The following is a 72,089-nucleotide window of genomic DNA, read 5'->3' on the forward strand; positions in this document are numbered from 1 at the left end:
TTCGTGCTCGTGAAATTTTTGTAAGTTATTATTTTAAGTTTTTTAAAAATTTTATTTTAATTTCCTAACATTTCCATCTCCTAATGACCTGTGTAGGAAAACTATCATGAGTGCTTTAGGACCCTTCAAGTAAGTAGTTCTCAGGACTCGAGCATTGATGTCTATCAAGTTAATCCAGCAACAAAGCTTTAAGCTGGCAAGGAAACTGCTAGAGGAAAGAGTAGAGGTCAAGTTTATGGTACAACAGACTTGGCTAGAAGCTTCCACCAAGGAGTCTCTTCCTTCACTCAACTCTCCTTTGCTTCCCAATCTAGATCCGGTGCTTCTCAATCTAATCAGTTGACTGAAAATCAACAGCTTCATGCAAAAGTTAGTATGTGGGGGTAAGAAGTATGCATATTTGGAGGACGAAATGAAGGAAATAAAGGAAAAACTTGTCACGGTGTTGCAACAACGTGGCAATGCTTCCACTAGTACAAGTTAATTCCTCCACTAGTATGCTTTAGAGCATGGTGACCAAGCCCTTCCTTAAAGTGCATCCCAAACTGTAAGTTTAATTATTTCACAGTTTTATTGTATACTAAATATTTTAGTTATTCACATTGTTTGTATTTATTTTACAAGTTTTTATGGATCAAATCAATGTTATTTCTACTTCATGGAACACATTTTATATTTTTATTTGTACTATTTTTATATAATTGTATTATGATACATTTCAAGTTATATTACTTTTGGTTAATTTTTAAATTACAATTTTATTTTATGGTTTATTTTATATGCTAAGTTCTATTTTGTACATTAATATTTAGTTTGATTTAAAATTATATGAATATTTGAATGATTTGGATGGTTGAAATTATCTGGATTGTTTTTCTGTTGTGGATGGTTTTTCTATTGTGGATGGTTTTTTGATTTGGATGGTTTTTGTGAAAGTTTTTACAGATGAAAATGGCTATAAAAATAAAAAAATGATATTTTTTTTTCTGTTTATATGCGTAGGCCAAGCCCACGCAAATCATTTTTAATCTTTTTTGTTTTTCAATTTTGCATTGACCCTAACCAACACAAATTTTGATTTCACTTTTGTTTATTTCTTTTGCGTCGACTTGGCTTATCCATAATGGTATTTTTGATACATCTATGTCGGTCTGGTCAATGATAATTCGTCCCTGTTTACGTTAGCTAGGCCAATGATATTCATGTCTGTCTCATGTCGGTTTGTCTCACACAATTTGCATCGCTCTCGCTGACCCAAGCTTTTCTCGTCAGCTTCATGGCCGATGGCATTTTTTCATCGATTTTTCGTGGTTTGCATCCATTTTTTGCAACGAAAAAGGCGTTTTCTATTGTAGTGAACAAAGTTTGGAGAAAAATGGAAAAAGGCTTCAGTTATGTACACACAATAAAAGTGAGAACAACGATGGAAAATGCAAAATGGTTCGAAACAATGGAAAATGGTTCAAAACATTTTTTTATGTAATAACACCATAGTTTACCAATTTTATGGAAGGAAACAAGTTGGTTTGGGTAAAATTTAAAGACATTCCAATATCCTTGTGGAGCATATCATGCTTTCGTGAAGTGTTGGCCATGTTGGGGATGATAACGATGATAGATAAAAAGACTAAAATCTGGGAACAAATTGATTACATTTACATTTGTATCAAAATCCCAATCGGAACAACAACCATGATGAATAAACCAATTAGAATCAGTGACTTACTAACTCATAATAGAATAAGAAAATCACAATGGGACTAGATTGTGTTGTGCATGTCAATGGAGAAATCAAATGTCTGATTAGGCCTCATCGATAAATTCAATAGTGGGAGAACAAGGAAACAACATTGATTGAAAATCATCAAGAGATATCTTACCAACTTAATCAAAGTTATGCCAGAAGATGACATTAAGGAAGAAAACTAAGAGAATTAAATGGTACACAAATTGAAAACGGTTCCTTTCCATTTAGAAGAAAGCTTTGACAAATGAAAGTTAGGCAAGAAAAGGAACAAGAAGCTTTAAATGGAAATTTTGGATTAGAGAAGGTCCTGGTGTGGCGTCGTTGTAAGCACCCTTCTAGCGCTAACGAAATACTCATAAAGAAATTCAAATGTTTCCCCAAGTTTGAAGAGAGAAACTAAAGAGGTACATGTTTATAAGGAAGGTTCCTTGGAGGAGAACCTAGGAGAAGAATACTCCCAAAATTTAAGTGACTTTGAAGAACAAGAAGGAAAACTAATATGCAAGTTCAATTCTTATTTATAGCTAGAGGAGCTCTATTGATGGAAGCATCCTTTGAACATAATGGAAGACTTAACAAAAACATTTCCCCAAGTTCTAAGAATGAAACTCGAGAGGTACTCTCCCAAGGAAGGTTCTTTGGTTTGAGAACCTAGGAAAAAAAAATACTCCCATTTTTCAATACTTTGAAAGAATAAGAAGATATGAAAAATAAAATTCAATTCTCATTGTTTTTTGATTCAATGTGCTTTAAACTGATTTTCTGTTCAAACCTAGTGACGTGTGTGGTCAACAATGCTTTAATTACAACCTTGAATACAAATTTCCTCTACAATAACTACTCTTCATGGAATATATTCCTCTAAATCTTGGAAATTAAAACTGCTTTTAAAGTGTGGTCAAATCAGTATGTGTTTTATGTACCTTTTTTTTATGACTGACAGAACTGCTTTATGGTTCTGTTTTGATTCTTTTTTTTCTGTTTGAAAACAACCCTCTAAATGCCAACTTTGACTAACTGTTGTGACTATATATGTGAAGCTATTAGTTGTTATTTTCACAAAGAACAACCTGTTTTTCTTCCTTTTTCTCTATGCTCTAAGCTTGTTTCTGTAGTGTACTCTCATCTTTCTCTACCTGAACTATGGCATTAACTCCTCCATCCTCTAAGAGAATGAAAACAAAGGTTGTAAGGAGTGGTGGAAAGCTAGAAGGTTGGTTCTCAGGAGAATCAGAATTGATATACAAGTACCTACATGAAACCAGTAGGAAGATAATTAACACTCCAAAACTTGTCTCTTTCATATGGATGAAGCAACAAAAGGAGAAGTCTTCTAAAGGAGCAAAGGCTGAAGAGGTTCCTTGAGCTTTCTAGAAACATCTACCCAGATTTGGTGAAGGTATTCTACACCAACCTTCAATTTAATGGTGACATTTTTAACTCTCATGTGAAGGGGGTAGACATTGTAATCACCAATGATGTGTGGGCTACCATAACTGGGCTAAAGTTTTCTGGAGTAAGGATTAACAAAGGCAATCTTGGGGTGATAAAAGAGTTCAACAAGATGCAATTCTAGAAGAATTGTCTCAAGAACCCCCTCTTAAAGGTAAAAAGCTTTTCTGTTGGAGGGCTGAAACTTGATGAAAGGCTCATTGCCTTCATTGTGTCATGGATTATCACACCAAGGGGGAGCAATCATTCTACACTCTCTGAAGAAGACTTGTTGTTAATCTACTGCATCATGAACAAAGTGAAGCTTAATCGGATTCACATCATCAAAGACCATATGCAAAAGGATATAAGGTTAAGTGACTTCCACTATGCCATATTGATTTCTAAATTTCTACATTATTTTGAAGTAGATATTGAAGAAGACTGGCTTAATTATAAAGCCTTCAAGTGAGATCAATAGTAGATCCTTAAGCAAGATGGGGTTTATCAAGATTGGTGGGAGATGGGTAAGCAAGGATGGTGACCAAGCTGGACCTAGTGGAACTAATGATGGAGAAGAACCTGAAGCTGCAACAAACCAAGAGGAACATGCTACTGAGACTCATGAAGTTGGTCCTAGTGATGATCACATAGGAGAAAGGATGACTTCAATGTCTCCTTTTGAGAGGCTAATGGTAAACCGAATGGACACCTTTGCTGAAAACCAGAGAAATCTTCATGATTGTGTGAATCAAGGTTTCACCATATGGATTCAAGGTTCCAAACCTTGGCTGAGCAGATTGAAGAAGTTCATAACCAACTTCTGGATCTACAATATGGCAGGAATGATTGAAGGAAGCTGAAGTCCTTCATTTAAATTGTTGGTTTATGTTTCTAAACAATTTTTTCTATCTTTTATGATGTTTTTTAAAATTCTTCTTTCTGTCTATTTGTGAAGACAAATATGGGGAGAAATGTTTGGGATGTAATATTCTAATATCTGCACCTATTTTCTATTTTTGAACATTGTTATAACTGCTATAACTAGTTTTTGATTTAAAATGAAACTCTGATACAAATTTTAACCGATTATGCCTGTGAAATAACCGATTGTTTTTCTGTGCTACACCTATGCTTTGATTGGCTTCTCACATTGATTTGGTTGATGTTCCTCACTGGAAATCACCTGGTGGAAACTAGTTTGTGGTGCCTGATTATCTGGAATAGATTATCCAATATTTCTATGTTTGCTTGTGAATGCAAGTTATACAAGATTCTAAACAAGAACATTCCAACAAGAATCCTAAGGATTTATCTCCATCAAATAGGGGGAGATTGTAGAACATGGGACCTTTGATGATTCAAATCTGTGTGAAGGTTGAAGTTGTGCTGCTTTTGGTTTGAGCTTAGTATAGGTTGTTTAGAATTCTTGTAAAGATCATTCCTAGTCCCTTGCACAAGCTGGTTCAATCTATTTTAAAAAAGAAAAGTGTTTTTCTAAGCAAGATAAAAACAACCGGTTAAAACCACGATATAATCGGTTGTTTGTCACTTAGCTTGGTTAAATAACTGTCAAACCAATTCAACCGGTTAAAACGACTTTCAACCGGTTGATTGTCATATTTAATAACAGCTTTTCCAAAACCTGTTAGATTCGTTTTCAATTGGATCAAAACTATTTTGGCTCATAATTCACTGCCTAGAATGGCTAGTTTTAAGAGCTATAAATATTGTATTTCAAAAACAACAAGAAAACACATTTACAGTGAGATTGAAATTGTTTTTGAGAAGAGAGCTAAGTAGTTGTACATTGGTTCAAGGTTTGATCTTAGGAGCCCTGTGATTCCTGTAAATTCAGCAAAGAGGGTGAGTGGTTCTTGTGGTATCAAGATCACCTTTTTGTGATTGTGTGTATTGTAATCTGTGATTGGTTACTAGTGGAACCCAGTGGTTTTTCTGGGAATTGGATGTAGCAGAAGGTTGAGTGAACCAGTGTAAATTGGTTGTGTAATCTCTCTCTCTCTCTCTCTCACTCCTTATAAACTGTTTGTTTTAATTTTGTTTTGTTATTGCCAAAAACAACCGATTAAAACAAAGTTTCAACCGATTGAAATTCTGCAAACAGTTTCATTTACATTGTTTGATTGGCTTCCTTGATTGCTTCTTCTGTGTTTGTTGATAAAGCTTCATTCTAATTCAACCTTTGCGGAAATCTTTTGACAAACAATTGACTCCCCGTTTTGTTTAAGCCATTAATTCTAACACAACCAATTCACAACGATGGACCATAAGGACCCTCATACACACTTGGCTAACTTTTATGAATTGGTGGGAACTATGGGTTTTCTGTCAGGTGATTTGGAATATATATATATATATATATATATATGTGTGTGTGTGTGTGTGTGTGTGTGTGTGTGTGTGTGTGTGTGTGTGAGTGTGTGCGTTTATTTCCTTTTTCTTTGGCAGGGAAAGCAAATGAGTGTCTTATATTTCATCCTAATCAGAGTTTAACCAAATGGAAGGATGTGGAGGAAATTTTTTTGCAAAGATTTTTCCCAATCTTTCATTACATTAAAGCTAAGTCTGAAATATCTATGTTCAGGCAAGGAGCAGCAGAGTTTTTATGTGTGACATGAGAGAGATTTAAGAGGATGCTAAGAAAATGCCCAAATCATGTTTTGAAGATATTGCTCAATTGAGCATATTTATTAATGGTCTCAGATGTGATACATGCTCTTAGATGTCGCGACTGGTGGCACAATGATGGTTGTTGATGCATATCAAGCAACAAGGATTATTGAAGCTTTGACCACAACTGATTATCAAGCTCAACATGACAGACAAGGTCATCAAAAGAGAGGAATATTGGAGTTGAATATTGTAGATGCATTGTTGACTCAAAATAAAATTCTAACACAATAGCTTGAGCAACTGACTACACAGATGACCAAACTACCCCAAAAGTTGCATACTATTCAATCATCCCAAGGTCAAAACATACCTACCAGGTGTGATTTTTTTGTAGGTGACCATCCTAATGGTCATTGTTCTTATCAGATCAACTCGCTTAAAGCGGAGGTAAATTAAATTATATGGGAAATCAAGGAAGTCAAGGTGGTTTTTTCAATAATTATTCTCAAGGTTGGAAAAATAATCAAAATTAGAATTTTGGGTGGAAACAAGACTATAGTTCATCCAACAAGCAAGGGTCTTTCCAACAACAACATCAATTTAATTATCCATCTATCCCTGATAGGATGAGTAAAGCTAAAGATGTTTTTTCAAAGATTGTGAGTTTGCAGGAGAATAGTATGGCCACGATTAGGAGCATGGAGACTCAGATAGGACAGATAGCCAAACAAATGCCACAACTTGCACAAATTATAGACGAAAAAATTGGCCAATTCTCAGCCAACACTATAACCAATTCCAATGAGCATTGTAATAACATCACTACTGAGGGTGATAAAAGAACAAGAGAGAGATGGTGAAAGTTGAGGAAGAAAAAGGAGAAAATAGAAAAAAAGGGAGAAAAATGTGAAGTTGTAGAGAGTAGAGTTGCAAAAGACTTATCCCATTCTCCTATGCATGTAAAAAAAAGAAAAGAAAAGATTATTTTCTGATAAATTGCTTCCAAAAAATTATTTTGTAGGATGGCTGGAGAAAAAGACATTCTTTGATGGAATTAGAAGGAAGATATGTTGTTTTCAAGACAAAGATATAAAGCTGGAAGTTGGAAGAAATTTTTTAAACCCAAAAGACTTGCCAAAGAAATTCAGGGATCCAGGGAGTTTTACTATTTTTGTGTCAATTCGTGATTTATTTGTGGATAATGCCTTATTGGATTTGGGGTCAAGTATAAATTTGATGCCACTAATCATGTTAAGAAAGATAGGTGATTTGGAGGTTAAAGCCACCAAGATACAGTTACAATTGGCGGGCAGAACGGTGAAACATCGTTATGGTGTGGCAGAAGATGTCCTCATAAAAGTAGACAAATTCATGTTCGTAGTAGATTTTGTTATCTTAGACATGAAAGAAGGTGAGGAGTGTTGAAGATGGTTGTTGCCCCCTTCAAGATTGTGTTTGATGAAGACTTATATGTAGTATTTGATGAAGACATTTATGTATTTTTCATGTATTTTTGCTTTGCTTTAAGTATGTCTTAGTTAGTGCTTAGAGGTTGTCTAAGAGTGGGCTTTTTGCTGAGTAACTCACCTCATAACCACTGACCATGTGATAAGAACAAGCATAAGTTTTCTTAAACTGTTTTTCACATGTTTTACACAAAAACACGTTTACTGCATAAAAATAAATATGTTCTTTTCTAAATAAACAGATTCATTTTCTTCACTGATGCCTTGGCTAAAGTCTTGTAAAAATTTGTTCTTGTGCATCAGGTATTTTGACTAAGTCTTCTTCTTTTCAAAACGACTGAATTTCAAATAGTTAAACCTTCTCTGTTTTCGTTTTGAAAAATAAATCTGTTCATCTGTAAATGAATAGATTCTTTTTCTCTCTGGTGCCATGACAAGCTTAAACGTTTTCAGTTTTATCTCTGCACCAGAATGGTTGACTAAGTCTCCTCACTTAACAGATTCTCTAACTGTTTTTTGAAAATAAATCTGTTCATTTTATTTTCAATCTGTTCATTTTATAAAAGCTTTAACTGTTTTTCAAAAATCTGTTATAAGCTGGCTTTCTATAAAATGCAAACTTGTTTTCTGAGTTAGAAAAACGATTCAAACAGTTTATACATTTGCAAAAACAAGTTTTGACAGCAGAGAGTTAAGTGTTTTCAAGGATTAGCATTTGTTCTTCAAAGATTTCGAAAATCACAAAGTGTTTGTTCTTGGTTTGGTTCCAAAAGCTTGGTGTGAGGTGCAGCTACTGTTCTAGCAATCTTGCCTACTGGTTTAAGGCTGATCTTTGTTACCTCAATCAGGTGTAGTCGTTTCACTTCTTATTACTTGTAATAGTTTGGTTGAATCCTCTTCTTGATAGGTGTTCTTGGAGAGTGGATGTGTGTGTGTGAGTGCTGAAATAGGTTTTTTTCAGCAAGAGTACCTAAGTTCTTGTAGGTTTCAAGAACAGTGGGAAGTGTACTTGATTGTACTGTGTGTTAGTGAATTCCACCTGTTGTTGGTGAAGACTGGATGTAGCTCAGGTTGAGTGAACCAGTATAATTGCTTGTGTTCATTCTCTCTCTCTCTCTGCAATTTCGTTTCTGCATAATTGATAAAACAGCAAAGAAATAAATCTGTTCAATTGAAAATAAATCTGTTCTTTCTGGGCACTGTGCATACTGTTCTTGATTTCTGAAAAAGGTGTTTGAATCTGATAAGAACGTATACAATCTGCTAAAACCATTGGAACAGATTGACTGTGATAGGCTGTTTAAGAAACTGTCAATGCTATTAATTGAACCTTAAACAAATTGCTTAAAGTTGAAGCTTGCTGTGTTGTGATTCATTGTTCTTGATTTCTGAAAAACTGTTTGGTTTCAATAAGAACACTGATAATCTGTTAAAGGCTAATAAAACAGGTTGTGTGTAATAGATTGTCTCATTAATTGTCAAGCCCTTAACTGAACCTAAATCACACGAATTGAAATTAAGGTTTGCTGTTTTTGTGTTACGCTGCTTTTCAATCTGATATCTGTGTGTGTGCATCTGGAAATTTTATCTGCATAATTTTGAGATTAACCTTGCTGAATTAAAAGCTTTTCAAACAAAAACAGTGCTGAAATAAATCTGTTCATTTTCACATAAATCGATTTATTTTCTGTAAAACTGTGTTAAACACTGTTTCTGCGAGAAAGTTTTAAAATGTCAATTCACCCCCCCTCTTGAACTTTGGCACTATTAAACCCAACAATTGGTATCAAGAGCTGGGACTTGTAGTTTAATCAAGTTTGTTTGTAAAAATGTCTGAGTTTAATGTGCTTTTTGCTGAGGGTTCTGCTGTAAATAGACCACCTATGTTTAATGGATTGAATTATGCATTTTGGAAAGTCAGAATGAGAATTTTTATGGAATCCATTGATGCATTAATTTGGGAAGCTGTGGTCAATGGACCTTATGTGCCAATGCAGATTGTCAAAGATGAACAAGTTGAAAAGCCAAGATCAGAGTGGAGTGATACTGAAAGGAGAAAAGCTCAACATGATCTGGTGGCCAAGAATATCATAACTTCTGCATTGACAATGGACGAGTTCTTCAGAATATCTCAATGTAAGTCAGCAAAGGAGATGTGGGAAGTCTTAGAAGTGACTCGTGAAGGGACTGAGGATGTAAAAAGGTCAAGGAAACATGCACTCATCCAAGAGTATGAGCTGTTCAGAATGCAACCAGGAGAGAACATTGCTGATGTGCAAAAAAGATTCACCCACATTGTGAATCACCTCACTGGCTTGGGAAAAGAATTTGATAAGGAGAAGCTCAACATAAAGATATTGAAGTGCCTCGACAGAAGCTGGCAACCAAAGGTGACAGCTATCTCTGAAAGCCGTGATCTGTCAAAATTGGGAACTACTGCACTGTTTGGAAAGCTGATGGAGCATGAGTTAGAGCTTAAAAGACTTAAAGAACAGGAAACAACAGAGAGAAAACCCAAAGGCTTGGCACTGAAGGCAACTGAATTAGATGAGATCAAGGAAGAAAAGGAAGATGCTGAAGATGATGATACAATCAACCTTCTTACAAAAAGATTCAGCAAATTTCTGAGGAAGAAAAGCAAAAATAGGAACCAGCAGAAAAGAAGGTATCCTAAACCCAATGATTTAAATTCCTCTAAATATACTTGCTTTGGATGTGGCAAAACAGGGCATATCAAAACAGATTGTCCAGACAATCAAACAAGGGACAAATCTGCCAGCAAGAAATTTGAAAGGAACAAAGGAAGAAGAGCCTACATCTCATGGGAGGAAAATGAAGTATCCTCAACTAGCAGCTCTTCAACAGAAGATGAGGAGAATAATTTGTGCTTCATGATGAAGGATGAGGAGTCAAGCTCTGAATCAGTAAGTAATTTTTCTGCCGATTCTGATAACTATGATGATTTGCTTGCTGCCTTCAAGGAAACACATGAGGAAGCCAATAGGCTAGCTGTAATATGCAATAAGCTGCAAAAGGTAAATAATGTGCTTGCACCTAAAGTAAAAACACTTGAGGAAGAATTGCATAAGGCCAAAACAGATTTGGTAAGCCTTGAACTGACTTGCTTGCATGCCTCTATTAAAAACTGTGAAAACTGCAAAAGATTGGAAAAACAAGTGGAATATTTGCTGAAAACCCTTTCCAATTTCACCAAGGGAAGACAAAACCTTGAGTCTCTCCTTGGATCACAGAATGCTGTTTTCAATAAGAATGGACTTGGTTATACCCCTGGAAATACAACCAATGTCAAAAAGCTTTCAAGTTTTTTTGTTCCAGCAAAATCAGTTTTTTCAGCTTTTAACAGTGGCAAAAAGGCATCTCATGTAACCTGTTTTTACTACATGAAATATGGTCATACATCTAGGTCTTGCATTGCTAGAAGACAGCTTGTGCCTAAGAACTTAGCTAAGTGGCTACCAAAGAGAAGGTGTTAATCTGTGCTGGACCCTATACTGAAAAGGGTACCATTTGTATATTTTTTATTCTGTTTTGCAGATTGGAAGCAAGAAGAACCAGTGGTACTTGGACAGTGGCTGTTCCAAACATATGACTGGAGATCTTACAAAGTTCACCAGCTTAAAGCTCAAAGCAGAAGGACATGTGACCTATGGTGATAATAACCGAGGGAGGATTTTAGGCAGAGGAACTGTTAGAACAGGGAGCTCAACAACCATTGAGAATGTGCTGTATGTAGAAGGACTTAAGCATAGTCTTCTCAGCATAAGTCAGCTTTGTGACAAAGGATACAAAGTGAATTTTGAGTCAAATGGCTGCACAATCTCAAGCAATTCATCTAGTAAGAAGTGATGAGTCTTGGTTGTGGCACAGGAGGTTAGCTCACATACACACAAATCACTTGAATAAATTGAAATCTAAAGATTTAGTTTCTGGTTTGCCTAACATTAAATTTCAGGACAACAGGCTTTGTGATGCTTGTGTGAAAGGTAAACAAATCAAATCCTCTTTCAAGTTAAAGGATATTGTCTCTACAAAAAATCCATTGGATGTGTTACATATGGACTTATTTGGTCCATCTAGAGTTGCTAGCTTGGCTGGAAATTTGTATGCTTTAGTTGTTGTGGATGATTACTCTAGATTTACATGGACTCTATTTCTTGCACATAAACATGATGCTTATTCTGCCTTTAAGAGATTAGCAAAAATTCTGGAAAATGAAAATGGTTGCTGCATTAAATCAATTCGAAGTGATCATGGGGGAGAGTTTCAAAATGCTAAGTTTGAGAGGTTCTGTGAGAAGCATGGGATAGCTCATACCTTTTCAGCCCCTAGGACACCCCAACAAAATGGTGTAGTTGAAAGGAAAAATAGATCACTAGAGGAACTTGCTAGAACTATGTTAAATGAATCTAAGCTTCCTAAGTACTTTTGGGCTGATGCTGTTTATACTGCAGGTTATGTCTTAAATAGGACCTTAATAAGACCAATTCTTAAGAAAACCCCATATGAATTGTATAAGGGCAGAAAACCTAGTGTGAGTCACCTTAGAGTATTTGGGTGTAAATGTTTTGTATTGAATAATGGCAAAGAAAATCTTGGTAAGTTTGATGCTAAATCTGATGAAGGTGTGCACATTGGTTATGCTTTGAATGGTCATGCATATAGAGTCTTCAATAAAAGGTTGCTTATAGTAGAAGAATCAATGCATGTTGTTTTTGATGAAACTGATCATAGCCTATATAAAACTGCTGATGAACCTGACAGTAATGAATTTAAATCTGTTTTAAATCAAAATGAATCGATTCATTTTGATACTGCTGATACACATGCTATACAAGAATCTACTGCAGCTGCAGGTTTGCCAAAAGAGTGGAAAACCCCAAGAGACTTAACCCTTGATAATGTCATTGGGAACATTGAGAAAGGAGTGTCAACTAGAAAATCCTTGAACAATTTCTGTGAAGCAATGGCCTTTGTATCTCAAGTTGAACCCAAGAATTTGAAAGAAGCTCTTAAGGACAGCAACTGGATTTTAGCTATGCAAGAGGAACTGAATCAGTTTGCTCTTAATGAGGTATGGACTCTTGTTCCTAGAATACCTGAGATGAATGTTATTGGAACAAAATGGGTATTTAGAAACAAAATGGATGAGCATGGAGTGATCACCAGAAACAAGGCTAGGCTTGTAGCTAAAGGGTACAATCAAGAAGAAGGAATAGACTATGATGAGACATATGCACCAGTGGCTCGGTTAGAAGCTGTTAGACTGCTGCTTGCCTTCTCCTGCATCAAAGGGTTCAAGCTATTTCAAATGGACGTGAAGAGTGCCTTTCTAAATGGCTATATAAATGAAGAGGTATTTGTCTCACAACCACCAGGTTTTGAAGACCATCAACATCCAGAATATGTGTTCAAACTCCAAAAGGCCCTCTATGGACTCAAGCAAGCTCCTAGGCAATGGTATGAGAGGCTAAGTGATTTTCTCACCTCTCAAGGCTATGACAGAGGCACATCAGATAAAACCTTGTTCATTAAGAAGAAAGGAGATGACTCAATTCTAGTCCAAGTATATGTGGATGACATCATTTTTGGATCAAACAATGGAGAATTGTGTGAAGCTTTCGTGAAGGTCATGAAGAGTGAGTTTGAAATGTCAATGATGGGTGAGTTGAACTATTTTCTAGGTTTGCAGGTCAAACAACTCAAGGATGGCATTTTCTTGAGTCAAGCTAAGTATTGCAAGGATTTGCTGAAGAAATTTGAAATGGACAAGTGTAAACCAATCAGCACACCCTTCTCAACAAGCTGTCATTTGGATCATGATGAAGCTGGAATTTCTGTTGATGAAACCAAATACAGAGGACTCATAGGATCACTGCTGTATCTTACTGCCAGCAGGCCAGATATAATGTTTGCAGTGTGCATGTGTGCAAGGTTTCAATCTGCTCCTAAAGAATCACACTACAATGCTGTCAAAAGGATTTTGAAGTATTTGCAAGGAACTAAAGAAGTTGGCTTGTGGTATCCAGGTAATATTTCATTAAGCTTAACTGGTTATTCTGATTCAGATTTTGCAGGTTGCAAAATTGACAGGAAGAGCACAAGTGGAACCTGTCATTTGCTTGGATCAAGCTTGATCTCATGGCAATGCAAAAAGCAGGCTTGTGTAGCTCTTTCCACTGCTGAAGCAGAATACATTGCAGCAGGGAGTTGTTGTGCTCAAACTATATGGCTAAGACAACAATTGAATGATTTTGGTATCTCACTTAACCATATACCTCTGCTGTGTGATAATACAAGTGCAATCAACTTAACCAAAAATCCTGTCATGCATTCAAGAACCAAACACATTGAAATAAGGCATCATTTTCTAAGGGAACACATATCTAATGGAACATGTGATATTAAGTTCATTGGTACTGATCTACAACTTGCTGATTTGTTCACAAAACCATTAGCCAAAGATAGGTTTAATTTTCTGCTTAATGAAGTGGGTATTTTAAATGTCAATTGTACCTAGCAGTGAAAAATTAAATCTGTTTATTCGCAATTAAATGTGTTTATTTTCTGCACTGATACGCATTGATGACTAGGAAAGAGAAATTCTGATCTTTGACTGCTTTACTGACTTAGTGGGCATTAACCTCTGTACCTTTGACGGTTTTGGTCATGGTTATGTAACCGATTTGATGGTTTGGGTGCTCAATAAGAATTTGAGTGTATGCATCGTGACCCTAAAGATTTGGTGCTTATTTTCTAAGATACTCTGCACAAAATTCAGAAGCATAATATCTTCATGCATATCCACTCATAACTGCCATATCAATCCATTTATTCTGCTATAAATCTGTGTGAATACTTGCTACCCACATTGGTCATTCTCTTTCTATTCTCACCATTTGAAATCAAGAAAAGAATTCAGGTTACCATGGCTTCGTCTTCAAGACAAAAACAGAAAGGCAAGGGAAAGCAAACCACTTCTCAAGGTGTGCTAGAAGGATGGTTCGCTGGAAATGAAGAAGGCATCAATGCCTACATTCATGAAACAAGCAGGAAGCAGATCAACATACCCAAGGTGTTGGATTTCAACTAGCTGAAATCTGAAAAATTGGTAGAAACAAGGGCTGTGTTGAAGCACCAGAAACTGAAAAAGATGCTGGAATTAACGGGTAATGTCTATCCTGACTTGGTTAAGGTGTTTTATACTAACCTCACATTGGATGGGAAGAATGTTGTCTCTTATGTGAAAGGGACAAAGATGAAGATCACAAGTGAGGTGTGGAATTCTGTGGCTGGAATAAAATATGCTGGACTGAAAGTAGGGAAAGGAAATACCAGTGGAATTTCAGAATTCAACAAGCTGCAATATTACAAAAGTTGCATGAGGAATCCTACAGAGAGCATAAACAGATTCCATGCAGGGCATTTGAACCTCACTCCACGTCTAGTTGCATACATCATAGCTTGGCAACTGATTCCAAGAGGGACAAACCATGCTGTCTTACATGAAGAGGATCTCATTCTCCTATATTGCATCATGAACCAGATTAAGGTAAACTGGGTGTTCATTGTCAATGAACACATGCTCAAGTCAAAAAGCTGTAAGTGAGATTGATACTTCAACTCTCACCAAAATGGGCTTTCACAAAATTGAAAACAAGTGGGTGGTTCTCAAGGAGAAGGACACTCAAGCAGAACATGAGGATGAGGATGAAGCTATTCCTATGGATGATGACTCTCCTGCTGCCCAATCTGAACATGAGGAAGTTGCTGCAAATGCCATAGTTGCCTATCAAAGTCCAGAATACCGTGGAGAACCAATGTCTATGTTTGAGAGGCAAGTGCTGTACCGTCTTGATGTCATGTCTGCAGAATAAAGGGCACACTTTGAGACTACTCATGCAAGGTTCCAACACCTTGATGATCAGATTGAAGGGGTTCAGGCACAGCTTGCAGAGCTTTACTACAAGAATCAGATTGAACAATTTGGTTTTATGTTTCTGAACTATTATGATTGTGGTTTCTGCTTTATATCCCTTTATTCCCTATGCTTATATGCTGTTTGATGAATCCAAAGGGGGAGAAAAATAGCTCACCATGCTAGGTGAAGCTAGCTGAAATAGGGAGTTAATTCTGCACCTTAAAACCATGTCTTATGCTAAGCAATACTGCTGTTTTTTTCTGGTTTAAAATCTGGTGCAGTGCAGGTGCAATTCTGGTTTAAAATCTGGTGCAGTGCAGGTACTTAAAGCAACAATGCTGTGAGGTTAGCTATGGGGATTTGTCTCCATCAAACAGGGGGAGATTGTTGAAGATGGTTGTTGCCCCCTTCAAGATTGTGTTTGATGAAGACTTATATGTAGTGTTTGATGAAGACATTTATGTATTTTTCATGTATTTTTGCTTTGCTTTAAGTATGTCTTAGTTAGTGCTTAGAGGTTGTCTAAGAGTGGGCTTTTTGCTGAGTAACTCACCTCATAACCACTGACCATGTGATAAGAACAAGCATAAGTTTTCTTAAACTGTTTTTCACATGTTTTACACAAAAACACGTTTACTGCATAAAAATAAATATGTTCTTTTCTAAATAAACAGATTCATTTTCTTCACTGATGCCTTGGCTAAAGTCTTGTAAAAATTTGTTCTTGTGCATCAGGTATTTTGACTAAGTCTTCTTCTTTTCAAAACGACTGAATTTCAAATAGTTAAACCTTCTCTGTTTTCGTTTTGAAAAATAAATCTGTTCATCTGTAAATGAATAGATTCTTTTTCTCTCTGGTGCCATGACAAGCTTAAACGTTTTCAGTTTTATCTCTGCACCAGAATGGTTGACTAAGTCTCCTCACTTAACAGATTCTCTAACTGTTTTTTGAAAATAAATCTGTTCATTTTATTTTCAATCTGTTCATTTTATAAAAGCTTTAACTGTTTTTCAAAAATCTGTTATAAGCTGGCTTTCTATAAAATGCAAACTTGTTTTCTGAGTTAGAAAAACGATTCAAACAGTTTATACATTTGCAAAAACAAGTTTTGACAGCAGAGAGTTAAGTGTTTTCAAGGATTAGCATTTGTTCTTCAAAGATTTCGAAAATCACAAAGTGTTTGTTCTTGGTTTGGTTCCAAAAGCTTGGTGTGAGGTGCAGCTACTGTTCTAGCAATCTTGCCTACTGGTTTAAGGCTGATCTTTGTTACCTCAATCAGGTGTAGTCGTTTCACTTCTTATTACTTGTAATAGTTTGGTTGAATCCTCTTCTTGATAGGTGTTCTTGGAGAGTGGATGTGTGTGTGTGAGTGCTGAAATAGGTTTTTTTCAGCAAGAGTACCTAAGTTCTTGTAGGTTTCAAGAACAGTGGGAAGTGTACTTGATTGTACTGTGTGTTAGTGAATTCCACCTGTTGTTGGTGAAGACTGGATGTAGCTCAGGTTGAGTGAACCAGTATAATTGCTTGTGTTCATTCTCTCTCTCTCTCTGCAATTTCGTTTCTGCATAATTGATAAAACAGCAAAGAAATAAATCTGTTCAATTGAAAATAAATCTGTTCTTTCTGGGCACTGTGCATACTGTTCTTGATTTCTGAAAAAGGTGTTTGAATCTGATAAGAACGTATACAATCTGCTAAAACCATTGGAACAGATTGACTGTGATAGGCTGTTTAAGAAACTGTCAATGCTATTAATTGAACCTTAAACAAATTGCTTAAAGTTGAAGCTTGCTGTGTTGTGATTCATTGTTCTTGATTTCTGAAAAACTGTTTGGTTTCAATAAGAACACTGATAATCTGTTAAAGGCTAATAAAACAGGTTGTGTGTAATAGATTGTCTCATTAATTGTCAAGCCCTTAACTGAACCTAAATCACACGAATTGAAATTAAGGTTTGCTGTTTTTGTGTTACGCTGCTTTTCAATCTGATATCTGTGTGTGTGCATCTGGAAATTTTATCTGCATAATTTTGAGATTAACCTTGCTGAATTAAAAGCTTTTCAAACAAAAACAGTGCTGAAATAAATCTGTTCATTTTCACATAAATCGATTTATTTTCTGTAAAATTGTGTTAAACACTGTTTCTGCGAGAAAGTTTTAAAAGGTCAATTCACCCCCCCTCTTGAACTTTGGCACTATTAAACCCAACAAGGAGGTCCCTTTAATTCTTGGCAGACCTTTCATGAAAACTGCTAAAGTTATAGTGGATGTAGATAAAGGAGAACTTAGAGTAAGGTCTCATGATGAAGAAGTAAGATTTAATCTTTTTGATAATGTAACTAACTGTATTGTAGATAAGAATGGGAGACAAGAGGAAATTTCAAAAGATGATGAGCAGATGGAGGGCTCAAAGCCAAAGGCGAAAGTTACATGTCATGAAAAGTTAGAGGCAAAAGGAGACCGAAACAATCAAGGAAAACTAATGGAAGGAGATGAGTATCATCCAGGACAACCTATCATGCTCAACACAGGTAGGGGTAGAGGAAGGAAGAAAAAGAAAAAATTATGGGTCATCAAGGAATTAAAGATGGACGGAAAAATTGAAGTTGAAGAGCCATATTCAAGGTGAACAAAAGTGATATCAAAAGCACGGGTTGAACAAGATAATTATCCCCCTTGATAACAAACTTTTGTCAAGCTATATGATGTTAAACGAGCGCTTACTGGGAGGCAACCTAGTCCAATTTTTTTTATTGTTTTATTAATTTGTTGATTTTATTTTCAAAATAATGTTTTCTTGCACGAAGTCTCGCCCAAGCGAGTTTAATCTCACTCAAGCGAGAAATTTATGAAAAGAGGGATGCTATCGGGAGTTATCTCGCTCAAGCGAGCTAATTCTCGCTCAAGCAAGTAAAATGTCCAACATTCTCGCTAAAGCGCGAAAAACGTTAAAAAATTGAATTTTCTGCAGAGAATCTCGCTCAAACGAGAAAATTCTCGCTCAAGCAAGAAATTTTTGCAAAAAACAAACAAAAAAAAAAACTCTCTAAAAGGCACCCCAATTCCTATATGTCTCCTAATTATTTTGCACGTTATATAATTTGGCCTGGGGACAGGTTCTATTATTCAGGGGGGCAGATCCAAAAAATAAAGAAAGACTATATAGGACGATTTTAACAAAGAGTTGGATGACTTCTTAGGAAGAGAAGATTGAGCAAAAATATGGTTTTATCTTTTTAATTCTCTTTTCTTTTTAGTTATTTAAATTTTGTTTTATTTTTCTGTTTATGTTTTCATTTTTTATTTTTCTGTTATTTGTTTTATTTGCTTATTTTATAGTTTGAATAAAATTGTTGTTTTGTTAGTTTTATGTCTTGAATTAAATTTCTTGAATAAATTTCTGTTTTAATTTGTTTTCTAGTTTATTTTTCGCAAATAAAAGAAACTAGAATATTAATTTTGAATTGTGGAAAAAAGGAATTTGTATTTAAATGTTAAATGGTGAGATAAATTAGACACAGGTTAGAAAAGAAAATATGATTGAATCCCTATTCAAATGTAGTTGAAATTGTGATACATGAAAATTTAATAGGATGATTGATTAGGACAGAGAATGACAAAACAAAAAGGAATGAGACCAATTAAACCAAGTGAGTGTGTGAACCTTAAACAATTTTGAGAGTTTTACTGATGAATGGACAGTTGTGGTTGCTTAATTTTTATTGTTGTTGCATCATAAAAGAGCATGAAGATGATTGAGGCATTTGTTTATCTTAATTAGGAACCCAGGGCCAAAATTCCAACCTTTATATTATTCGAGTTCCATTTTTTTATATCCCCTTTCGGCCAAGAATTTGTTTCTTAATATTGCACCTTAACATTTAATGATATATTTTCCTACTCTTTAGCATGTTTGAGAAAGGAGAACATAGGGCAATAAATATAGAAAAACAGAATGGTTGGTTTTGATTGTGAAAGCTCAAAAAGGTTGAAAATAGGAAGAATCTTTTCCTATTCTTGAAAAAATAATCTTTATGAAAATCATGAAAAGTTAGAAAGGAAATGAGGAAAAAGGTGATATCGAAAGAAAGTGGTTATTAAGATAACATATATGTTCTTTATAATTAAATTGTAGGTATGCTCTTCTTCTTTAAGATGTGCATTTTGTTATCTAAAAAAAACCAATATTTTTGGGAAGCCCAACCTCATTACAACCCTGGAAAGACCTCAAGATTCATGTTTCTAATATGTTTGTGATTTGAAGATGAAATGAAAAGTAACTGTGATTTGTTATGATTAAGTGAAAATAGAGAGAAACACTTACCTCTAAGCATATGAAAAGATATTCCTTAATTAATTGTCATTTATTTGTTTTGAATTGATCCTGAAAGTTGATTGTGTTTATATTTTTCTATATTTGAATTTGGAAGCATCATAAGCTTCTAATTTGATCTGTCGTTTAGTGAATTAAGCTGTTTGATATTTAAATTCAAATATTTTCATATACTTTGCTTGAGGACAAGCAAGATTCTAAGTTGGGGAGAGTGATAAGTGCCTAATTTCAGTAATATTTCATATTAAAATATAGACACTTATGAGGATTTATTGCTAATTTATATATAAAATAATCCCTAATTTTTTAATTTATACTTTTTTACATTTTTTATGATCTTTATTTGAATTAGAGCATTTTATTCCCAAATTTTCTTGGTCAGCCATTAATGAGATTGCTTAATCAAACAAGTTGAGTGGGTGGTCGGTCATTAATGTGATTGCTTAATCGAACAAATTGAGTGGGAGGTCGACCATTAATGAGATTGCTTAATTGGTCAGCCACTGTCGCCATTAATCGTGTATCCATTGATTTTAATCTTGTGTCAAGTTACAAGGGTAACTTGGGTGTGTTGATCGGTCTCGGCAGGGTGTGCCGGTTAAGGCTTCATCCAAACCGAGCCGAGTGAGAGGTGTTGGCAGGGTATGCCGGTTAAGGCTTCATCCAGACCAAACCTAGGTGATCGGTCTCGGAAGGGTATGCCGGTTAAGGCTACGTCCAGATCGATTCGAGTGGGAGGTGTTGGTAGGGTATGTCGGTTAAGGCTTCATCCAAACCAACCTTAGTTGATCGGTCTCAGCAGGGTATGCCGGTTAAGGCTGCATCCAGACCGAGCCGAGTGAGAAGTGTTGGCAGAGTATGTCGATTAAGGCTTCATCGAGACCAAACCTAGGTGATCGGTCTCAACGGGGTATGTCGGTTAAGGCTACATCCAGACCGAGCCGAGTGGGAGGTGTTGGCAGGGTATGCCGGTTAAGGCTTCATCCAGACCAACCCTAGTTGATCGGTCTCAGCAGGGTATGCCGGTTAAGGCTGCATCTAGACCAAGCCGAGTGAGAGGTGTTGACAGGGTATGCTGGTTAAGGCTTCATCCAAACCAAACCTAGTTGATCGGTCTCGATAGGGTATGTCGATTAAGGCTGCATCCAGACCGAACCGAGAATTTGCAGGAGAACAATGCTAGTACTTTGAGAAAAACGCCTCAGCAAAACCTCCCTGGTAGGGTGAGGAAAGAGTGTGTGACTTTATTTAGTCAGCTATAATAAAATTTAAGGTGCGTGGCATTCCACGTCCTTGGTAAATTTTTTCCCGAAAGCCATTCTAAATGATAAGCTCCCCCCTTTGCGACTTCTCGCACTCGAAAAGGGCCCTCCTAGTTGGACGAAACTTCCCTTCATTTTTTCTCGCATCGCTGCTTATCCTCCAGACGAGGTCTCCCTTCTGGAAGTTCCTCGATCAGACTTTTGTGTTGTACTGCCTTGACGCCCGAAGCTTGCACGCGACATCTCGAATCTTGCTCTTGTCGCAAAGCTCACTTACCAAATTGAGGTTGACCGCTAGCCTTTCCTTGTTTAGGGTGAGGTTAAACATTTGCCTTCGTATGGTGGGCTCGCCCACTTCGACTGGGATCATCGCCTCAGTCCCGTACGTCAGGCTATATGGTGTTCCTGCGTGGTGACCTATACACCTAGAGTACTTCTATCAGCTCCTCGGTCCATCGGCCTTTTGCCTTGCCCAGGTGTTTCTTCAGCTTGTTTAGTATGACTTTGTTTGCGGCCTCGGCCTACCCATTGGTTTGTGGGTGCTCAACCGAGGTCGTGATTGACTTGATGTCGAGGTCATCGTAAAAGGACTGGAGGCTTCGATCAATAAATTGTCGGCCATTGTCAGTAATGATTGTATTCGGAACGCCGAACCGGCATACGATGCTTCTCCAGACAAAAATTTGAACATTTTTGACCGAGATGGATGCAAGTGGCTCGGCCTCGATCCATTTCATAAAGTAGTCAACTCCAACTAAGAGGAACTTGGTCTGTCCTTTTCCTGGTGCGACCCAGATGGCGAAAGGCCATGGGGAGATAAAGTTGTGCAGCTCTTCCGGCTTAGCATGGTGGAGGGGGTCGAACTCCTGACATTTGGAACATTTCACGTACTCGGCACAGTCCCCTTGGACAGTCGGCCAGTAGTACCCTGCTCTCAGGACTTTAGAGGCCATAGTTCGTGCGCCCGAGTGGTTTCCATGGACTTCTTCATGGATCTCGGTCAGGACATACTCGGCCTGCTTGCCGGTGATGCACTTCAGTACGAGGGCCGAGTAGCCTCTTCGGTATAGATCATCGTTGATCATGATGTACTGGGCGCATTGTTGTTTCATGGTTTTTTCTTATTCTAGCTTGCATGTGTCATCCTCTAGGTACTGGATGATGGGTGTCATCCAGTTATCAGTTTCGGCCTCGGCTATTGCAAGGCATTCGATCTCTGACACACTGGGGTGCCTCAACCATATCTGTATGACTGGTCTCTGGTGGCTCTTCTTCTTGGTGACCGACAGCTTAGACAAGATGCTGGCCCTTTTGGGTTCCTCCCTTGGTATGTGCTCCAATGGTGCTTTGTTGAACCGGGCGATGTTGTTTCAGGCGGCATGGTAGTAACGTTGTAGTAGAGGCTCCTTCACTTCAAACTCTCCCTTCACTTGACCGACAATAACCTCTCGTGCTCCCATGTCGTAGGCTAGGTTTAACCCAGCGAGCAAGGCCTTCTACTCGGCCTGGTTATTCGTCGCCTTAAATCCAAATTGGAGTGCTTGCTCCAGGAGGAGGTCGCCCGGCCCTTCCAGGACGACTCTTGCTCCGCAGGCTGTTTTGTTGGATGAGTCATCCACATAGAGTGTCTACCCGGCCGACAGGGTAGGTAGTGGTGTCAGCTCGATCGAGAAGTCGGCTAGGAACTGAGACTTGATAGCCCCCCTGTGGTTGATAGCGAATGTTGAACTCAGACAGCTCGAGCGACCACCCGCTCATCCTCCCTGCAAGGTCTGGTTTAGACAAAATCTTAAAGATTGGGTAGTCGGTCCTTACAATGATTGAATGGTTTTGGAAATAGGGACGCATCTGCCTCATCGTGAGGACCAGGGCGAGCGCCACCTTCTCGATCATCTGGTATCTCGTCTCGGCCGCGTGGAGCGTCTGGCTGAAGAAGTATATAGGTAGACCAGGATGGGTTGGTCGGGTCTCGGCTTCTGTATGATCTGATGAAGATGTTAGGAAATCCTTCAATTGCTTGAAGATTTATCGTCCCAGCTGAACTTGTAGGCCTTCCGATGTATCTAGACCATCGGTTTTGTCCTCTCGGCCAGTCGAGCGACGAATCTTCAGAGGGTTGTCAGGCGCCCTAGGAGTTGTTGCACCTCTTTCATGTTTTGCGGACTTCTCATGCCGACTATGGCTTGGCATTTGTCGGGGTTGGCCTCTATCCCCGTATGGGTGAGCATGAAGCTTAGGAACTTCCCTCCCTTAACCCCAAATGTGCACTTCTCGGGGTTGAGCTTCATGTTGGCCCCTCTGAGGGCCTTGAACACCTATTGGAGGTCCTCAACGTGATGGTCGGAAGAGTCGGACTTCACCACTATGTCGTCCACGTATACCTCTACACATCAGCCGATCAACCCTTCGAAGATCTTGTCCATGAGGCGCTGGTAGGTCGCCCCTGAGTTCTTGAGGCCGAACGGCATGACCTCATAGTAGTAGTTGTCGTTGGTCGTCATGAAAGTCGTCTTCTCCTTGTCTTTGGGGTGCATACTTATCTGGTTATAGCCAAAATAAGCGTCCAGGAAGCTCAAGATTTTATGGTCGGCCACCCCGTCCACCAGGCCTTCGATGTTGGGTAGGGGGTAGGAGTCTTTCGGACATGCGCTGTTGAGGTTTCTGTAGTCGACGCACATCCTCCAGTTGTCGTTCGGCTTGGTGACCATGACGACATTGGCCAGCCAAGTCGTGTACTGGGCCTCCCGTATGAACCCGGTCGACAGAAGCTTCTCAGCCTCTGCTTTCGCTGTTAGGCGTTTTTCATCGCGCCTAGGTCCCTCTTCTTCAGGGAGATCGGTCGGGTTTCTTTAAATATTGACATTTTATGAATGATGATGTTTGGGCTTACTCACGGCATGTCAGCCAGTGTCCACGCAAACAGATTTACGTTCTTCTTTAGCGCGGCGTGCATTATCTCGGCCTCAGCCGCTGCCATGGTCGTCCCCACAGCAGTATTGTGTTCTTCATCTAGGAGGGGTACTCTCCTCAACTTTTCCCTCGCCTCCAGTCTGTCCTCGATCGCCCGGGGGTCTAGGTCTACCAACGCGACGGTTGGCTCAACTGACATCGGTCAGGCCTCCCGGGTGAGCGGTCCTTTCGAGAGGACTTTCTCTTGGGAGATATGTCGTTCCCTAAGGGCTTCACCCGGAGGCTTTCGGCATAACACTCTCGTGCCTCCTTCTAGTCCACGTGGACCGTGAGAATATCCCCCGTCTTCGATGGCCATCAGTCGGTTGATGGATAGTCGGCCGAGGAGGATGTTGTAGGAGATATTGGCATCGATGACCAGATACGAGATCAATGTAGCCCTTGGTACCCACCCTCTCACACGAGAATCCGACTACATGGTCTTCGTAGGGCACAATCTCGGCCTCATGGCTTTAAACATTTTCCAGTAGAAGATGTCTATTTAACTCCCTTTGTCCACAAGGGTCTTCCTGATGGTGAATCGGTCTATATCGACCGATATGACCATGGGGTTGTCCTGGTGGTAATCCACGCCTTTGAAATCTTCATCTGTGAAGATGATGGGTGGCATCCACGGTCGGAACGTCACAGCATTCACCTGGTGCACCGCCCGCAGGTGTTTCTTTCGGGCATTGTTGATGCTTCCTCCTCCGACTATGGTGTTGATGACCTCTTGATTACCTCTCCCTTCGGCCTCCCTGGAAGGATCGTCCTGCGGGGAGGGTCGTCTCTCCGAGACCGACGGTCGTCCCTGCGGTTTCGGTCGTCCCGGCCTCGTGGAGGTGATCTCGTTATTTTGGAGGGCTCCTCCCTACGAGGTGAGCGCCTCTCATCTCGACCATTTCTGACGAATCGGGGCAGGTGTTCGGCCTGGATGAGTTCCTCAATCTTGTCCTTCAAGGCCTAGCATTCCTCAGTGGAGTGTCCACTGTTTTGATGGTACCGACACTGCTTCCTTCGGTCGACATTTTTTTGGCTGGCCACTTTTCTGGGAGGAGGGATCAACTCGGCGTTGAGTGCCTCGTCCAGAATTCTTCCCCTCTCGGCCGTCAGGGGTGTGTATCTCAAGAATCGATTGGTCGATCTCTATTTTCTTTGCGCCTGTCACCCCGCTAGCTTGATCACCCCTCTAGGTCCTTCTCTTCCTTGTTCTTCTCTCCAATAGCCTCGGCACGGGCTTGGTTACAGAACTCCCTGAGTTCCTCCAGCTACATATACTTAGCAGTTCTCTTCCTCAGCTAGTCCAGGCTGTCGGTCGGCTGCATGCACAAGTTATGAGCAAAAGGTCCTGGGCGTAGGGCTATCAGCATGTGATGCATGGCAACGTCCAAGCTGAGGTTCCGGATGCTCATTGCCACTTTGCTGAACCTATCAACAAAGGTTCTCAGTGACTCTCCCTTCTTCTAGCGGATGCCTACCAGGGCGATGGAGGTCCGGTGATGTGGCCTGCTGGTGGCGAACCGAGCCTCGAACTTTGTCACGAGTGTGGCAAAGCTATTAGTGGAACGCGACCAACCTTAAGTTTTATTTCAGTTAAGTTATTGCATTGTACACACTTTTTAGGGGACACTTTTTTTCCCTTATAAGGGTTTTTTAACGAGGTCACCCAATAAAATTTCAGTTATTTAGTTAAAGAGATATACTTGTAAGTATTTTGTAAAGTGCAGTTAATGAACCTCTCCCTTGGGTTAGAAACACCAAGATTGGGAATAGTATGGTTCTTCATGAGCCTCCCTCTTGCATGGGAACGCCAAGGTCGAGGCAGAAGGTTCCAGTAAAAATCCTCTTTTGCCCTAGACGGCGAGGACAAGATCAGTTAATGGACCTCTCCCTTAGGTTAGAAACACCAAGATTGGGAACAGTATGGTTCCTAGTGAGCCTCCCTCTTGCGTGGGAACGCCAAGGTCGAGATAGAAGGTTTGCAGTAGAAATCCTCCCTTGCCTCTATACGGCAAGGGCGAGGTCAGTAAACAAAGTAAACATCTCCTTTGGGTTAGAAACATCAAGAATGGGAATAGTATGGTTCTTAGTGAGCCTCCCTCTTGCGTGGGAATGCCAAGGTCGAGAACATAACAGTTACCAGTTAAAATCCTCCCCTGCCTCTACACGGTCAGGATGAGGTCAGAGAGAGGAACCTCTTCCTTGTCCCATAAGGCAAGGTTAGTATGGTTTCCAGTTATACGTCTCCCTTATCCCTATGTGGAAAGGTAGAGTCTAGCTAAGTGAACCTCTCCCTTATCTTGTAAGACAAGGTCGAGAATAGTATGGTTCCTAGTTACAGATTTCTCTTATCTTGTAAGACAAGGTCGAGAACAGCGCAGTACCTAGTTAAAGATCTCCCTTGACCTTATGAGCCAAGGTCGAGAGCAGCATCTCCCTTACCTTTATTTGGCAAAGGATATGGCGAAGTAAGAGTTCATATAAGCACTGCCTCTACCCTAAGACGACGAAGAAAGATTAAGGTAGAGTGAAAGGAAAAGAAGCGTGCTACCTAAGTCAGAAAGGCCCTAAAGCGTTGTTAGACTAAGCAAGACATGCAAAGCAGCTAACAATAAAGAGGAGCAGTTTAAGAGAAAGCAGGTATACATATATACAAATGACAATTGTTCATCAAGCAGCTAAATAATTATAACAGAAAGAGTCACTCCTTAGCATTGATCAGCAGCCCATCAATAATCTTCTTGGACAAGCCGGTTTGAGAAAGATCCACCCCAAGGTGCACGCAGGCAACCTAGGCCATGGCATCCTCAAACCCTGCGGCATAGGCATTGTCAACATCGTTGGTCAACTCCTCCTTGGTCTGTTTGAAGAGTTTGTCCTTGCGGGCTAGCTCTTCCTCCAACAGGCCAAGCCGTATCTCCTGCTGGGTTCACCTTTCCTCGAGCCTAGCCATCTTAGCCTACGACTCTTCTGTCTTCTCCTGCAAGCCAACGATCTCAGTTCAGAGAGTCAAATTCTTTGAGTAAGTTCCTAGAGATTCCTGGGACTTCTCAAACAGAAGCCTCTTGGTCTCCTTATCAGTTTGGCGAAGATTTGACACCTCTAGATACAAAGCGGTTTCGCGATGTTTGAGCTCCTTGATCTGAAGTGCATGTTGGCTAACAGCCTCCTTCAGCTCCTGCATTTTGGTCAGGTTGGGGCTAGAGGAAACAAGGAAGTCCTCAAGGCATTTGGTTGCATGCTCTTGCAGGGGGTCTTCGCCCATGCTCTCCATCCTCTCCCGATCTTGGAAGGATTGAAGGGCCCGTTGGAGGAAGGTGGGCAGGTCAGTAGCAGAAGGCGCACCCTGATCACCTCCAGAGGCACTCTCCCCCTCACCTTCATGAACCACGATGTCACGAGGAGAAGAGGCACTTGGATGGTTTTCCCTAAAGAAGGGGGCGCGGTCGTCCGAAGCTGAGTTCGCTGGAACCGCAACATCCGCGTTCCTTTTCCTCTTAAAGACGAGGCTTGGACAAATATCCTCATCCTCAGAGGCAGTGGCCTCAGCTACTCCCTTTTGCCTATGATCTACAGTGGCTGGAGCAGAAGGGTCTGGGGCAGAAGCAGCCGCAGCAGAGGCATCGGCAACAGAAGGTCCAGGAGCAACCTTGCGTTGAAAGGCCACTTTAGCTAGCTGCTTCCTCTTCTCGGTATTTAGCACCATCTTTGCATAAGAAAATAACAATACATAAGAAGATAAACCAACGCAACGTGCAAGTAGAGACAAGTAAAGGTAGAGGAAAGGGGAATACCAATGTAAACCTTAAAGGGCCTAGGGTTGTACTTGAGCTTGATCAACTCAGCAGTGCTAAACACCACCCCCAAGCTGGAGAAGAACTCGCATGTTTCTCGATCATGCGGGGTTAGGTCCTCTAGATACCTAGGTTTCTTGGGCCTCGGTTTCTCCACCCAATAAAGTGGAAACCCATCCAGCAAAGTGGGATCGAATTTGCAGCACCCTATCTTAAAAAACTTCCCTTTGAAGCCCTTGTAAGATTGTTGAAAGAGAGTTAGAAGAACTCTCCCAGCAACTCCATTGAAGCTCATCCACAACTTCTTTCCTGGGTTCTTCGCTTCAAAGAAGTACTGGAAAACATCCACCGATGGCATATGGCCATTGATGGAGGAGGGCCAAGCACATCTCACCATGGAAGCCAAGACCCAAAGCTAGACCGTGATGAACGTCTAGACTCAAGGAAGGAGCGTCTAGGACGTGATGAGGGAAGGCTACACATGGAGCGTCTAGGAGGAGAGCTAGACCGTCTAGGCCTTATTACAAGGTCAATGGCTAAGCACATTCACGCCCAATTGGATGAAGCCACGGATGGAAGAGAGAAAGCCTTGTACATGTTACATGGAGGCCCATTAGGGGTGCTTAGTAATTAGAGTAGTGTTAGAAAGCATAAATGAGTGAATATTCTAGAAGCTCATTTTGCTTGGCCGGTCATGAGCACATGTGCCATGTGCCTTGTCATCTTGCATTTCATTTTGCTCTCATTTCATTTGAACTTAGCTTAGCTTTCACGGCCATATAGCCTATAAAAGGGAAGGCCATCTCATGTATTTTCCAAGATTATTGATAGTAAAGTTATGCTGCCAACTTTGTGCCAAGCTTTGCTTCTACCTAGTTTCTAGGCTCTAATCTTCACATCCTTCACCTCTCATTGGGCTGGCCGAACCTCCCACTTCCATACATACCATGCACCTTCAAGATCACCATAGCTCTTAGGAGGATCTTGCTCATACACATCCATGGCTTCCGCACCATCTTTCACATGATTCTAAGAAGAACTTCATGAATTTGCCATCAGCCATAGTGGTTGCAAAGGATGGAAAAGGCCCTGACGAATGCCCAGCTGTTGGGATGCACGCTCGATCCCCGTGAATGGAAGGCGAAGCTTGAGCCTCTTGAAAGTAGTGGAGTACATGAAGAAGAAAGGGTCTTCGGGGTCAGCACGATCATCGATGCACACGGGTTTGCCTTCCTTGCAGGGTAAGACCTTTACGAACCTATCATGCTCCCTCCCGAAAATGCGATATTTCTCATCAGACTCGCCTTCCATGTACGCCTTTATGTCCTTAAAGGAGATAGTTTGGGAGGTCTCTCCTAGAAGGCTATCAAGAGCCCAGCGGTATAGTGATTTGTAGTCAATGGAGGGAGGTGGATTTGGTGTAGTTTTTGTTCGAGCCATCTCGAAAAGAAAAGCTAAGGAAGGAGAGGAGAAAAAGAAGAATAAGAAAAAACGAAGATTTAGAGGAAGAAGATGGTGCGACTCAGGAATCCAGAAAAATAGAGACGCGTAAACAAGGAGCATGAATCATAAAATGCAGAAAACATAAATAGTCCCAGAATAGTTATAGCATGATATAAGCATCGAAATCATAAAGCAGGGGTGATTATAAAGTAAAGAACATACCTTTGAGCAATTAGGGTTCGGAGGATCGTAGTGGTTGAGGAAGAAGAGAAAGTGTTTTGAGAGCAAGAAATGCTAAAGTGAAGTAATGAAATAGTAAGGAGCGTAGGGGTTTGAAGGTTTTAACGTATACGAAGAAGTGCAAGCGACAACGAGCCTTGGCCGTTGATCTTGCCACGTGTACGCTAATTGAAAAACTATGGCGAGACGTCACTTCGGTGCACTATTCACGTCCTGTCACCCAAATGCCACATAGGTCGCCACAGGCGATCACTTAACCTCTTCGCTGAAACAAGTTACAGCTCGAGCCTGAGGGGCTTGTGTATTGTCCAAACCTCAGACCTCGACTGAAGAAGAGGTCGAAATCAGACGTCGACATCGGACCTCGGTGGTCCGACAGTAATAATGGGCCACGTAATCTGGGCCCCACGAACAATATGAGTTAACGTGAGTTAACACCCAAATACCAGAAAGACCTAAATCACGAGAGGATTATGCATGGGGTGTGTATAGTACATTCAGGTACGACACAAGCAAGTGTTCCCTGGAGGCGCTGAGGCCCGTAAGGGATAGGGTTTCCAGGGAAAGACTGCATGCATGGCACGTGAATAATTAGAGCACCCACAAAATAGATGGCATCACAGTGCTGGTACATGAGTTGGTACCCTGGAAGCCATACGGTTAGAGATACTGCACTCCAGAAGAGGCAAGTCTTGTGTCGCGGCTGCGCTAAGCTTGTGCAACGCGTCTCAAGATGCCTCACCAGTAAACCCTAATTCCACTTAAGGAAAGATCCTTGAGGGATAGGGAAGTTGACCTAATTACAGCCTATATAAAGGGTGGTAAGAACCCTAGAAAGGTACGTTGTTTTTAAGACTGAAACTTCTTTGCACACTTATTATTTCTTAGCCCAGTACTGACTTGATCGTCGGAGTGCAATCAACAGGTAGGGCTCCCTATGTTTCAACTGAGCCACTCTCAGCTACCCAAGGAGAGAGCGAAAACCACCAGGAGATAGGAGGTGCCACCATCTGCCTTTGAATTCTACGACGGCTGAGTCAACTGGCGAGAACACTATGCTACCTAGGGAGATTATTACTACCAACTATCAAGGATGTTGCGTACAGAACAAAAGTAAGTAAAGTTACATAGAGTGCATTTAATATAATGTCCTGTTCCTGCCGGTTAACCAGATCATGCTTCGTGCATAGCTAAGACTTCGCGTATCAAGGACTCCTTCTTCGTTGTTCCAGATCACTACCCTTCGCCGCCGTGAGTACCTGAAACAGAGAGAACAAAGGGCGCCCTAGCGGCCGTTTGCACTCCGACGCTCAAGTCAGTAGGCAGAAAACACTATGCACCTCCGTGTCGGAACACCGTAACTGTGATGTTCTGAAGGCGCTCAAGTCACTCGTGCGTACAGTGTGTAAGCTAGCAAATGATTCGAGTGTCTGTAAGAATGTGGAAAACGTACCTTTCTAAGCTTTCAGAAAAGCTTATATACCTTGGGTTTTAGTGCTACTGCCACGTGTCACTCATGACTTAAGCGCAACTCCACGTGGAAGGCCTTACGACGCTGTAACCCAACTTAGGGAAATCCCAACGCGTAAGTCTTCCCTCTTTGAAGTGCATCCAGCAGGGGGTGACTACCTGGGTGCCAACTCATGCGCCCTAGCTTCTAGTCACTCGCCCTGTGAGTATCTCAGCCTTCCTCTCGCACCATGCACGTAGATTATCCCTGGGACGTGGCCCTCTCCCGGGTCGTGTCTGTCCCAGCGGTTCTCCAAAGATGGCGTGGGTACTTCACGAGTCAGGTCAGTCCCTGCTGGTACTAGAACTATGGCTTTGAAGCCACCTTTCTCTTCTCTTTATTACTGTTCTGAGGTGCCGAGGCCTGAGGCCTCCACGCCCGTACCGTGGCCTCTTATTGGGCCGCCCCCTCCACGGTCTTCCCTACCCGTGGGTATCGGGGGGTGGCACCATCTGGCCCAACGCACGCTATCAGGATGACGAGTCACGCCTTTGAGGTGGGCGACGCCTAAACCTGCCGACGCCCAAAGCTGGCGACGCCCAAGACGGTCAACACTTACTTTCCTCCTTGGAGCCCCTTGGTGGGTCCTATCGTATGTTTGACTTTGGTCAACGCCCAAGGACTGGTCGGTACATATCCATATTTCAAGTTTTCCATACATAGAAAGAACATTAAGAAGATATGAAGTTGTTCAACTGCTAGAAATGACCTCTCAACAAATATATTCTTTAGTGCCTACATAAAGCCAACTTTTGAAAGGAAGTGTACCGCCCTGGTAGTCGGAAGTGATGACGTGGCATCAAGCTACGGTATAGGCGTGTTGACGAGACGCCAGGTTGGCAGAAGGGAAGGAAGTCGGGGGGCTCGTGAAGTCGCCAGTTATTAAGTTGGCGTGCTCCGATCTCCAGCACACCGGAACCGGCGGTCACCGGGTTAAAGATGAAGTCGCCAGATGTAAACTCAGGCGACCAAGTGATTAGAGATCGCCGAAACAAGCACATCGCCGAAGATGAAGGCGGTGCAGATTATGAAGGCGGCCGGCGAGACCACAGGGAAGGTGTATACGAAGGCACCCTAACTCGCCAATCCCAGTAGAGATCGCGCTCCAAGGCAACTATGCACTGAGTAGTATCATGCATAAGTAACTTAGCCAAAGGAGAGTCAGAAGCAGCGCCCAAGTCAAGGAGGCTCCAGATGATGGCACGTGTACAGCTGGATGCGAGCCACGTGTCCAGATGTGTAACTGCTAGGAGAGAGAAAGTGTCCAGGTATATAAGGGTTTCTCAACGAACTTCTGAGGTACGCACGTTCAGATTGTCTTCTTTACGCTTGCGAGTTCTTGAGTATACTGAGAGAGAACTGGTTCACGGTTCCTTGAGAGTTCTTGAGTGTTACTCTTAGTATTTGGTGGTTCAGTCTCTGACTTGGGCGTTGGAGTGCGATCGGCCGCAGCGGCGCCGCTCTGTTCTTTTGCAGGTTCTTGAGGTGGATCGTGACGAAGGACAGAGGTTGAAGCGGCGCACACGTCGATCCAAGTTTGACGAGGTAAGCTTCAACGTTCTGGTCAACAGGCAGGATCAGGAAGGAAAAAAATATATCTCGCATAAAGCGGAAACTCTACTAAATCACTAGATTTGAAAAAAGTCTCAAAGAAGTACACTATGAGGGTTCATGTAATTGACTAGGAGAGAGTGATTAACTCATATTGGTCAAAAGATGCAATCCCTCCCTAGAGAGTAGGACTTGTGATCTAATGATCATATGAAAAGAATACTCAATTGAGTTAGGAATGGCTTGTGAACAGATTACTCAGACGAACAAGGAGTGGTTTGGGAAAGAATAGTTAGTTAAGCCAAGAGTGACTTGACAAAGAATACTTAGTTGAATTAGGAGTGGCTTGGGAAAGAATACTCAACGGAGTCAATTAGGAGTGGTTGCAAGTTGAAGGAATACTCATTGAGTCAGGAGTGGCTTGTGAAAAAACAAAACACTTAAGGGATTAGATGAGAATGATTAGATCTCAAACAATACCCAAGGTATTCACCAGGAGTTTATGAGTCCAAAAAATAATTGAAGTGTACTTCACAACATTAGTCTAATTAGTGGAACTCACTTTGTTGATTGAGAACTGGTTTGTTATGACAGATGAACCAACATAAATTGTGGTGTATTTGTCTACCTTCCTTATCTCTATTATATTGCCTATTATTACCATCTATATTAACTTGGAAAATAGAGTTATTATGATAATGCATGTTCAAAATGTTTTAGCCAAAAAAATAAGTTAATTTATAAAGTTGTTTTTGCTATACTTTATCTAATGTAAAAATCTCTATTTGATTACTTGCTATACAAAATTATTGTCTAAATAATCATTATCAAACGATATTTATAAAAAAAAATAATTAAAATAAAATTCAACTCTCTCTTTTTGTTTTTTCTATCTCTCTTAATCTAAAATTTTTGTGTGCATGGAGTTGAAGAGGAATGAATTTTGAAGATCTTCCTAAACTTTATAAGTAGTTCATAAAAAAAACAATACTATTTACAATATCGAGTGTCAAAGAATTAAAGATTCCATTATAACACCATGTCACTACATTGTTTTCCATGTTGTATACTTTCTCTGTCTATCCTCGATGCCTTAAGAGTTACCCAATTTAGATGTTGCATTCAAAGAGAAACCATGGCTTAACGCAAAGTCGAATAGTTTTCTCCATCTGGAGATTTAGAAACAAGAACTACTAGGGATGACATAATGATGGAGAAAATAAGAATAACTAGAATTTAGTCTATTTCCATTGCTAGCCAAGGAAACATGGATAAGAAGATTAAGCAAGAGCATGATTGAGCAAAGGTTCGTTAACACGTTTGATACCATGTAAAGAAAAGAAATAAAAGGAATTATACCTTGTATCATAATCGAATGAAAAAGTTAGAAATATACACAGAAGAGAGTATCTACAATTATGCTATTGTGTTCTATAGTTATGCTATTTTGGTTCTATACTTTCGCTATACAATTTCTACAAATCAACTATTCTAATATGGAAAATTACTATATTTTATCTCAACTTTGATTTCCCTATAACGATTCAATTTCAAATGGCATATTCCTCCATCTCCTAAGTCTTTTACATTTTTTTTCTTACTCGTTCTTATGTTTTCGTGTTCTTTATTTTTCACACCGATTTTTTACTATTAATCATCACGTTGTTCATGAAATGAAACAATTAGGAAATTCATCTTTGATTTAGCTACTTGACAATCTTATACATTTATGTATTGTTTAAGTTTCTAATGGATAGTTAAGGTTTTCAACATTCTAAAGTTCCACTTTGAACTCTATTATTATGTTAAGTGTTTTCAACATTCTGAAGTTCCATTTCGGTACTGCTTTTTTTATTCAATTGGCTAATAATTTCTTAGGTGCACCTTTTAATGCTGTTCAATGAGGAGCACAACTCAAGTATTCTTACAACTTTCGGAACATTAAACATATTCACTAGTTTACGCAGCATATATTATGCATTTCTGAACACTTAACTAAGAATGTTAGAAACCACGAAACCTCAACAGACATTTAAAATTTGTCGTATTAAATTTGTCATAGTTAAAACAAGGTTTTGGTTTCAACGATATCTCCATTTTTTGTGATGTCAAGTTTTAAACATATTCTAAGTATTTCTGGACTCCCAAAATGTTTCCCATCATACTTCCTTTCTCTTTCATTATCATTTTTGTATAAAAAAAAATCGTACTTCATTCCTATTTCCACCAATTGACATAGTCAATGTGTGCATTTCAGGAAAAGGCACAATGGATGTTTCTTCTTACACCCTACCCTATCAATTAGGTGAAATGATCAAACACTCCGTCTAATATGCCCTCATTGTATTCTGGAAAATTTAATCCAGAAAATACATTTCAAAACCTATTATATACGTTTCGGAAAGTTTATTTCAAAAATAATTTTCTGAAAAATGTTTCAGAAATTATTTTTTAGAAAATTCTGTTCTAGAAAATGTAATCATGTAATCCAGAATATATTTCATGAACTCCAGAAAGTATGTTCAAGAAAGTTTTCGGAAAAGATAATCCTGAAATCATTTAAAAAAGGGTAAAACAGTTTTTTAAGAAATTTGATGGGGTGCATGAAGAATGAGCCGGCATAGTGTAAGAATTCCTAGGCTCCTGGATATGTTGAATGTTGGGCCTCTTAGCTCGGGCCTCTTAGCTCCAAAATGAGCTTTTAACTACTATATCACATTCAAGACAAGACTGTTTCTTCCTGCACCTCCATACACAACACAAAAATACATTTACCTCCATATCTTCTTCTGCCACCTCCTTACACAACACAAAAATACATTTTTATCCTTTTTGTGTCACTTCCATGGAGTAATTTTTGAATTATGTAATCCACAAACTCATTTGAAAAAGGACTTCCGAATTACATAATCCAGAAACTAAATAAGACTTCCAGATTATGTAATCCGTAAAATAATCATGCATCTAAAAAAAGACTTCCGAATTATGTAATCCAGAAACTAATTACAAATTTGAAAAATGACTTCCAGATTACGTAATCCAAAATATTATAGAGATATTTGAAAGAAGGTATAGAGGTGCAGGATGTAACAGTCTACATTCAATAGAAGTATAAATATAAAAGCCATTAAAAGAATTAGATAATCATTCTCATTTGAGTCACTTTTCAAAAATAAATTAATCCCAGGTCACCACTAATGATATGAAAGCCTTTAAATACACTGTTAGATTATCTCAGACGTCTTTTTACATACGACGAGTGAAAAGCTCCTTTAAAGCCTTGATAACTCTCCTTCCTTGAAACTAACTTTTGATAGTGAATTACGTGTAGTCAGTTTTTCAACCCAAGGTGATATTCAAATTTAATCTTTTCCATCTACGTCGGAAAAGACAATAAAAAAATACACAACTCTTATTATCAAACTATAAATGCAGGACCTCCGGTGTAGTCAGAGTAGCTAAATTAGATGTGATGGACTTTGAGAGCAATTCAACCATCTCAGGTTCTTAAAATTTCGCTATCCGCAAAAAGTGCAAGATTCACACATTTAGCCTGAGATGGTTTCCTAATGTTGATCAGAAAAGGATGAAACTATTCTAAACATTGGCTGTTAAGTACTTCAGAATGCTCGGGGACTAACTTCTTCTGCCATCTCAAAATCAAATGAGGAAAAAGAAACAATGCCCACAGCACTGATGAAGATATCTGAATTCATTGAAACCATCATCTTCAATCATCATATGTTCATTATATGACATCCTATTTCAAAAAAAAAAACAAAAAAAACTGCATTTTCACCCAAGAAATTTACCTTTTGCAGCAAAATTAATTATATCCAAGACAGTAGGACATTACAGTCAAGGAAGAAATTTCCACCTCAGCTGTCGAAATCAACTACTCTCCCTCAAAGCTAAACACATGGCATGTGAAGCACCAATTGCAACTGATAAAACTTTGTGAGGTCCTAATCCATCATCGTCCATTAAGAATTTGACTTCAACAGGGTATGGTTGAACGGGTGGTAGCCCAGGAACTCCTAATTGAGAATCATTAGCATTTCCCCACATGTACAACTTTCCATTATCTGTTAAGAACAAAAAGGAGTATGCTTAGTTTGTGCTACGATGATTTGAAATTTTGTTTAGCAAGAACTTATCATGATAAGGAAAATGCGAAATTTCGAAGTTAAATTTCCGGCCAAACAACCTACAACTTTGACAATTGATTTTTAAATTGGTTGAGAGATCAGCTCTAAGCATTTTGATTATTTACATCACTACATCATCTAATCGCAATATTTCATCAGATGAACTATTTACAGCAAATGTCCATAATTTCTCCTCTCAATCTACACAAGCAATCATATACAGAAGGAAATAAGATGATTAAAATACAGAACACCGGACATTTTCAGAAAAAGTTGAAGTGCATATTATCATTTGCGTCAATAGAGTTGGTAAGAATATCATCTAATTGCATAATGGAATTCACAAAATAAATTTATTCAGCTATAGTCAGATTCCTTTGCTAAACAACACACACACAATATTAGTGGAAGCCATGAAATAGATCTAGGGTTCAAACCCTACTCTATATACCATGTTACATTTAGATAATAGTTAAGATCAGAACTTCTATTAAAAAATGTTATTCAACCCAACTAAATTAGCTTTACTAGAGGTATTTATATATTGTATTGTATTCTTAACTATATTGGAGTTAGTTAGAGTCTAAGACCATCAAAGGAAGAATGCTACAATATTACTGTACAAAGAGTAAACAGTACACATCGTGTACACGTTTTCACAAAGCTCAATTCAAGTTGTGAGATTGTCTACTCTTTATGAACATTGACTCATAGATCACCGAGTTAATTCTAACACGGTGAACCAACTCTCTAAGCCTGAATGCTCAATTTGGTATTGAAATACTACAAAGGGATCTACAGAGTTGAAGCTACCCAACACCTACCATGTTGAGTGCTACAGAAAAAGGTGTCAATGTAATGGCAGTCATATCTCAAAAGTTCTAACATAAGGACAAATGAACAAACACAATCTCCAACTATCCTTCGCTCCATAAGTAAAAGTCATCCCATGCAAAAAGGACTAGTGTCCTACATGTGATTCTAAGTGAATGGAATACACTAGATGCAAAAGATTGAACAATCTTCTAAGTGCTAAAATAGAAAACCATCTACTAGACGACTTTGACAGAGTAAACGTTGCTTGTAAAATCTTCATTATGCGAAGTTATTTTATCATATACGTCTACTAGACAATTTTGAAAGAGTGAACTTTATTTGTAAATCCTTCCCTGTGTAAAATTACTCTCTTGTACAAGGAGTGGATAAACTAATTATATCTTCTCTAAGAGTTTCCTTGTAACCATCTTAAACATCTTTTGTTGTATTCGCAGGAGTGGCATTGTGTACTTAGAAAGTCAAGAGTGGCTTAGTACCCTCATGTTTTATCTCAGAAAGAGATAAAAGGAGAGTCAAAAGTGATTTTGTATAATCGTGTGAGCTAGAAGTGGCAATGTAAGAATACTAGTAATCAGAAAGTTAGTCTGTTGTGTCAATATCGTAATTGGGATGTGAGTCAATGTTTGGTAGGAGACAATCTTCACAATTCAAATTGTGTCTTGTGAAAGCTACATGTTACTTTGTCTACTTCATTTATTTGTCATTTGGTCTTTGCTTTACTTGAGTATGTCTTGTGCTTTTATCATTGTTTGGTGCTTCACTTGTCTTGATTTGATGCTTTGTACTTGTCTTTTTCTATGATGCATTGGGCATTAAGCTCTTGGACACTAGAGGACACACGGTAAAAACTGAAAGTTATTTATATATTAAAGTGAAGTTGTGCAACTTGCTAGATTAAATAGTCTTAAATAGAATTTATTGTAAAGGTGTTGTGATCTTTGTGTTGTACCTAGTTCCTAGATGTATCTTTTCAGTTTCCCTCTCATACATTGAATTCGATGTATCTAAAGATGATATAAATATATCCTAAGAGAGGGAAATACACGCTCTAAATTTCTAATTCCTTTGTATTATTCTTAACTTAGCTAACAAACATGGGGCCTATTACTAGTGTACTCTAGAAGGAATACGAAGAAAACAAACCCAACTGACCCACAAGTCAGTTAGTTAGGCAGTTGTCAGAATGTTAAGGATTAATGGATATAAATAGCAATGTAAATTTTGAAAACTCATTGTGAGGAGTGCTGAGACTTTCCATTTGTCGTTAATCAATAAAGAATAACTGTTCTCTTTTTCTCACTATTCTCTCTTTGTCTCAACCTCTGTGTAATGTCATGAGAATTTCTTTAGTTCTTATTACCAGCTGTATCATTAGTAGAATATGTCAAATTAAGTATTACCCGTCACAGCTGCGGACGAGGAACCCCCACATGTAATATATATAATATGTTCCTGAGATAAAGCCTCAACTACTTCTGGTATCTTCTGATTCTGGACAGATCCATGGCCCAACTGACCTTGTCCCCCATGGCCCCATGAGAGCACTTTGCCATCACCTTAGGAAAATCAAGAATAGTGTTATAATCATGTAATACATGAGAATGGAAATGAAACAAAACAAACTTAGTGACACATCAACATACCAGTTAATGCTAGGGAGTGATATCCACCGCTTGCTATTTGAATTATTTCAACATTTTCAAGGCTGGGTACGGGCCTTGGTTTCCAACCACCAGTCTTGTCACCTCTCCCAAGTTCATAGTTAGAATTGGCTGACAAAATGCCAACATTATCAATTTTCCAAAACTAAAAGCACCGGATGGAAGAAGTTTGCTAGTCTTCTACCGAAAATACTGGGAAAAGTCATATAAATGAGGTGGCAATTACCTCCCCAGTTCCATAACTGTCCATCCTCAGTCAATGCCATTGTGAAAAATCCCCCACAGGAAGCAGCAGCAACAGGGTAAGGTAATTCTTTTACCCTGCAAGGGATACTAAGTCCACCAGCATGATCTGGGCCCCGACCAGGACCAAGGCCCAATCGACCATCCCCTTCATCTCGACCCCAGATATAAAGCTCTCCTACATCCAGTACAAACCCAACATCAGTCTCAAAGGCATTTTCTACGTCGTTCATGTTACTTGACATTCCTAAGAAACTCAAATCGGTGCGAGAAAGTTTAAAACTAGAAGAAATGAATAGCCTTGAGATGATAAAAAGATGAGTGAAAAAAGAAAAAGCTAAACATCGAAATAGAAATCTCTATCTGCCAGCAACCAAGCATTATATTTTAAAAGACTTGACAAAAATTTTCAATACACAAAACCATCAGATTTGACATGTATAATATAAGTGCACCTTCTTTCAATCACTGCTTAAGAAAATAAGTGTACTGGGAGCCTGTAACTTTAGGAAGATTTTATATCCTTTATATCTTTCAATAGATTGGTTTTGTATTCCAAAGTAAAAAGAAAGACACAATTCAGGGTAAGAAAACACGGTAAACAATTTGACAATAGAAAATCACAACTGAAGTGATTAGCCACATTTTAAATTCAGTAATTATTTTTCCTTACTATTCATCAATCTAAATTTGTTTTAAACAATGCTGAAATAAAGTTCCAGCCAACATACAAACCTGATTCTGTTATTGCAGCAGTATGTGTTCCACTGGTAGCAATGTGTTTTATAGTTCCCTCCCAGGAGCCTTTTACCAACCTAGGAAATAACTCTCGGTGATATACTGAGTGTCCAAGTGCACCAAAACCACCATAACCCCTGAAAACTTCATTTTCATCCATAAAAAAAATTTATTGAGAGGAAGAAAGCATGAAACATAAAATTTAGGAACTTTTCAACTCGCTCAAATTACAAAAGTATTCCCAGCCTCAACAATGTGTTAAGCTCGCATGGTAGAGTAAATTTATCTTGAGGTTTAGGCCATGAATAATTTCATTTAGGACTAAAAATTTCTAACCATGCATAAACACCGTCCAGCCAGGCATTATGCCCAAACCTCTTTTGTGGTATTTCTCAGTCAAGCTAAGAGTAGTACAGTAAAAAAAAAATCAGCATTTCAACAACAACAGACATATCTTGTGAGAGGATTATATCTTGATCACAAAAATATAAATAATTAGTCAAGTTTGTTTCAATTAGTTTCAGCTTTAACCGTCTATTTAAATTATACAATAATACATACAACCATTCATTTAAACTATATAGTTTTTTTTTCTCCTCTCAATTTGCCACCCCTTACCTCATTCCCTGAAAATAAAGAAAGAAACTTCATGCACAATGTATAAGTCTTAGCTGAAATTACCAACAACTATCTGTCAATCACTTTAATCAATCAAATTTGGCTTCACTGGACATTAGACGATCAACTAACTTTAGAATTCACATTAATCATCAAGTGCCTGATGTAAGAAAACAACCACGCTTCAACCAATCAGAAATTCCAGGAAGATAAGGGTGCTATTGATATCTATTTTGAAAATGTTTTTAGTTTAAGTAATCAATTTCCGCTTCACATAATAAACAAAAAACATCTTATATGCCTGATTTTAGAAAACAACAATCAGAGATTCCGAAGTGACTAATTAGAGGTTGAAGAAGTTGAAGGGGTTCTGACCAGGTGAAGACCTCGCCAGCTGATGTGAGCGCAACGGAGTGCAAGCCCCCGAGGGCGAGAGTGCGAAGGTTATCGAGGTGAGGGTTCAGGGTGGGCACGAACAACGAATTCTCGTGGCCGAAGCCCAATCTTCCACCATCGCCTTTTCCCCAAATCCAAAGGGCCCCATCGGCGACGAGCGAAGAGTGGAAAAGCCCACACGAGAGGCCCACGTCGGGGGCCCGACGCTTCTCCGCGTAGGGGAGCCGGCCGGAGGTTTGGGCGAGGGAGAAGGAGGATTTGGGGACGGCCAGGTTGGCCACCGGAGAAGGGTACAGGCGCGTCTCCTCCACGCCGCCTCCGAGCTGGCCGGAGGCGCCTCTACCCCATGAGAGGACCTGCAAGGTGACGGTGTTGTCAGCGGTTGTGTCAGCGGTGTAGAGGAGAGGAAGCCTCGGGGTGACGGAGGAGTGGCGCAAGCGGCGAGTAAGAGTGGCTATATGGCGGTGATGGTGGCGGCGGATAATTGGCTTCATCTCTTTCGGTTAGGTTATGCTTTGTTTTTGGTTGTTGAAACAGTTTGGTTATGCTTAGTACAGTACTACTGCTAAGGGTTGCTTCATCACTAATGGTAGCTGCTCTGATTTTCACGGTAAAATATGGACTTGGCGGTGCACATTGCTTACTTACCTACCGGTTGTGCTACAACGATCAAACCACCTTTCACACTTCTTTGTCTTTGTTTGAACAGGAAAGAGAGTTTACAACGAAATAAAGAAGAAAAAGATAAAAAAAAATAAATAAGACAAAAAAATAATGAAAGCTTAAATTGCTTGAAGTTAAAATAAAGAAAGGGAAGTTAAAACAAAGTTATTTGGAAGTTTATAATAGGTTTATTGATAAAGGAAGATAATATTTTACAATAATATATTTTAAAATAATTTTTAAAATAAAATTTAAAAAAAATATTGTATAAAATAAATATTAACCAGGAATATTTTGTGAAACTACCAGGTAAAAGGTACACTACCTTAAAACAAAGTCCTTTCTTTTATTTTTCTTATTACTTTTGTCCATATTTCTTTCATTTTATTTTTTTTTATTGTTTTCACACATAATCTTTGACCCTAGTAAAGACCAATTTTTTTTTTCTATATCTCTTGGACTATGTTGGGAATTAATTGATAATTGGAATTGAAACTGAAATCTTTTATTAGAAAAACTGTAGTGATACAATATAAGCAATGCTATTTATAGCAGTAAAAAACAGAATGAATTAAAACATTCTGATAACAGAAATATCTAGCTTTATGTTTTTGGATAGTTAGAGTTAATAACCTAACTCTTTTATTTAACATATTCCAACACTCTTCCTTAAGCTAAATTCTGCAACACTTCTAACTCCTAACCACTCTCTTAGTTCTTCAAATTTGTCTAATCCAAGTGGTTTGGTGAAAATATCAGTCACTTGCTCCTTGGTGTTGCAATGCTTTACTTCTAGCTTTCCTTTTCCAACTTGTTCCCTTAAGAAATGGAACTTGGTCTCTATGTGTTTACTCCTCCCATGTGAGATTGGATTCTTTGCAAGGTTGATGGCTGATTTGTTGTCCACACAAAGTTGCACAGGTTTCACATGATTCAGCTTCAAATCGCCAAACACAAATTCAAGCCAAACACATTGACAAGCTGCCTCTGCTGCAGCTATATACTCTGCTGCAGCTATATACTCTGCCTCACAAGATGAGAGAGCAACTACCGTATGCTTCTTAGAACACCAAGAAATTGGTGCTTTCAGATATTTAAAAAAATATCCGTAGGTGTTCTTTGATGGCATTTCATGTGTTCTTCTTGAATCAAAGCAGTGAAAGTGATGCGGAAGCAATGGGTGAGTGAAACAAAGCCCTCCTAGGAGTTGTGTTGGCTTTGAAGGTGCATGATGAGTATGGGTTTGAGAGGTTCGGCCAGCTCAAGGGAGAAAGGTGAAAGGATTGAAGTTTATAGCCTAGATTTCTAGGAGAAGTAAAGCTAGTGCACAAAATTGGCAGCATAACAATACTCAATTAAACTTGAAAAATACAATGAGATAGCCTTCCTATTTATAGGCCATCTTGGACGTAAAAGGTAAGCTACTTTCTAATGAAAAGAAAACAAAAATTAAATGTAAAACCTAAGCCATGTGCCATGTGCAATGACCGGCCACACAAACCTAGTTTCTAAAATGTTTCCTTCACAAAGTGCTTTCTATACTATCCTATCTACTAAGTACCCCTAATGGGCCTTTATGCAACAAAGCCTTCTCTTCCCAAACCGTAGCTTGGCTCATGTGTGTGTGAAGCTAGACGGTCTAGGGCTCTTCATAGATGCTCCTTATGTAGCCATGGCTAGACGCTCCATTTGGAAGACTAGACGCTCCTTTGAGAGGCTAGACGCTCCTTTGTGAAGCTAGACGGTCTTAGTCTTTTGGCTTTCATAGTGTGGTGAGCTTGGGCCCTCTTCCATCATTCTTCCTTCCCACTTTATCACCACACCAATCTGAATCACCTCAAGCCTCCAAACAGTCTTCAAATTCATTCAAGCTTACTGAAAACAGTAAGCCATACTCTGCTGTCTCCTTAAGATACCTCAATATGTGTTTTGTTGTTGCCATATGAGAGACTCTTGGATTACACATGAATCTGCTTCCAACTGCATAGCTTATGTCAGACCTACTGTTGCAGATGAACCTCAAACTTCCAACAATTTGTTTAAACAAAGTATTATCTACTGCAATCTCCTCCAAGGCTTCTATGAGTTTCAAATTTCCAGCAGCAGGCACCCTAGCTCCATTGCATTGATCCATATTGAATCTGTTGAGCACTTCATTAATGTACTTCCTTTGATGCAGGATAATACCTTAATTTGTGTATACAAATTCCATTCCCAGAAAATAGTTAAGCATTCCCAAATATGTCATTTCAAAAACAACCTTCAATCTATTTTTGAATTTCTCAATCTTTGTCATTGAGCTCCCTGTGATTAACAATTCATCCACATATAGACATACATAGATCAAGATTTGACTTTGTGACTCTCTTACATACACTCCATATTCCACTGAACACTTTGTGAAGCTTAGCTTGAGCAAAAACAAATCTATCAGTTTATTCCACACTCTAGGAGCTTGTTTGAGTCCATAGAGTGCTTTCTTGAGTTTGTACACTTTGTGGGTGGCATCCTTTGCTTCAAAACCTGGTGGCTGAGTCACATAAACCTCCTCTTCTAAAATTTCATTCAAGAATGCAGATTTAACACCCATTTGATAGATTTTCCAATTTCTAGAACTGGCCACATCAATCACCAATCTAATGGTTTCTAATCTAGCCACTGGTGCATAGACTTTAGTGTAGTCTATTCCATATTTCTGTAGAAAACCCTTAGCAACTAATCTTGATTTATGCTTGGCTATGCTGCCATCAAACTTGAGTTTTATCTTGAAAACCCATTTGACATCAATTGGTCTTTTTCCCTTTGGCAAAGCCACTAATTCCCAGGTTTCATTTTTCTTCAGTGATTCCAGCTTTTCAATCATTGCACTCTTCCACTTTCTATCGACTATTGCCTCCTTCCAAGTGATTGGCTCAATGTCTGCCACAAATGCTAAGTGAACCAATTCTCCTTCATCAGTGATCAAATTATCACTGTAAACTTCATGACATGTTAATCTAGAAGAAGGAAATCTTTGTCTTTGTGATCTTCTAGATTCTGGCTCAACTATACTTTCATGCTCTTCATCTTGTTATTGTCCACTATCTTCTAAAACACAATGAATTTGTTTTACATATTTGCTCCAATTCCAGGATGCATTGTCATCTACAACAAAATCTCCGCTGATGAGAATTTGCTGGTTTACTGGGTTGAACAACCTGTATGCACCTGTTGGATGATATCCAATTAGGATAAGAGATTCACTCTTATCTTCCAACTTCTTCCTCTTCTCATCTGGAATAGGCCTATAGAACAATGAACCAAATATTTTCAAATGACTAACAATTGGTTTAAGTCCAGACCAAATTGTTTCTGGTACAGCTGCCTCCAATTTTTTTGTAGGACACCTATTGAGAATATAGGTTGTAGTGGTGATAGCCTCTCCCCAAAAGCTATTAGGCAGCCCCTCGCCTTTGAGCATGCACCTTGCCATATCATGCAAAGTTCTATTTCTTCTCTCTGCAATTCCATTATGTTGTGGAGTGTAAGGAGATGTAACTTCTTGTTTAATTTCTTTTGCAGCACACAATTCTTCCAGCTCTTTGGAATTGAATTCTCCACCTCCATCAGTTCTGAAAATGGTTAAGGCGTAGCCTGATTACCTTTCAACCTTAGCACAAAATTCTACAAATCTTCCAAATACCTCACCTTTCTCCTTTAATAGGTAAATCCGGATTTTTCTGGTGAATTCATCCATAAAAGTAAGAAAATACCTATTACTTCCAAGTGAATTGCTATCAAGAGGGCCACATACATCTGAGTATACAACCTCCAAAGGCTTCTTTGCTCTTTGCAGTATTGAGTTCTTGAAATTCTTTCTTGATTGCTTCCCAAATAGGCAACCTTCACAAGTCTTATGAGATAGGTTGATTGGTGGCAACCCTGTGACTATTTGTTTACTGCTTAGTTGGTTCAAAGTCTTGAAATTCAAATGGCCAAATCTGTAGTGCCACACCAAATTTGTTTCCTCCTTATCCCTAATTGAAGACAAGCATTGTGCAGTTGATGTATTAAGGTTAGTCTTAAAAGTCCTATTTTTAGACAAAGGTGCCTTAAGAACTAACACTGATTTCTGATCATAGATCTTGATGGAATTCTGCTCCATTAACATTTTGAATCCCTTTTCCAGTAGTTGGCCTAAGCTGAGAAGATTATTCTTCATTGATGGCACATATAGGACATCATTCATACAGCCAACTCTTCCATATTTACAAATGAATCTGACCTTGCCAATTCCTTCAGTAGAGATCATACTTTTATATGCAAATCTCACACTGTTTTTGACATTAGAATAAAAATCCATAATCCACTCCCTGTTGCAAATCATATGATTGGAACAACCTGTGTCTAAGTACCAACTTGAAGCATCTTCATCCTGATTTGTAGTGGCCATCAATAACATTTGATCTAAATCAGAATCTTCATCTTCTTGAGCTAGATGTGCTTCATCTTTCTTGGAAAATTTTCCAGTGTTGTTACTGTTATCAACTCTCCAACATTCAGCTGCAAAATGACCATACTTTCCACAGTTATAACACTGCAGTTTTCTTTTATCATGGAATTTCTTGGATCCATGATCTTGACTCCCTTTACCAGCAGCCAATTTCTGCTTCTGCACACTATTTTGACTCTAGTTCTGATTGCTTAAAGCAGGCCAGTCACTTGATTGACCTCCTTTTCCTCTTCCTTTCTTTTTCCAACCACTTCTTCCTCTACCTCTGCCAGCAGTTTGAGCCTGGAAAACTTGCTCTACTACCTTTTGTTGAAAGTAACCGCTGCTCATGTGCTTCAAGAGAATTCTAGAGTTCTTCTACTGTCATTTCATCAAGATCCTTGGATTCTTCAATTGCCACGACAATGTGATCAAAAGCAGGAGTCAAAGTTCTAAGAATCTTTTCAACCACCTTTGAATCAGGCAACTGCTTATCACAGTCTCGCATGGAATTTGGAATTGCTTGGATTTTACCAAAGTAATCACACACTGATTCTTGATCAATCGTGGACAACAATTCAAATTGTCTTCTGAGTGATTGTAGCCTCACCTTCTTAACCCTACCAGTATTTTCATAGGTCTGTTCCAGTATGTCCCAATTATGCTTGGCAGATTCAGCTTTTGAGATTTTTTGGAAAATGGCGGATGAGACACACTGATGCAGTAACATTTGTGCCTTGCAATCAATCTTTTTATTTTCTTTTGATTGCTTCTCAGACTTTTTCTTCTGCTCCTCTGTTTCAAGCTTGGTTGAATCTTGAAACCCAATCTTGACAGCTTCTTCTAATTCTTGAAAACCAAGAATGGTTTCCCTCTTCACAATCCAATCATCATAATCCTTCTCATCAAACACCAGAAGACTCCCTGAAACCACACCAAATGCAACCATGACAGTTATCACCTACAACAGTCAACCTCCAATTCTTGGCCTGTAAAACAACAAATCCTCCTTTACTCAAAGTTCCAGCAACAATCTTACCCTCACTGTCAGGAAACCACACAAGTCCCCTCCCTATGCTCTTAATACTAATTTGTTGGGAATTAATTGATAATTGGAATTGAAACTGAAATCTCTTATTAGAAAAATGTACTGATACAATACAAGCAATGTTATTTATAGCTGTCAAAAACAGAATGAATTAAAACATTATGATAATAGAAATATCTAGCTTTAAGTTTTTGGATAGTTAGAGTTAACAACCTAACTCTTTTATTTAGCTTATTCCAACAGGAACAAGTTAGAAAGAATGATGTTAGACTAAAAACACAAATTGCTCAAGAAAATCTTAATCTTCAAAAATAAAATAAAAAAAATGACATCTTATCTCGATAAAGAAAACATTTTGCATGCTTTTATCATCTGATCGAGATAATTCTTTTTTCTATTTCTTTTACATTGTCTTCTCCATTTCGTGTGGTGCCTAACTTACCTAAATTAGGTAATAAGATCCACAATAATGGTACCACACAATTCAATTTTTTTTGTTCTTTCACCATGTTTACATATCCTCCAAATTTTATCCTTTCACATTGTCCTTAAGTTTGCTACTTTTTACAGGTGGATAGGTGACCCGGGTGGAATTGCTCACCTAGCTCCATTAATAAGGTGGCACCCTAATTTGGATCTGAGGACATATCTTTTGGGGGAAACCTAATGGAGGATTATCCTCAAAGCTAAAAGCAGAGAACAATCTCAAGATATATAGAATAAATATTTGTCTTAGCCTGTATAAAAACTTGTAAAAAGTATAGTAGATAATTATTCATATCTTGTTTTTTTGGACCATTTCTAGAGTAGGCTCTTTTTCCAAGACACTCTAAAACCCCTTACTTTTTTGATACAATCAAGGGTTTCTAGAGCATCTTAAGAAGCTTGGGTGACACCTTCATAGATTATTAGAGCTCACCATGGTTAAGCTTGTTTAACTAGAGTTATGGTAGCTTAAGGAGCAAGATACCTCCATCTTTTTCACCTATAAATAGGTGACTTTCACCTTTTGTATTCAGATTTAGAAAATATTGAATGAATACATAAGGCCACACCTCTTCCTAGATTTAACACCTAAGAACTCACCACACGGATTGCATCAAATGGTCAATTTGGGCCTAGTGAGAGTTCACTTAGGAAGTCAAAATCCAAGTAGAGGGTCAAATTAGAAGTCAACATGCAACTTTGTCCATTAAGAAAGTTAAAACCTTAATTAAAAAGGTACGAAGAGAGTGCAACATGACTTACAACACACCCATATGGCTAATCAACAAGTGGAGGAGCATTGAAGCTTATGAACAATTGGAAAATCAAATAATTGAGAAATGTGGTACCTGCTTTGCATGGAATGACAAAAAATCTTAGTGTAACTGCACTTTGCACAGTTTAGTCCCACATCACCTAGACCATTGAGTGTTAAGAGCTCCTATAACTATAAATAAGAATTGAACTTGCATTTTAGCTTATCTTCTTGTTTTTTAAGTCACTTAAAAATGGGAGTATCTTTCTCCTAGGTTCTCCACCAAGGAACCTTCCTTAGAAGTGGGTACCTCTCAAGTTTCTCTCTTGAAACTTGGAAGAAAGTTTGAATTTCTTTGCAAGTCTTCCGTTGATGCTAGAAATTGCTTCCATCATTTGGCATTAAAAGTTTGACTAGAAGGTTTTTCAAGAGCTAAGTGTCATTTCCTTTAATCCATTCATTTTTTCACGTTTGAATTCGTATTATCCATCTTTTCATGAGTTTAGGATAGTTTTATTTCAATGTTAATCCATATTTTTTCATATTTAATTGGTTCAAGTGTTTGTTCCATTCTTGAATCAATGTTTAGGACTTCTATTGTGTGTTCTATCTTTTATTTCAATTAGATTTTTAACCTTGTTTACTTTTTCAATCCTCCATGTTTTGTCTATGGTTTTTTTAGTCCTTTACATGTCATAAATTCCTAGAAGTTGTCCTATTTTGCTTTACACAAAATTTACTTCAAAACAAAAACATGATAGCCAAACTAACCTAGGTTGTTTTCCTTGTTGTTTAAGTTCTTTTTCTTTTAGTTCATAAGAAAAAAATCTAAAAAATTCTCCATAAAAATATGTAGGTAAATTGTGCCATTACATGTGATATATCTTGAATTTATAAAGTTGAATTCCTTTACTTAACATGATACATGCATTTGTAGTTTGATAAAAGTGAAATTTTGATCTTATTTGTGAGTTGTGTTCGAAATTTGGTGCATAAAAATAAAATTAATGGCCTCTTGAATTGAAAAAAAAAGAGAAAAAGAAAAGATAATAGTGAAGGCCAAAAGTTGAAAAGAAAATAAAACCTAAAACAACTCACATTCACTCATTGATGCATATCCCAACTTTTACTAGTTGATAATATTGTTCTAGCATCTTTGAGTGGTTCTTTGCCTTTATTTATTTCCTATGAAAACTACAACTGCATAGAATTCATATAAGACTAGATAGGGCTTTATGTAATGGAGTGTGTATGGATGAATGTGATTCTTGTACTTATCAGGTTTTTGTTAAAAGTTGTTCTGATCATTCCCCTAATCTTGCTAGTAATTCTTTAAGGAAGGTTAGCAATTTTTTGTTTCTTTTCTATGTGGCTTCAGGACACTTCATGTATGTAGCTTATTCATGATTCTTAGGCTAATAAGGTTGTTGGTTGTCCGATGTTTATTTTGGAACATAAGTTAAAAAGGGGTAAAATGGAGTTCCAAGACTAGAATAAAAATTCTTTTGGTAATGTTCACAGTGCAGTTCTTCTTAAGCAGGGTCTCCTCCTTGGTATTCAACAAAAATTAGAGACTGCTAGTTTGACTGATATTGGTGGGCTTCTCTATCAAGAAAAGATTGCTAAGGAGGAGCTTGATCATTCTCTTCACTGTCAATATTTGTTTTGGAAAGAAAGGGCTAGATGTTATAGTTTAAAGATGAGGATTGAAATACTACTTTTTTCCATGCTGTGATCAAGAGGAGAAATCATTCTAGTGGGATTCATCGTCTACGGATTGATAATGAGGTTATTGAGGATCCTAAACTCATTGAGGATCATATTTTGGACTTTTATAAAAATCTTTAAGTTGAGTTTATTTTTAATATTCCAGATACAAGTAATATGGAAGATTTTATTGGTACTTATGTTCCTGAGCTAGTTTCCTCTAAGGAGAATATGATGTTGATCAAATGTCCTTATTTTTCTGAAATCAAGAATGATGTTTTTAATCTTAATGGTAATAGTGCTCCTGATCCTAATGGTTTTGGTGGTGTTTTCTATCATTCTTACTGGGAAATTATTGGAATAAATGTTTGCAATGTTGTTCAACAATTTTTTTAAACAAATATGGGTTCTCCGTAGAATGAACAATAATGTGGTATCTCTTATTCCTAAGATTCAGGGTGTTGACTTCATTAAAGATTATAGGCCAATTGTTGTTGCTAATTTCAAATTTAAGATTATTTCCAAGATATTGGCAGATAGGCTTGTACTTTTGGCTACTAGAATCATTTCTCCTAATCAATATGGGTTTGTGCAGGGTAGACAGATTTAGGATTGCATTGGTATTGCTTCTAAAGCTATTAGCATGCTTTTTAAAAAGGTTAGAGGAGGTAATGTGGCTTACAAAGTTGATATTCAAAACTCATTTGACACTCTGAGTTGGAAGTTCTTATTATTAGTTTTGACACACTTTGGTTTTCACCCCTTGTTTGTCGGTTGGATTAGTACAATTCTCCGTTCAGCTATGCTTTCTATCATAATAAATGGCAGTTTGGTGGGTTTTTTTCCTTGCAGTAGAGGTGTCAGACAAGGTGATCCTTTGTCTCCTTTGTTAGAATGTATGACTTTAAACTAAAGGGCGGGGGGGGGGGGGGTGTGAATGGTTTAAAGAGGGTTTTAGCAAACTTTTAAGTCTAGAATGAAATCACTTCGAGAAAACTTGATTAAGAAATCAGTTTGCCAAAAACACAAAGCAAATTAGCACAACACCAGAAAAACAATCGGTTGTTTCGCAGAAAAACAATCGGTTGTTTCGCATAAAAACAATCGGTTGTTTATACCAGTTCACAAATATAAAGTGAATTTAAAAAGTTCAAGGGATAGAGAGAATGCACACAGAGGTTTATACTGGTTCACTCTTAACCAAGAGCTACATCCAGTCTTCCCAGAAACCACTTGGGAATCCACTAAGCAATCAACCCTAGATTACTTACAACACCACCAAAGAAGTGACCTTGATCCCCTCAAGACACACACTTCCTTTGGCTCAGCACAAACACCACTAAGAATGCTGATCTTGACAACCTCAAGAACACACAGCACTTCTCAGCTTCACGCACAAAGTTTCTTCAAAGTACAAAAGGATTACACTTGTTACAGAAAAGATCTAAAATAAATACAAGATGAAAATCCTATATCACACTCTCTTATCAAAGCAATCTCCAACTCTTCAAAAAGCAAAATCAGTGAAAAACTCAAATCTGTTTTTTCTTTGATTAAAACTAAGTTCTTGTTTGTTACATAATCTGAACAAACTAATTATTGCAATCAAAGACTGGTCAAAGCATTTAAAACTGGAGTGTATTCAGTTATAAAATCATTTAAAGCTCAGTCAAAGCACAAAACAGTTTTCTGTTATGGTCCCAAAACAAACAATCGGTTGAATGCTCGAATCAATCGGTTGTTTTGGTTTGACAGCAAGTCAACCATCAAAAACAGTTTTCAACCTTTCTAAAAACACCTAAGTATAAAACAGTTGGTTGTTTCGACAAAACAACAGGTTGTTTTTCACTTAGTTTGAAAAACACTTTCAATTAAAAGGTTTGAGAATCCTTAAGCTTTGGATTCAATCAAGAGTGGATTTAACACAGATAATCTACCCCAGATCTTATTCTAAAACACATTAGCAACAACAAGCACATCCTGCCTTCCATCAACCTTCAAAGGGTTTGGATTCTTCAAAACTTGAACACACTTGATTCAACAATCTCCCCATATTTGATGAAGACAAATCCATGGTTGCTTGTGTTGGATTTGATTGAATATGAAGCAGTTCCTGCAAAAACAACATATATACAATCCAATGCTTCCTACGGCAGCAGGTTAGATTTTCACATGTTGAAAACAATATTTCAGACAAACAATCGGTTGTTTACACGAAACAATCGGTTGTTTCTATCAGCAGAAGCAGAAACAGTTTTGATATCAGAGATTTCAGCAGTTTTAAACAATTCCATAGACAGATACACAAGAACCAATCAATTCTCCCCTTATTTGTCTTCACAAATAGACTCTAACAGGTATTAAAACAGATTTAGGGAAGATTTTGAAAGTCAAGGATACCTAACTCATTTCGCAAAAAGAAGAACCTCTCTTTTGGTAATGGTTTTGTGAAGATATCAGCTAGCTGCAGTTTTGTCTCAACAAACTTCACTTCACAGTCCCCATTGCTTACATGATCCCTGATGAAATGATGGTGTATCTCAATATGCTTAGTTCTTGAGTGCTGAATCTGATTTTTGGTAAGATTGATAGCACTTGTATTGTCACACATCAAAGGGACCTTGCTAATTTGCAATCCAAAGTCTGCAAGTTGTTGTTTGAGCCATAGGATTTGTGCACAACAGCTTCTAGCAGCTATGTACTCAGCCTCTACAGTAGAGAGAGCCACACATGCTTGCTTCTTGCTATGCCATGAGATGAGGCTTGAACCAAGAAGGTGGCAAGTGCCACTTGTGCTTTTCCTATCTAGCTTGCATCCTGCAAAATCAGAATCTGAATAGCCAATTAAATGAATGGGAGAGTGAGAAGGATACCATAACCCAACAATTGAAGTTCCTTTGAGATATTTCAGAATTCTCTTTGCAGCTTTAAAGTGTGATTCCTTTAGATTTGCTTGATATCTTGCACAAAGACATACCGCAAACATAATGTCCGGTCTACTTGCTGTTAGATAGAGCAAAGAGCCAATCAAACCTCTGTATTAAGTTTGATCTACCCTTTTTCCAGCAGCATCTGCATCCATGTAGCAGCTTGATGGCATAGGTGTGTTTGCTTCCTTGCAACTCGCCATTTCAAATTTTTTGAGAATCTCTTTACAATACTTTGATTGACATAGAAAGATTCCATCCTTTATTTGCTTAACCTGCAATCCAAGAAAGAAAGACAATTCTCCCATCATAGACATTTCAAACTCACCTTTCATAGCAACCACAAATTCTTCACACAAACTATCTTGTGTAGCACCAAAGATGATGTCATCAATATAGATTTGCACAGGGATAATTTCAGAATTTGACTTTTTGATGAAGACCTATTCTCCTTTTTATTACTGCTCATGCAACATGCAACCACTCCCCCTGGAGCTAGCGAATCTTAACTAAAAATAGTTAAACTTGTATTGGCAATAGAAATCCACCTGTCGCGGGCACCAATGATCTTTAGGTGCTATCCGCAGGTCCACTTTCTGTTACCCAAACATCTCCCTATATTACTAGGGTTAATAGCAACTAGCCACGTGTAACAGATATGCAACAAAAACATACAACAAAATTATAATAGAGAAAATATTGTAATAAATAACGAGATTATATCCACTACACAAATATATCTTTTAACAGGTGCAACAATGAAATTACTTTGTGTACCCATCATGCACACTGGTCCTAACCTGACCAAAGTGATTGGCCCAGGTTTACATAGGCCCAAACACCGAGCAGGTCTCTCATGGAGTAAAATAATCGAGTAGGCTTCATGGTACAAAAGAACCGAGCATACGAAAATACTACCGAGAACCGAACACTGGTCAGTACAAATACTATGATCCTTTTACCAGTTTTATGAGTTTGGCTAGGAGGAATCTTTCCATTTTGCGCCCAGGTGTCCATTTACTTAATTTTACACTAAAAAATTGAAGAATTTTCTATCAATCATGTTAATAGTTTCCTTATCTTGCAGATAGAATGGGGAATATCTTTGGGAGAGCATCAAGCGACATGAACAATTCCTTGCCTTACAACTTCAACTGCATCCAGGGCAAAAGGTTTTCCTATGTTCAATTAAGAAAATAAGCAATTTAGTATCTTATTTACAGTAATTTACTATTAAAATTTAATGAGTCTTTATAATATTCCTAAGAACCACCCCTTTATTCTGCAAAAAAACTACCGTCCGCCTATACTCCCCCCATTAGTTGCTCAAACTATCAACACTTAATTTGTTTTTCTTAGGATTTGAGATGAGATAAATTGTTGACAAGTTGCAAGCTATATTTGAAATGTGTAATTTTAGAATTTTTGTCATTGTTTCTTTCTTGAATATCTAAATAACTTACAGTAAATGTCTGCACATGTATGTTATGAGTTTAGTTGGTTTCAAAACTATTCTTGGTATTTATCCTATATTGCATTGAATTCAGTTTATATTTTAATTTACCTATGTTTTGCTTTCAGACTGGATATCTGCTGACTAATGTCACAAATCCAGTGTCACCATCCCATTGGTGGAAGGTAATAAGCTGAAATACCTCAATAATATAGAGAACTTTACTTTTTCGTTTACATATCTCCTAACTCTAGGGACGTCAAATCTACCTCATTTCAAATAGTTACTTATTATTATGTCTGTGTTAAACCCTGATCAGATTTCCCATGTAAGACCTTTCTTGGAGCAAACATGCTTATCTAGAAAACAAGAATGACAGTGAAACTGAGGACGATGAGGAAGAAGAAGTAAACGAGGAGGATGCAGAGGATGAGGATGTTGAATGAGGTTGCAACTGAACTAAAGAAGAATAATTGTACGTTTTACACTTTACCGTGAATGACTGTCAGTGTCATTTCCATGATACATGAACTGATTGTAAGAATCTAGTCCTAGTACATACTAGGAATCTTATGTGTGCTAGATTGTAAACAAAAGTGACAATATATTGACAAGACATGTTTAAATTCACATTGAAACTTTAAAAATCCATTGAAATACTTTTGACGTTTGTGTTGACAGATTATTATTACTAGCTTGTTTATAAAATAAAAGCATCTAAACATAAATTATTTATGTTACAGTCCAAATCTAATTATTTATTAAAGATTTTTAGTAACATTTTTATGATGTTACTCTCTTTCTAAAAATTATAATTAAATATAATTATAACTAAAAAGATTTAGTAATATTTTTAAAGTTACTTATTTATTAAAAAAAAATTACTAAGTTTTTAGTAACATTTTTAAAATGTCAGTTTTTATTAAAAAAAGTTACTAAAAATAATGAATGTTACCTTTTAAAAAAAATATTATTAAAATTAGTAGTATTTTTAAAATGTCATCTATATATTAAAAAAGTCACTAAAAATTTGTAATAATATTTTTATAGTGTTACTTTTTATTAAATAAACATTACTAAAAAGATTTGGTAACATTTTTAAAATGCTATCTTTATATTAAATAAATATTAAAAAAAATATTTAATGACATTTTTATAGATATATTTATTGAAATGTAAAAATATTACTAAAAGTCTTTAGTTACATAGAATATATATGCTACATTTGATAAAATGTTATTAAATCTTATTAGTAATATTTTTCTTCATTTAGTTTACTAATTATCATATATGTACCACTGTAATCATAAATACAGTGTGCCTCGTATTCATTGAAGGCCCAAACATCCCAATATAGCATGAATGCATTTTCTAAGAATTAGAGAGCAGATGGACCTTGTACAAATAAAAATTAATATATATACATATGTATATTAAAAAAATTCAAAATTATATTACATTAAAATGAATTTTAATTTTAGATATAGTTAATTAATTTATAAATTATAATATAAAATAATATTACTTTATATAATGAGTTATATTGGTATAAATGGTTGAGAAAACCTATTTAGCAAAATATTTTGTGTGGCAACTGATTCAACATTCATGCGAGAACTTCATGCCATTACTAGCAAACTTAAATGTTCGCGCTAGTATCTATTTTGTAGTTTCTTCATTATAAAATCTGATCATAAAGCCTTAAAAAGCTACTTTCTCACGTCATCCAAATCCCCCGACCACAACATTATGATATACTTTACAAGCCAGCAATAATGTTACTAATTCTTTGTCTCCATGTTATAAGCATCTTTCTTCCACTTTTTCACCTCTTATTTGTTCCTCGGTTTCATGAGTGATCAATAAAAAAAAGTCAGGTATTTATTGAGATTTGTCACCCAAAGATAGTACCTTCACATTAAAGGATCTTTTACTTGTAATTGTTTATTAATGTGACCGATCATCAAATGTGAATCGCTCCAACATGCTACAATAGTAGCTCCCTTATCTCAGTGTCTTAACTTATGAAGTATATAAGTCTTTGCTTTTTTTCTAGCTCTTGGACCAAAATTGAGTTGATGGTTGCATCTTATACCAAGAAGAGCAATTTTCCTAGGACATTTTCTTAAGATGGAGGTGATGAGATAAAGACTTTAAGAGTCAAGAAGGCCTTGTGACATTTGTTTCCCCACTTGAAGGTTTCAACTTTTTTGGTTTCAACTTTTCTTTTTAGTTGCCAAAATTGACTTTGCTTTCTCGACCAACTTGGTGAGGAAACAGGAAAAGGAAGTGAGTCTTCCTACAAGCCTTTTGACTTTCTTCATTTATTTTTTTTTGGCTTTCACGTGTAGATCGGGGTTTGGCACTTGTCAAGGTTAACCTCTATATCTCACTTGTGAGAATGAAGCCAAAATAAAAAAAATTTCAACTCTAAAGACAATTTTTCCTCTTGTTATACTTTCAAACCTGAGTGAAGATTTCAACTAGATCAATTATGTGTTGCTTAGTGGTGTCAATTTGACCATCATATCATTGAGATGTACACTTTCTTATTTTTTACAATTTGCAATTAATAATTGTTTATGAGGCATTATTGTAGCCAGTAAGTACTTCTTAATCCAACCAACAAGATCTCGTAATAGAACTTGATCTTCTCTAATGAAGGTTGTTCTCTTTATCATATATGTACACTAGAATTTGGTTATAGTTAGAATATGTATCTAGAAAATTGAGCATCTTGTATCCTATCAACTAATCATTCTTCAAACATGTTGTTAAGATCAATGTAAACCCTAAATTGTACATGTACTAGCCGGTTGACCCGTGCAACGCACCGGGATTTTTTTAATATTTATATTTAAATATTAATATTAAAAATAATAATTTTATTTAAATATATATATATATATATATATATAAATTATTAAGTTTATGAAATGAAATTAAATATATTGCAATAGTATAAGTTTACATATTTTAATATATTAATAAATTTAATATAACATAACATAAATAATTAAAAATTCATGAATATATTTTTGTCATAATAAATACATTGCAATACAATAACAATACAATAATTTGAACAAATACATTATTATATAAACAATTATCTAATATTATGTATCCATTGCGTATTTATGGCGAAAATAAAGTTCTCTTCACCAATCTCATGTTATCTTTATGCTCTAATTTTATTTTTTAAAAAAACTTTCCAAAAAATTATTGCGATTAAAAAATATAATTCAGTAGATTATACCAAGTACAATTATTACAAAAAACTATAAGTAAATGTGTGTTTCTTCCAGAAAAAAGATTGTAGGCAAAATCATATTAAGTCACATTTTGTCATATAAATTAATACTTGTGCACATAAATATTTATTGTCAATTTATATAATTCATAATTATATAATATATAGATATGTATCCCTGTGTCTCTATGTCCCCTGTCCCCGTGTTCCCCTGTCTTTGTGTCCCTATGTTAGTGTCTATGCTACATAGATTAGTAGTCCACAAATTAATTATATATAAAAAGGAATGAATAAATTTTTGTCATAACAAATACATTACAATAGAAAAAAATAATTTGAACAAATTTACATTATGTAAATAATTATCTAATATCATGTTCCTATAAGATATTTACGAAGAAAATGAAGTACTTTTCACCATCTTAATGTTAAGTTAATATGCAAAAATCTCTCAAAATAATTATTGCAATTAAAAAAATTAATTCATTATATTATATCATGTACAGTTATAGTAAAAGTAATAAAAAATGTATATTTCTTCCAAAAACATATTGTTGGCGAAAATCATATTAAATTATGAATTCACATTTTGTCATATAAATTAATACTTGTGCACATAAATCCTTATTGTCAATTTATATAATTCATAATTATATAACATATAGATCTGTGTCCCTCCTGTGTTCCTGTGTCCCTATGTCAGTGTCTATGCTACATAGATTAGTAGTCCACAAATTAATTATAAATAAAAAAGAATGAATAAATTTTTGTCATAACAAATACATTACAATAGAAAAAAATAATTTGAACAAATTTACAATATATAAATAATTATCTAATATTATGTTCCCATAAGTTATATTACGAAGAAAATGAAGTATTGTTCACCAACTTCATGCTAAGTTAATATGCAAAAATCTCTCAAAATAATTATTGCAATCAAAAAATTAATTCATTATATTATATCAAGTACAATTATAGTAAAAGTAATAACAAAATGTGTGTTTCTTCGATAAACATATTGTAGGCGAAAATCATATTAAATTATGAAGTCACATTTTGTCATATAAATTAATACTTGTGCACATAAATCTTTATTGTCAATTTATATAATTCATAATTATAATATATATATATATATATATGTGTCCCCGTGTCCCCATGTCCCGTGTCAGTGTCTATGCTACAGAGATTAGTAGTCCACAAATTAATTATAAATAAAAAGGAATGAATAAATCTTTGCCATCACAAATACATTACAATAGAAAAAAATAATTTGAACAAATTTACATTACATAAATAATTATCTAATATTATGTTCCCATAATATATTTACGAAGAAAATGAAGTACTGTTCACCAAATTCATGCTATGTTAATATGGAAAAATCTCTCAGAATAATTATTGCAATTAAAAAATTAATTCATTATATTATTCCAATTCTAGTTATAGTAAAAATAATAAAAAATGTGTGTTTCTTCCAGAAACATATTGTAGGCGAAAATCATATTAAAATATGAAGTCACATTTTGTCATATAAATTAATACTTGTGTACATAAATCTTTATTGTCAATTTATATAATTCATAATTATATAATATATAGATTTGTGTCCCCGTGTCCCCGTGTCAGTGTCTATGCTACATAAATTAGTAGTACACAAATTAATTATAAATAAAAAGGAATGAATAAATTTTTGTCATAACAAATACATTACAATAAAAAAAATAATTTGAACAAATTTACATTATATACATGATTATCTAATATTATATTCACATAAGATATTTACGAAGAAAATGAAGTACTGTTCACCAACTTCATGCTATGTTAATATGGAAAAATCTCTTAGAATAATTATTGCAATTAAAAATTTAATTCATTATATTATATTAAGTACAGTTATAGTAAAAGTAATAAAAGATGTGTATTTTTTCCAGAAATATATTGTAGGCGAAAATCATATTAAATCATGAATTCACATTTTGTCATATAAATTAATACTTGTGCACATAAATCTTTATTGTCAATTTATATAATTCATAATTATATAATATATAGATTTGTGTCCCTGTTTCCCCGTGTCCCGTGTCCCCGTGTTAGTGTCTATGCTACATAGATTAGTAGTTCACAAATTAGTTATAAATAAAAAGGAATGAATAAATTTTTCTAATAACAAATACATTACAATAGAAAAAAATAATTTGAACAAATTTACAATATATAAATAATTATCTAATATTATGTTCCCATAAGATATATTACGAAGAAAATGAAGTATTGTTCACCAACTTCATGCTAAGTTAATATGCAAAAATCTCTCAGAATAATTATTGCAATTTAATAATTAATTCATTATATTATACCAAGTACAATTATAGTAAAACTAATAAAAAAAATTGTATTTCTTCCAGAAACATATTGTAGGCGAAAATCATATTAAATGATGATGTTACATTTTGTCATATAAATTAATACTTGTGCAAATAAATCTTTATTATCAATTTATATAATTCATAATTATATAATATATAGATTCGTGTCCCTATATCCCTGTTTCTCCGTGTCCCCGTGTCCCTATTTCCCGTGTCCTCGTGTCCCCGTGTCAGTGTGTATGTTACATAGATTAGTAGTCCACAAATTAGTTATAAATAAAAATGAATGAATAAATTTTTGTCATAACAAATACATTACAATAAAAAAAAATTTGAACAAATTTACAATATATAAATTATTATCTAATATTATGTTCCCATTGGATATTTACGAATAAAATGAAGTACTGCTCACCAACTTCATGCTAAGTTAATATGGAAAAATCTCCCAGAATAATTATTGCAATTTAAAAATTAATTCATTAAATTATACCAAGTACAGTTATAGTAAAAGTAATAAAAAAATGTGTATGTCTTCCAGAAACATATTGTAGGCGAAAATCATATTAAATTATGAAGTCACATTTTGTCATATAAATTAATACTTGTGCAAATAAATCTTTATTGTCAATTTATATGATTCATAATTATATGCTATATAGATCCGTGTCCATGTGTCCCGTATCCCCGTGTTCGTGTCTATGCTACATAGATTAGTAGTCAACAAATTAATTATAAATAAAAAGGAATGAATAAATTTTTGTCATAACAAATACATTACAATAAAAAAAATAATTTGAACAAATTTACATCATATAAATAATTATCTAATATTATGTTCCCCTAAGATATTTACGAAAAAAATAGAGTACGTTTCACCGACTCCATGTTAAATTAATATGCAAAAATCTCTCAAAATAATTATTGCAATTAAAAAATTAATTCATTATATTATAGCAAGTACAGTTATAGTAAAAGTAATAAAAATTTGTATTTTTTCCAGAAACATATTGTAGGCGAAAATCATATTAAATTGTGAAGTAACATTTTGTGATATAAATTAATATTTGTGTACATAAATCTTTATTGTTAATTTATATAATTCATAATTATATAATATATAGATCCGTGTCCTCGTGTACCTGTGTCCTCATGTCCCTTGTCCCCATGTCCCCGTGTCCTCGTGTTCCCGTGTCCGTGCCTATGCTACATAGATTAGTAGTCCACAAATTAATTATAAATAAAAAGGAACGAATAAAGTTTTGCCATAACATATACATTACAATAGAAAAAAATAAGTTGAACAAATTTACATTATATAAATAATTATCTAATATTATGTTCCGATAAGATATTTACGAAGAAAATGAAGTACTATTCACCATATTTACGTTAATATGCAAAAATCTCTCAGAATAATCATTCTAATTAAAAAATTAATTCATTATATTATACCAAGTACAGTTATAGTAAAAGTAATAAAAAATGTGTGTTTCTTCTAGAAAAATATTGTAGGCGAAAATCATTTTAAATTATGAAATCACATTTTGTCATATAAATTATTACTTGTGCACATAAATCTTTATTGTCAATTTATATAATTCATAATTATATAATATATAGATTTGTATTATGTATGAGATAAAATAACTTATGATTTGTATTTATTTAGGATTTTGGATATTTTAGAAATTTTATTTAATTCAAATTTTTATTTAAGTAGGGCATTAAAAAAATTATAATTATTATTTATTAATATTTTGAATAATGTAGGATGTAGTTTTATTTAGAATTTTTATTAATTTAGAAATTTTATTCATTTTTTATTTTTATCTAAGAATGACTTTGCAATTTTTTGGATTTTTATTTATTTAGGATTTTTGAAAACTTTAAAATTTTATTTATTTTTTATTTTTATTTAAGTGGGAAATAAAATAATTTCTGATTTTAAAATTTTCATTTAAGTAGGCATTAAATAAGTTAGAATTATTATTTATTAATATTTTGAATAATTTTATAACTTTATTTATTTCATATATTTTATTTAAGTAAGACATTAAATAATTTAGGATTTTTATTTATTTAAAATTTTAAATAATTTAGAAGTTTTATTTATTTAAATTTTTTATTTAAGTATGACATTCAATAATTTAGGACTTGTATTTATTTCATATATATATATATATAAATAAATAAATGTAAATGTAAATGTAAATGACTATATATATATATAAATATAAAAAATAATCATTAGCATATGTGAATAAAAATAAATATACAATATATGAACATAAATAAATAATTTAAGTATAACAAACTGACAAATTTTTTGAAAAAGTAAGTAACAATACAGAGTTATGTAAAAAATTACTCATCTTTAGAGTCGAATAACCCGAATTTCATTTATTTATTATGTCAACCTTTGGTTCGAAAACCATACTATTGTCTTCTTCAATGTCATTTAACATAAAATTATTTCATCCCGCTCTAAGTTTTGTTGATTTATTTGACGCATTTTCTTTCACTTTTATGTATAAAAATATAATTTATATATATATATATATATATAAATAAGAAAAAAAATTATAATGCAAATATATATATATATATATAATAAACATGAACATATACGAATAAGTAATTTTAGAAATTTTATTTATTTGAGATTATTATTTAAGTAAGGAATAAAATAATTTAGAATTTGTATTTATTTAAGATTTAAGAAAACATAGAAATTTATTAATTTTTATTTAACAATGACATAAAATAGTGTAGGATATGGATTTATTTAGAATTTTGATGAATTTAAAATTGTATTAATTTTCAATTTTTATCTAAGAATGACATTACAATCTTTAGGATTTTTGAAAACTTTTAAATTTTATTTATTTTATATTTTATTTAAATAGAAAATAAAATAATTTATGATTTTGTATTTATTTAGGATTTTTAAAAACTTTTGAAATTTTATATATGTATGACATAAAAAAACTTATGATTTGTATTTATTTAGATTTTTAATATTTTAGAAATTTTATTTATTTAAATTTTTTATTTAAGTAGGGTATTAAATAATTTAGAAATATTATTTATTAATATTTTGAATAATTTTAGAATTTTATTTATTTAAAATTTAAAATAATTTAGAAATTTTATATGTTGTAAATTTGTATTTAAGTATCACATTCACTTATTTAGTATTTGTATTTATTTTATATATAAATATATATGTAAATAAATGTAAATGACAAAATTAAAAAAAATTACAAATATATAAGAAATAATCATTAGCATATGCGAATAAATAAAAAAAATAAACAGACTAAAATAATATATACAATACATGAACATAAATAATACACAGAGATAGATAATTAAAGTATAACAAACTGATAAAATTTGTTAAGAAAGTTAGTAACAATAAAGAGTTATATGTAGAAAAGGACTCATCCTAAAATACAATGAAAATATTAATATATAAGAAATAAACATAAGTATATCCAAATTAGTAATTTTAGAAAATTTATTTCTTTGATATTATTATTTAGGAGATAAAATAATTTAGAGTTTATATTTCTTTAGGATTTTAGAAAACGTAAAAATTTATTAATTTTAGATTTCTATCTAAGAATGAAATTAAATAATTTAGGATATGAATTTATTTAGAATTTTGATTAATTTATAAAGTTTAATTATTTTTTGATTTTATCTAAGAATGATATTACAAATCTTTAGATATTTATTTATTTAAGATTTTGAACAATTTAAATTTTTATTTAGGTAGGAAATAAAATAATTTATGATTTTGTACTTATTTAGGATTTTTAAAAACTTTTAAAGTTTTATTTATAAAATAAGTTATGATTTGTGTTTATTTAGGATTTTGGATATTTTAGAAATTTTATTTATTTCAAATTTTCATTTAAATAGGGATTAAATAATTTATAATTATTATTATTATTTTGATATTTAGAATAATTTAAAAAAGTCATTTATTTATGCAGGACATTAAATAATTTAGGATTTTTATGTGTTTAAAATTCTTAAATTATTTAAAAATATTATTATTATAAATTTTTATCCAAGTATGACATTCAATAATTTAGGATTTGTATTTAATTATATTTTTAAATAATTTAAGAATTTTATTTATTATAAATTTTTATTTAAGTATGACATTCAATAATTAGAATTTGTATTTATTTTTAATTTTCAATAATTTGTGTATTTTATTTATTGTAAATTTTTATTTAAGTACTACATTTATTAATTTAATATTTGTATTTGTTTATAATTTTAAATAATTTAGGATTTTTTTTATTTCCATTAAATTAAGTATGACATTTTTTATTTCAATTTAGGATTTTGAATAATTTAGGAATTTAATTTATTTAAAAAAATTATTTATTTAAAATATTAAATCATTTAGATTTTGTATTTATTTTTGGATTTTAAAAACTTTATAAATGTTATTTATTATTTAGGATTTGTATTCATTTAGAAACTTGAAAAACATAAAAATTTAATTAATTTAGATTTTCATTTAAAAATAACATTAAATAATTTAGAAATTTTATTGATTTTAAATTTTTATTTAAGAATAAGATTAAATGATTTAGGAATTGTATTATTTTGAATTTTTATTTAAGAATGACATTAAATGATTTAGGAATTGTATTATTTTGAATTTTTATTTAAGAATGACATTAAATATTTTTGGACTTATATTTATTTGATTTTGAAAAACCTATAAATTTCCTTTATTTTAGTTTTTTATTTAAGTTGGAAATAAAATAATTTGATATTTTTTTATTATTGAGGATTTTGAAAACTTATAAATGTTTTATTTATTTGAGATATGTATTTATTTAGAATTTTGAATAATCTAGTAACTTTATTGATTTTTTATTTTTATTTAAGAATGACATTAAAATTGAGTGAATTTATATTTATTTAGGATGTTGAAAAACTTATAAATTTTATATTTTTATTTAAGTAGAAAATAAATAATAGGACCAGAAATAGTAAGAAAACATAATGAAAGTATTGTTAGGAATGTAATTAATGTTGTTGAAATTTTAAAATTTGAAAATCTAAAAAATTAAATATTTGAAGATTATTATTATTAATAATAATAATCTTGGAATTGGAAATAAGTGTGCAGCAAAAGAAGTTAGAAAAAGAAGATATGAATCAGAAAAGTAATTAATGATCTTGGAATTGTAAAATTTGAAAATATGAAAAAATAAATATTTTAAAATTAATAATAATACTAATAATAATCTTGGAATTGGAAATAAGTGTGCAGCAGAAGAAGTCAGAAAAAGAAGATATGAATCAAAAAGGTAATTAATGATCTTGGAATTGTAAAATTTGAAAATATGAAAAATTAAATATTTTAAAATTAATAATAATAATAATAATAATCTTGGAATTGGAAATAAGTGTGCAGCAAAAGAAGTCAGAAAAAGAAGATATGAATCAGAAAGGTAATTAATGATCTTTGAATTGTAAAATTTGAAAATATTTTAAGATTAATAATAATAATAATAATAATCTTGGAATTGAAAATAAGTGTGCAGCAGAATAAGTCAGAAAAAATAAGATATGAGTCAGAAAGGTAATTAATGATCTTGGAATTGTAAATTTTGAATCTTAAATACATTAAAGTTTTGAATATTAAATACATTAAAGTTTTAAATTTGAATTTTGAATTTGAATTTGAATTTTGAAGAATAATATAATGCGAATAATCTTAACATTAAAGTTTTTCGGAAGAATACATTAATGTGAATAATAAAATTAAATACATTAAATATAATTAAATACATTAAATTGAAGAATAACTTTTTATGAAGTTTAACTTATTTATGCCAACACATTATTATAAAAAAATAACACACATTTCATATCTCTCAAAGTAAGCTATAAAGTAACATATTGAAATAAAAAATACAAAATAACATTCCATAATAATATTTAGTATGAAATTACAAAATTTGACCATGTATCTAAACAAAACTTGATAACTAAAATAAAATAAACAATTAATTTTCTCCGGTGGACATTACAACAATTTGCAAATTACATAACTCTATAATAGTAATGGAATCTCTATAATCAGAACATTGTCCTTGGAAAATTAAATTCAGAAGAATACAATATTGAATTTTTATAGCACTAACAACACCATCATATGAATTGAGGTTATTCCACTGTCAAAGATCAATTTGTGGTCTTCACAAAGTGCATGGATCTGACAAAATTTTCTCCATCCCAACAAATTTTTGCTGCACATCTTTGAGAGGAAGTCCAAATCCTAAGTAGCCCAAAAATAACTTCATTAATGATTTTATTAGCAAAAAAATGAACAATGAAAACAACTCTGAGAAAAGAGGAAGGAAAAAATTTCACCTTGATGCTTGAATGTACTATTGATATGAACGAAAATCCATTCCACTTCCACTACAGGTTGCTACACAAACTGAAATATAGATGAAAAAAGGTGTAAAAAAGGAGATCTCTTTGAGTGGAAGTCCAAATCCTAAGTAAAAAAAACTCCATTAACGATTTTATCAGCAAAGAAACAAAGTGGCGGTAAAAGAGATGAACAGAATCAAAACATGAAAAGAATGAAACTTTGATAAGAAAAACAAAAAAAAATATATAATTTTTATGCTATGAGACGTAACAAAAAAAAAAGAATCAACAATGTCAAGAACAAAACAATGTCAAGAACGAAGCAAAGAAACGGTAAAAAAATCAACGGAGACATGAAAAAAAAAACGAAACTTTGATAAGCAAAACCCAACAAAATATGTCTTTGAATGGAAGTCCAAACCATGAGGACAGACAAACTTAACCTGGAAAAGATTTCACCTTGGTGCTTGAAGGTACAATGGATATGAATGAAAATCCATTCAACTTCCACTACGGGTTGCGAAAGAAACTGAAATGAAATGTAGATGAAAAAAAAACAGCAGAAACATGAAAAGAACGAAACTTTGATAAGAAAAACCCAAAAAGAAGAAATAATAACCTGGAGAAATAGGAGAGAACCGCAGGAAACCTAGAGAATACCCAGAGAAGAACCGTGCAGGAAACCCAGAGAAGAAAAAAATCATCAGAAACATGAAAAGAACGAAACTTTGATAAGAAAAACCCAAAAGGAAGAAATAATAACCTGGAGAAATAGGAGAGAACCGCAGGAAAACCTATAGAAGAACCGTGCAGGAAACCCAAAGAAGAAAAAAAATCATCAGAAACATGAAAAGAACTAAACTTTGATAAGAAAAACCCAAAAAGAAGAAATAATAACCTAGAGAAATAGGAGAGAACCACAGGAAAACCAGAGAAGAACGGTGCAAGAAACCAGATAAGAGAAACAGGGGAAGTTGAAAAATAGGAGAGAGAAGGAAACAAAGAGAAGAACGGTGCAGGGAACTAGATAAGAGAGATCGGGGAAGTTGAGTAATAGGAGAGAGAAACGCTGAAAGTGTATATAAAGAAAGGGAGTATTTAAAGAAATGGAGTTTTGCACAACGTGTAAGTCATATAGAGTGCCACTTGTCACTCCCAGAATGAGTTTCAGCTTGCTATTTTTAGTTAAAATTTGAATTTTTTTCTTTTTGAATTTTTTTTAAAACTTACCCCGGAAGTGCCTTCTATTTGTTATATTTATAGATGTCATTTGTTATTTGTTTTTTTTTTATGATGATTGTATTTGTTAATCATGTTGTCTAACACATTCTTAGATAAAGCTAGCTTGTAATAACTTTTTTCACCTATTATCTAAAAAAATTTCTTTTCCTCCTCTACTCTTCTTTTCTTTTGACTTTTATTTTCTTTTGAGAGATTGGTTGTGCATCTTTGCAGATGGACAACTTATACAATATAATTATAGGATTAACACCTATCATATGTTCGTTGCAATATAAACTTCCCTTCAGACATTAATATTGTCTTTTTGATCCTAGTTGTCATGCAATACACAACCCTCAACTTTAATTTAGGGATTGTTATGCACGACTCGACTTCAACCATAACTACCATATGAAAAAAAAAAATTCCTCCTCTACTCTTCTTTTCTTTTGAGAGATTGGTTGTGTTATTTGCAAATGGACAACTTATACAATATAATTATAGGATTAACACCTACATATGTTCGTTGCAATATAAACTTCCCTTTATACATTAATATTGTCTTTTTTATCCTAGTTGTCATGCAATACACAACCCTCAACTTTAATTTGGGGATGCACGACTCGATTTCAACCATAACTATGCAAATTAATATTCTATCTCTAATACTAATCCAAAATCATGTGCCAAAAAGATAAATCCATAATCGTTAAGTAAACAAGTCTCATTATAAAAGCTCTAAAATTTGTTCAATTAACATACTATATAAGTAAGACTTAAATAAATTATAAATTCTTGTTAGACAATTTTTCAATTTGACTTTTTAATAAACATTTTTGTAAAATAAGTACCTAATAAATTATACACAGTATTAAATAAATTATATTTATTAAATAAATTATATTTATTAAATAAATTGTTACTTGTACTAATAGTTATATATAATCATATAATAAAATTTAGTTTGGTTTTAAGTTAAAAATACATTCAAACCGATCATAAAAATTACATGCGATCCAATCTGAACCAAATCAAATCAATTTTTGCGATTTGGTTTGGATTCATTTTGCAATTTTATTTATATAATTTCTTGTTAATATATGTATATACATAAATAATAAATAATCCATTAGATCTTCCTCATTTAAGTCTAACTAATTCTTTCACAAAACTCAAAACATTTTATTAGTTATGTTTTGTTTCCTTTCAATAATATTCTTTTTTCGCATTTTTCACCTCCAAAATTATTAATGTAACCTTATAACACTCTTCCCACCTCGTACATATGTTAAACATACTTTATTCTTCTATTACATATTAATAGGGTTTTCTTTTATTAGCTACATATTTATAGGTATGAATGAAGATAAACATATTAGATTTTTCTCGGCATACACATATATCATATATGAGTAAAATAATAATTAATGTAGTAATGTTTAAATAATTGATTTCGGTTCTAATTCAGATAGGTTTGAATCACTTTTGAAATTTCAAACTGCTAACCAATCCAAATCACTCAATTCTGAACAAAAAAAAAAATCCAAATCGATCCAAAAAGTTTTAATTTTTTAGTTATTTTTATGATTAGTTAGCACCCCTAATATTGGACATTAAAAACTTATTTATACCTAAAGACATATTACATCAAATTTATGCACATGATGCAAGATTAACATTAGAAATCACTTATCACTATTGACAATTTTTACGGAAAAGCAGACCAAATTTAATCAGAAGAGGTAAGATGCTGACCTATTACGTGGAATTCAAAATAGGAGTCGAATCAGCATATTAATCCAATGAGTGCAGCAGCAATCAAGTCACTATTATTAGAGCATATAAAACTCTCATGGGTAACATAAATCATCCGAAAAAGGGCCATATCTACTTTATAATACATGAATTAATCATTGTAATCAATGTCGTATACAGGGGAGCGCCAAGGAAAACAAATTGCAGAATAGAGAATATTGAGTATCATAAGGAAAAAGGTTTTCTATAAACATCAAATGCTTCGCAAGCTGTCAACTGCGGTTCCTGTCCAAACAAAACGCAACAAGGAAAAACAACAGACAGTGAGCACAGGCACAAACATAAAAAAGGAACTCTTATAAGGTAGTATACAAGTAATGAGTTCAAAACTTCATATCATCCAGCTACTGATAAAAAGAGAACAGTTAAAACATGCTTTGTGATACGATCAAAGAACTGTCAAACTATATTTACCTGTCTCAGTCCACCAGCACTTACACTACCTCCGCTCACAAGCATGGTGATAAGAGATGTTACCACATCTCCACCCCCACCGCCGCCACTGCCAACATTTCTGATGGCATTGCGCATTGCAGTGAGAATGCTGCCATAGGTAGCCCCGTGACCTCCCTCTAAGGCTTGGATGAAGCAAAATGTCATTGCCCCAGTCGATGTAATCTTCGATAGAGCCTGTTTATAGAGATAGTGATTGTATGTTCGGACAACAGACCTCACAAGTCTAGATTGAAACACGGTCAGACATAAATCAATTTGAATTTGCTGAAACTTACAGATGTATCAGCGGAAGTTTGATTATCATCGCATCCACTGAAGCAAATAACTTCACCACCATTAGATCCTTTCCATACACCAGACCTAGGGCGATGGTCCTCCCATGCATATTGTCCGGTCCTGTTACATAAGTATAAGTGGAACGTAAGGAAATATGATGAGTCAACAACTACAGCTGTTAGTAAGTTAGTCCATTAGACAATTAGTTGTACTCACTAGTATGTTAGTTAGCTAGAAGAGATTTTTATAAATGGGGAAATCAGATTAGAGGTAGACAAACTGTACATTTGATGGATTTTGTAAGCGAAGGGAGAGATCATTCATGAAGAAGAAACCCTTCACAATTCTATCCTTTATTTTCTGTTATGTTCCTTTGGTTCTTTCTCTCTAGTTTCCATCATTTTTCTCTATATATGTATAATCTAGGCATAAAAGTAAATACTAAATTTATAAAAATATAGGAAAAAACGGAAGAAAACGCAAAATACATATCTTAGTTTTCTTCTTCTAAACTCTTCTCCCATTGAACTCTATTTTGGAATAGATTTAAATAATGCAGTAAATAGGTTTTATCCTACATATGCAGTACGCCACATACAGGCTTCAGTTCTTACTCAATAAGTGACACTCCAACTTTCTCTGACATACAATATTTCCTACACGTATAGTCAACCTCCATATTCTCATATATGCTATTAATCCTCATAGTACTTGGTATTAAATAAAAAGTGCATACATTTATATCCATTTTCATTTTGATGAAGCGTCAACGCAAAGTTAAATTTTTTTAATTAAACATCACAATACTAAACTCAACAAAGCCAAATATAACAAAGTTAAACCAGGCAGATACAACAGACAATTTTAGAAGGTAACCTCTTCATTCTGCAAAGGAAAGGCAAATCTAGAACAGTGCCACTGTGGCAGGAATCGATTAGTGCATGTAGCTTAGCTCCGTGAGGAATGGGTCTAACAAGGGCTGCATTGATCTCATCATCTACAATCATACCCTGCGTTTCAAAATCCAGGGGGCATAGAGTTTCATCATATCCATCAGCTTCATCACCACTATAGTTCCTTTGCTGTGAACCATGGCCAGAATAATGGAAAACCAGGGAGTCTCCAGGTTGACATCCTTGCGCAAGCCAATACATCGCCATCCTAATGTTGTGCTTGGATGGAAATTTGGGGCCATGGGGATCTTCTTCTTCTGAATTTTGAAATTCAAATGATGAATACTAGCATATATGCTTTATGAATTTCTTTTTTTCTTAAAATATAATGTAGGATAAACAACTCTTCCAAATTCTTAGACTAATCATAGGCACGCATTGCATGTCAAATTTTAATATCAGATTTAGCTCTTACAAAGTGAAAAAGTATGTTGATAGGATACGACCACCTATTACAAAGGTTTGAGAGAAGAAATAAGGAAAATGGGAATAGAGCTATTTGACTTAGTTACAGTAGTTATGAGTTAGTTACAATGTTAGTAGGGTTACTTAAATAAGAGAGGTTGGTAAAAATATATTTTTGGGGTCTACAAAAAAGGGGAGGAAAAATACATGTTGAGAGGATATAGGTCCCTCAAAGAACTAGAAATATTGCTTTAATAATACCATACATTGAAGGAAATATACTGCGTTTGTTTCTCTTATTTATGTAAACTTCATCTTCCTTAAGTTTTCTGATACAGTTTTTATAAACTAGTATCACGCTCTTTCAAGGCTCTACGGGTACTACTCATGGTGAACACAAAACTGATGGAGTCAAGATTGGAGGCGTTGGAGAGGACATTAGCAAATGGACTTCAATTACCAGTG

General features: G+C 35.2%; 3 protein-coding genes across 5 annotated transcripts in view; 1 reads left to right on the forward strand and 2 right to left on the reverse strand.

Moving 5' to 3' along the window:
- The first annotated feature begins 9,107 nt into the window (after positions 1-9,107).
- Positions 9,108-17,847, forward strand: LOC150025522 (uncharacterized). Its single transcript, XM_090294081.1, has 3 exons — positions 9,108-10,382; positions 16,880-16,937; positions 17,573-17,847. Exons 1-3 carry the CDS (start codon positions 9,108-9,110, stop codon positions 17,845-17,847), a joined length of 1,608 nt encoding a protein of 535 aa, XP_090150207.1.
- A 17,559-nt stretch (positions 17,848-35,406) lies between these two features.
- On the reverse strand, positions 35,407-41,694 carry RUG3 (Regulator of chromosome condensation (RCC1) family protein). 3 transcript variants are annotated; one of them, XR_011083332.2, is made up of 7 exons: positions 40,921-41,694; positions 39,925-40,064; positions 39,173-39,367; positions 38,929-39,057; positions 38,686-38,841; positions 36,113-36,385; positions 35,407-36,006 (listed from the first exon to the last, which is right to left on the reverse strand). XR_011083332.2 is itself a non-coding variant. In XM_068631449.2 (7 exons), the coding sequence occupies exons 1-6, from the start codon at positions 41,433-41,435 to the stop codon at positions 36,192-36,194; spliced, it is 1,329 nt and encodes a 442-aa protein (XP_068487550.1). In that variant the 5' UTR covers positions 41,436-41,694; the 3' UTR covers positions 35,407-36,060; positions 36,178-36,191. The 3 variants fall into 3 exon arrangements, 2 of the variants coding, with proteins under 2 accessions (XP_068487550.1, XP_068487549.1); XM_068631449.2 differs by having other exon boundaries at positions 35,407-36,060; positions 36,178-36,385; XM_068631448.2 differs by having other exon boundaries at positions 35,407-36,385.
- A 27,819-nt stretch (positions 41,695-69,513) lies between these two features.
- Positions 69,514-72,089, reverse strand: part of MC1 (metacaspase 1) — an 11,789-nt gene continuing 9,213 nt past the window's right edge. The window contains exons 2-5 of the mRNA XM_068630017.2: positions 71,143-71,476; positions 70,266-70,386; positions 69,949-70,164; positions 69,514-69,759 (exon numbers count right to left, since the gene is read on the reverse strand). Coding sequence (XP_068486118.1) covers positions 69,700-69,759; positions 69,949-70,164; positions 70,266-70,386; positions 71,143-71,476 — 731 coding nt within the window. The 3' untranslated portion in view covers positions 69,514-69,699. The remainder of the gene's footprint in view (positions 69,760-69,948; positions 70,165-70,265; positions 70,387-71,142; positions 71,477-72,089) is intronic.

This window comes from Phaseolus vulgaris, chromosome 8 (assembly GCF_051622355.1).
Source record: "Phaseolus vulgaris cultivar YP4 chromosome 8, ASM5162235v1, whole genome shotgun sequence".
Classification (NCBI taxonomy): Eukaryota; Viridiplantae; Streptophyta; class Magnoliopsida; order Fabales; family Fabaceae; genus Phaseolus; species Phaseolus vulgaris.

Bases quoted from the DNA above. Each gene is read 5' to 3' on its own strand.
- LOC150025522 (XM_090294081.1), top strand. From the start codon at position 9,108: ATGTCTGAGTTTAATGTGCTTTTTGCTGAGGGTTCTGCTGTAAATAGA. The intron at 10,383-16,879 runs GTAAGCCTTGAA...TTTCTGAAAAAG, and splicing joins ATAAGGCCAAAACAGATTTG to GTGTTTGAATCTGATAAGAA. The intron at 16,938-17,572 runs GTGATAGGCTGT...ACTGTATTGTAG, and splicing joins ACCATTGGAACAGATTGACT to ATAAGAATGGGAGACAAGAG.
- RUG3 (XM_068631449.2), bottom strand. From the start codon at position 41,435: ATGAAGCCAATTATCCGCCGCCACCATCACCGCCATATAGCCACTCTT. The intron at 39,368-39,924 runs GTTTGTATGTTG...TACTGGATGTAG, and splicing joins TGCTGCAATAACAGAATCAG to GAGAGCTTTATATCTGGGGT. The intron at 39,058-39,172 runs GTAATTGCCACC...GCATTTTGTCAG, and splicing joins ACAGTTATGGAACTGGGGAG to CCAATTCTAACTATGAACTT.